The following is a 71,082-nucleotide window of genomic DNA, read 5'->3' as shown; positions in this document are numbered from 1 at the left end:
AAATCATTAGTATCCTTTTTGGTCACTAAAGATGGAGCAAGTGTAATCCAGGAGAACACTCCCTCTGCTTAAAGCATGCCATGTCTAAAATGCAGGCAACAGGGAGCAGAAAAGCACTCTGAGAAGCCTCAAAATGCCACAGCAATAAATATTACAGGGTCAGTCTTAGAGGGAAGAGGATTCTCTCCAATTCCATGATCACAGAGCACTGTCTTCTCTCTACTGGTCCTTCCACATCAGCATAAAGAGCTGGGCGCTGAGGTCTACAGGGGGTGGGGAGGTCCAAAGGAAATCACCCTGCCCTTCTGAACAGGGGCCAGAGGGTGTCATGAATTCATATATATCCTGTAGAGAAAATACTATCAGATTCTGGATGCAGATTTTGAAAACAAATCCATTTCAGTGACCCAAATACCTAGAGGCTTTTGTTTCTTGCACTGGAATTGCAGTGCATGGACTATTTCCCTAAATAAGCCCCAGGGTTTAAAAACTTTTGGTGTGTGTTGGCGGGGGGGAAGGGGGCTCGGAGATTTTCATCAAGTAGCATTTGATGGGATAGGATTTCACCTACCTCTACTTCACTCTCCTTCCTCACCAAAGAGTGTCGGTAATTGTGGGCTTTTCAAAATCTGAGATGCCCATGGATGAAAGGACAGGCTAGGTTGTTGCCCCAAATGGAATCATCCCCTCCCTTTACAACCAAACTTCTGGTCTAAAATAATAATAATAATAATAAAATAAATAAAAACCAAACAATCATGGAGCCTCGGGTCACTTCAATATGATTTCTCTGAACATCCCAGGCTGGAAAACTTCAGTTCTTTAAAAGATTTTTTTTTCCAGAGTCTGCTGCCAACAAAAAGAGAGATGGCACCGCGTTTAAAAGCCTCACACTTATTTTCCTGAGTCCCCATAGAAAGAAGGCGGCTCCATAGGGTTTAGCATCGGAGCCCAGCGACACCGAACACGGAATCCAGACAGACACCCAGCGGCCCGCACGACCCGGGTCACGTAGCCAGAAATATGCCAAAATACTCGGCCAGCCACCTACAGGCCGGTGAACTGCACCCCCCCCACACACACACGCACACACGCACAAACGGGACCCAGAGGCAAACAGCACGGAGGAGTCAAGGCCACACAGCACGGAGGTGAGCGCACGCCGACAAACGGGCGGCCCCATCTAGGGTCACAGACGCCCGGGAGGCACGAGTGCGCGCGCGTGCACTCACACGCACACGGTGAAACACACACACAGACGCAGTCACATATGTAATGCATATGGAGAAACCCGACCCCGGCCAGTCACCTCCCCGCCCCCCTCACCACTCCACCGCCTCCTGCCCCGGGCTCGCCCCAGCCCCGCGCCCCACTTCCCAGCGGAGGCCCGGGTCCCGGCGGGCGGCTGGGCTCCGGGGCGCGGCCCGGGGGCCGGAGGAAGCAAGGCCGGGATGGGGGGTGCGGCCAGGGACCCCGAGGGCTCGGCAGCTCGCACGGCCATTCATTCGGCAACGCCCCAGCGGCGCGGCGGCGGCCGCAGCGAGGGAGGCGGCGGCGCGTACTGCGGCTCGCGGGCAAGATGCAAGTTCGGCCGCCGGCCCGCCTCCGCCGGGCCCCCAGCCCGCCCGCCCGCCTCCACGGTTCTTGGGGAGCGGCCGGGAGAGGGGACTGCCGACCCCAGGAGCAGAAGTCCCGCCGCGCCTCGGCTCCTGGATGCCGCCCCGCTGCCCTCCTCGCGGCGGCGGCGGCCGGGTCTCCGCGGCCCTTCCCAGCCTCCCGGCACCCCAGCCCGGTACTCACCACCTGGCGAGCTATATCGGTCGCTGCCATCGCTCCTGCGTCCGCCAGGGCTGCCGCGGGTGCCGCCGCCACCGGAGCTACAGCGCAAGAAACAGCGGAGCTCCTCCGACAAAGAGAAAGTGTTACACTTCGGGCGCGACCAAGTCCGGTGGGGGGAGGTGCAAGGGAGGGGCCCCCGCGCCGCTGCTCCAACCCCAGCCTCCCCTCTCGGGCCCCACTCCCTCGGAAGTGGGGTACGGGGAGGGGGCGGATTTCACGTGCCGCCTCCCCCTGAGGCGAGCCCCGTCCCAGTTCGCCCTGCAACCTCCGCCGTAGGCCTTTGCGAAGGGGGGCGGGGGCTCCCCTCGATGACCGCGTCCTCTGCCCCCCCCCCGCCGCTGGGCTCCGTGGTACGTCCCGACCTCTGCTGAATTGTCACACCCCCTGCTCTCGCCTTACATCCTAGTGTCCCCAGACCCCAGAGGCTGGGAGGGAGCCCCCGCCCCTCCCCCTCCCGTGCAGAGCTCGGCGGCTGAGCTCTGCCGTCGTCCCTCCCCCGTACCCCCTTTTCCTGTCCTCTGAGATATCCCAGTGCTCCGAAGGGAGCGCCTGCGGCTGGGGACTCGGGGCTCCACCACACCTCCTTTCCCGCCGCCACCATGGCCCGGGAGTGCTGCTGGGGCCGGAGGGGGGGGGTGGGGGGGAGCAGCTGCGGCACCTGCCGCTCCACAGTGGAGCTGAGAAAGGGGGCAGTTGGGGGGAGCCGCAGTGCGGCCACGCAACTGAGCTGTGACGTGCGGAGTCTGGGACCGGCGGACTCGAGGTCCCCTCGTGCCCTGGGGTTTCCAAGCCTCGGATGCTGCGGACTAGAATTTCGTGGAGCCGAGCTCACCACTGCTGGGTACTTCATACACACGGGCCCCACGCCTCCTCTCGCCGCCAAGCCCTAGACGCTCAGCGTGTGAGCGCGGGCTCAGACCACCACCCTCTTCTAGTGCCTGGGCAGCCGGGGAGTCTCAGAGGAGGAGCTTGGGGGCGAAGACCCCCCCACCTCGGTCGAGCGGGATAGTGAGAGTGACGCGGGTCGGCCCTCGGTGCCTCTGTCCCGCCCGCATTTCCCCTTCACCTTCGCTCAGCCCGGGAGAGGCGGCCGGCTGTGCGCAGTGAGAACCTCCGAAGGCGGAGGCTGTGCCAGCCTGCTTTCCTTTTCCTCTCCCTTGCCCTCGGCACCCCTCCGCCTCTCCGGCCCTGAAGCCCGCCCCCTGCCCCGGGAGTGGCCCCTTGCTAGCTCCCTGGGACTCGCGAACCCTGACACACTTGGCGTGCCCGAGGCCCTAGCGGTCGCACACTCCGCTCCGCTGCTCAGTAGTGCTGGTGCCCTGGTCTCGGAGAGGCACCCAGACCCTCGAGTGGAACCCGGGACCACAGGGGGAGGCCGGCTCATGGGCAAAAGCCGGGACAGCGAGGTGGCCGAGATGGGACAGAGGAGATGGCCCCGCAGCGGCCCAAAGGCGGGAGCGGCTGAGGGGGAGGCAGGAGGGAGGAAAGAAGAAAAACGGGAACCAGGGAGAGAGGAGGAGAGGGGACCCGATGCAGAAGCCCAGGCCTGGGGAGAAGGAGGGAAGGCAGAGAAATGGGGTGTCCACATGGCGCTCTCCCTGGCACTTGCTTCCACCTGCCGTGACAGTGCTTCTCCCACTGACTCAGGGAGCTCTCTCTGTGAGCAGCGTGGACCGGGGACTCCGCAAAATGCATCCCCAGCGCCGAGTTCTGGGTCGGCCTCCAGGAAGCGCCCAGTGAAAGGTTTCCTGAACAGTAGGGTAAGGGTAGGGGATTTGGATGGGGGGAGGGGCGGGTACAGAAGAAAGATGCACAATGAGAGGGTAGCGGTGGGGACAGTCGTGACGAGCCATGTATTGGGGGCGCCCACTGTGCGCCCGTCATTGCGCTAGAAACCCAGGAGATGCCAAAGGACAAGCGCCTGGCACAATCGGGGACCAGTACGGGGGAGGTCAGCGCGGGCCCTCTGGGCTGACGGTGATGGCAAGGAAGAGGGGCTGTTGTCTCCCAGGCCCGCCAGGGTGCTGGGGCAGGGCCTGGGGGGTGGCGCCAGGCCCTGGGTTGGGGTGGCAGCGACACGCGGGACCAGCGCTTGTATATGAGGAACCATAGCAAGGCTGGGCCCAGACCGGATGGGGGCGGGGAGTCCGAAGTGACCGGTCGCTTCCCCGCTTAGCGTCTGGGAGGGAGATGGGTCTTCCCTGGCAAAGGCTTGGGTGTGGTGGACGGAGCAGAGCCCAACGTCACTAAATGATCTGGACATGGGTCTTGGGCGGTGGCGGGACGAGAGGCGCGCATCTGGAAGCCAGAGGTGAGAGCTGATTCCCCGGGCGTCGCCAGCCTGGAGGACTGCCTGGTGGAGGGGGGCTTCCCGGGAATCCTGCCTGCTCCCCGGGTGCACCGCCCTCCCGCCCCCAGCCCTCCGCGCTGACCACACCTCGCTCTATTTGAGCCCCTCGAGGGGCTGCCTTAGCTCAAAATCCTTGGCGCCCTGCCCACGTGACCCACTCTGCCCGGCTGTCCCTTGGGACCCTCAGAACCTCAGAGGCCTCCTCCTCCAAAACGCTGGTGCTCGCAAACTGGAACCGAGTGTATCATTCAAGTGTCCTGCCGCCCTTTGTTCCCTCTCAGATCGGCCACCTGCGGCTGCAAGCCCTTGCTGGGCCCTGGACACGCGTTTCCGTGGCATGTGGGTTGGTATCCATGTGTGAGTAGGTGTGCATCTGTACGCGTCAGCGCGTGTGTCAGCTATGTGCCTGTGTGTTTCAGTATGTGTCAATGTGTGTGCGTGTTGGCATATGCTTACTCCTGTGTTTGTATTTGTTGGCATGTGTCTGCCCGTGTGTGTGTTTCCGTGTGTGTCCGTGCCTGTGTCGAAGTGTATTTTTAGTGTGTGTTGGTGTGTGTATGAAGCTGTGTACACCAGTGCTGTGCGTCGGTGTGGGTGTGTGTATGTGCAGAGAGGTCTCGGCTCACAATGTTCCCAGCTGTACACACCTTGCCTCACCCAACACAGCGGCCGATAACTGAGACGTGTGCCTTATCGTGCTTGTTTCAACAAAGAGGTTTGGAAACTCACTGGGTTGGAGTCACCCAATCCTTAGTCCTGGGTCCAAGGCCCAGGCACAGGGCGGGCGGGAAGGCTGAGGCAAGGGGGCTCGTGAGGGCGTCAGTTTCTTCCTTGGCTGTCTGTCCCCATTGGTGAGCAAAGCAAAAGATCCCCTTCGCGAAGAGGTGTTGTGGACCCTCGGGCACTGCCCTGAACACATGCTCATGGGCCGTGTGTCCTGGCGGGATCCCTCAGGCCCAGCACAGCGGCTGGCAGGTGCTCAATCAATGTTCGTTGAGTGAATGAATGAACGGAAGCATTTAAATGTGGTGTTTTCAGTGTTTCCACTGTCCTCGAGGAAGCTGGAGCTCACAGCGGACTTCCCAGGGCCAGCAGGTGACTGTCATTAGCATGCTAATGTTGTTTGTGGAACCAGACTCCCAGGGAGGGGAAATGGCTCTCCCTGCTAGATAGGAGTGGACCCTAATTGGAGCCAAGCTTTAGAAAGGTCATTCAGGCTGCTGGGATGCAATGGGGGCGGGGTGCTAAGCCTGAACCGGCGAGGAGAAAGAAGGCCATGAAATGGAGCTAAGAGCTCAGGAAAGCCTTTGTCCTAAATTGGTGGCTTTATGAAAGGAGAAAGAAAAGGAGAGCCATGTTGGGCTTGCTAAAGCAGAGGAGCTCGGAGAACAGTCTGAAAAGATCAGAAAGTTGGAGGAGGAGGGCAAGGCAAGGCAGGGAGAAGATGATCTGGGATTAAAGAAATCCAGATAGTGCTGAGAGAATCAGAAACTCAGTTAAGGGGGTCAGTCAGGATGAACTAAGGATTCCTTTGTGCATTATTACCTGCCGCCCCTGGCTTTACATTAATTTATCCCAGTGCTTCTCAAAATGTGATCTTTGTCTAGCTGCGTCACCTGGGAAGTTAGTAGACATGCAAATTCGCAGCCCCCACCCAAGACCCATGGAATCAGAACCTAGAGAGGGCTGGGCCCCAGCAATCTATGTTTGAACTCAACGCCCGTGGGGGGATGGGCCGCCGGACTGGTAAGGTGTGGTAGCATATGGAGGGGAAAGCTTGAAGCCTTCCCCTGGTGGATGTCTACATGGACAGCATGGGGATACCGAGTGCAACTGGGCTGGAGAACGGGTACCAAAAAACGTGCAGGGAGCTGGAAGCTTCTGAAAATAAACGTTGCTTCCTTTGCAATTTTACTCATTCGTTCCACAAGTATGCACAAACCCCTCGTCACACACCAGCCACTGTGCTAAGCGCCAAGAGAACTCAAGAAAAACATGGGTGACAAGAATCCCCACGGCGACCCCGGGAAGCTCCCAGGCTAGGTGCCAGAGAGCTTGCCCACCAGGGACGTGATCATCATCACTCAGGAGCGAGACCTTGGGGAGACTGAGACGCAGAGAGGCGAAGAAAGGCGCCTGAAAGAAGAGTCATTGGATAGAGTCTTGAAGAACGAGTGTAGTTTATCTGGTTCATCGAGAGGGCAGCGTGTGGGGAGGTGGTCGAAAAATTGTATTTGTGAAATCACAGGGAACAAGAGCAGCCATCATTTAGGGAATTCCAAGGCTTGGCCAGAGGTGGAAGGCAGTGGCTATAAATGAGGCTAGAAGATAAGATGGGGTCAGATCTGGAAGCGTCTGGAAACATGCCCATTGCGAATGGGCCGGATGCTCACAGTGGGGGAAAAAATAAAATCAGATAATGACTAGAACGTTCTCTATTTTAACTTTTTTTTTTAATATTTTTTTAATTTATTTCTAGGAGAGAGAGAGAGAGAGCGTGAGCAGGGGAGGGTCAGAGAGAGAGGGAGTCACAGACTGAAACAGGCTCCAGGCTCTGAGCTGACAGTCAGCACAGAGCCCGATGCGGGGCTCGAACCCACGAACCGCGAGATCATGACCCAAGCGAAAGTCGGACGCTTAACCGACTAAGCCACCCAGGCGCCCCTATTTTAACTTTTTTTTTAGCCATAAATTTTTCCTAAATCTTTGACAGATGCTCTTGCTTATTGGCTAGCAGGCGGCGAAATGAATGAATGAGAAGCAAATGAATATTAAACAGACAATCCCAGTATTGATCATGCTTAATTCAACAGTTTATTTTTTCACGGACATCTGTGCCTGTGGCGATGATTTCATATTGCGCACACATAAGGTAGACGTATTTTCTGCTAGCAGTATTCTTTTGAAAAGTGTTGCGTTTCATATGGCGTGATTTAATATATCAATTATTTTGTGGCATTCTGGAAAAGTCACCAGTGCGTCCAAATGCTGTGCCACCTGACCCAGTTAAAGAAACTGTCCCTCAGAGGGCGAGGGGCCACTGAATGGTTTTGAGCAAGGCAGTGATACGAACGGATCTGCGAATTTTGTAAGGTCACTCCGACACCAACTTGAGGAAAACATTGGAGCAGGGAGTGATGAATGCAGTTACAGACTTGGGAATCAGAACACTGTTACAGCAAGAAATGATGGCATCAGTGACAGGGGAGTGGAGCTGGCATGGAAGGAACAGAGTCGGCATTCAAAGGGGCCACCCATTCTCAGTTGGCTAAGTGTCTGACTTCGGCCTCAAGTCACGATCTCACGGTTCATGGGTTCAAGCCCGGTGTCGGACTCTGCTGACAGCTCAGAGCCTGGAGTTTGCTTCGGATTCTGTCTCCCTCTCTCTCTGTCCCTCCTCTGCTTGTGCTAACTCTCTTTCTTTCTCTCTCTCTCTCTCTCTCAAAAATACATAAACATTAAAAAAAAATTTTGGAGGAGAGCACCTGGGTGGCTCAGTCAGTTGAGCATCCGACTTTGGCTCAGGTCATGATCTTGCAGTTCCTGAGTTCGAGCCCTGCTTCCAGCTCTGTGCTCACAGTGCAGAGCCTGCTTGGGATTTTCTCTCCTCCTCTCTCTCTGCCACTCTCTTGCTCCCTCTCTCTCAAAAATAAATAAAGATGTTTTTTAAAAGTTTTTAAAAAGGATGAGGTCTTAAAAAAAAAGATGAGGTCTTCATTTGTATCAATCTCTCAGTACTTTGCATTTAGGTACCGATTTATCTTTGTATCCATATACACATACACACGTTTGTGTGTACATGCACACACACGCATACACACACAGCATCTTATTCCAAAACAGATTTTATGGGTCAGTAAAATCGGAATAGTACATCAGGATTAAAAGAGATAATTCAAATATGCTATTTATAGTGGGCTGATATGATTGCTGTGATTAAGCTTTAAATATGATTCTTAACTTCCTGGAAGCCTTAGTAAAAGGAAAAATACTAAATGCCCTACTTTTATGAATTCCTTATACACAAGGATCACTAAGTGATTCATTAATCCCAGAAATGTTAATTATGTGCTTACTGTGTGCCAAGTCTTAGACTAAGTACTGGAGACCAATGATGAGCAAAACCAGACCTGGTCCTTGCCTTCATGGAGTTTATGGTCTCGTGGGGAAAGCAGACAAGAATCAAATAATCACACACATCAATGCAAAAATAAAACTGTAATAAGAGAAATTATTGTACCCTCAGAAACTATAATGGTGAGGTGGGGTTGGGGGGATGCAGATTGGGTTTAGTCTAGCATGTCAGTATAGGAAGAAGGCTTCCTGGAGGAAGTGACATTTGAATTGAGATTAAAGATTAGATAGATAGGAGTCAGCAAGGTGCGGGGAAGACAGGAGAGGTAAGAGCGTTCCAGGCAAAGGGAAGAGTGTGTGTGAAGGTTCTGTTCAAGAAAGAGAAAGAAAGCTGGCATGCCTGGAGTACAGAGGCACCGGAATGGTATGAAATGAAGCCGGAGTCATGGGCATAGAGCCAGATATTTCAGGGCCCTAGGCCTTTGCAAATTTCTTTCTTTCTTTCTTTCTCTCTCTCTCTCTCTCTTTCTTTCTTTCTTTCTTTCTTTCTTTCTTTCTTTCTTTCTTTCTTTCTTTCTTTCTTTAATTCTAAGCAGTGGGAAGCCACTGAGAGGTTTAAGGCAGGAGTGTGGCACGATCGGACTCGTGTTTGGAAAAGTTCCCTTGGCTTCATCGTGGGGAGTGTATTGAAGGGAAGAAAATGGCGGCAGGAAGACCAGTGAGGAGGCAATCGTGGTAGGCCAGCTGAAGGATCATGGAGGCTCGCACTAGGGCACTGGAAGGGGACATGGAGAGAAGAGAACTTTACCTGTGAAATATTTAGAAGGTACAGACAACCCAGTCTTAATGACGTGGGAGATGAGGAAGACAGAGATGCCAAAGTTGGCTCCTAAGTTTCTGGCTTACATCGTGGTGCGTTTTTGTTGAGACGGGGAACATTAGAGAGCATCTAGTTTGAGGAAAAGAGGGAAAGCCTTTGGCTCCAGCTTGGGATATCTTGAGTCTGAGAAGCTTCTGAGACACTGAAGGGGAGACATTGTCAAGTAGGCAGTTGGATCTCAGAGGAGAGAGGCCAAGCCTGGAGATATAAATTGAGAAGTCATTTGCATATAGGTCATGTTTAAAGTCGTGGGAATGGATGACACTACCTAAGGAGAAAATAGAGAAGAGAAGAGGACTCAAGAGTAATCTCTGGAAAACACCAACACTTAGAGGTGGGAAATGGGAAGAAGAATCTGAGAAGGGAACTGAAAAGGGGGAGCCAGAGCGGTTGGAAGAAAACCAGGATCACATATCGCTGAGGCCCAAGGACAAGAAGATTCCAAGAAGGTAATGGTCAACAGAATTGACTACTGCCAAGAGGTCAAGGAAAGTAAAAACTCTTCATAGAATTTAGGGTTCACGGAGGTCACTGAGCTGGGCAAGAGCTGTTTCAGGGGAGTGGTGGTGGCAAAAAATGGCTTCTGTGTGTTGAAGAATGATTAGGAAATGAGTAAATGGATTCAGCAAGTCTAGTCAATTCTTTGAGGAAGTTGGTCTGTGAAGGAAGACAGAGATGGCATGGTAGCTGAAGAAGGATGAAGTATGGGTTTGTTTTTTTTTTTTAAGTTTATTTATTTTGAGAGAGTGAGAGAGAGAGAGAGAGGCAGAGAGAGAAGAAGAGAGAGAATCCCAAACAGGCTCCTCACTGACAGCGCAGAGCCCGATGAGGGGCTCAAACTCATGAACCATGAGATCATGACCTGGGCCAAAACCAAGAGTCGGATGCTTAACCAACTGAGCCCCCCAGGTGCCCCGGGTTGAGGTTTCTTTAAAGATGACAGAGAAGGGGCGCCTGGGTGGCTTAGTCGGTTAAGCGTCCGACTTTCGCTTAGGTCATGATCTCGCGGTTCGTGCGTTCGAGCCCCACGTCGGGCTCTGTGCTAACTGCCAGCTCAGAGCCTGGAGCCTTTTTCAGAGTCTTTGACTCCCTTTCTCTCTGACCCTCCCCTGCTCACGCTGTCTCTCTCTCTCTCTCCTAGAAATAAATAAAACATTTAAAAAAAAAAAGATGACAGAGAAGACTCAAGAATGTTTAAACATAATTGGAAAGGAACCAGGTGAGAAAGAATGACTGAATATGCACAGTGGTTTGCTCATAAATGTTTAACAACCTATTCTCCAAGGGAAAAATAAACTCCAATATTGCAGGTTTCCATAGTGGGAACACCCTCACCAGGCCTGATTTCAAGTGATCAGTATGAGGTCTCAAGCCCTCAACTAGGCTCCAACATTCTACTAATAAGAGAAAGGATTAAAATGTTCAGTTCCCACCCAACTGTGTTCTTTCTTTTATGAATTTTCTGTTCAGGTACTTTGCCACTTTTATATCAAAACCATTATTTTCCTGTTAATTCATAGGAGCTCTTTATATAGTATAGATGTTAATCCGTTGTCATTAATTTTATGATGGATTTTTATGTAAAGAAGTTAAAAAATATGTATACAGTCAAAATCTATGAGTATTTCCCTTTCTGCTTTTTCCCTTGGCGTTCTGCATTTCTTTGCAAATTGGTAAATTGGTACTCTGCTTTAATTAATGTGAACTTGGCTATCATGAATCCGTTTCCTTAGATTGAGGTGTTTTATTTTTGTTTCTTTTTAAAATTATTATTATTTACTCATAGAAAAATATACCTAACATAAAATTTACCATTGTGACCAATTTTTAAGTGTACAGTTCACTAGCATTAAGTACATTCACATCATTACGCAGCCATCACCATCCCCCATCTCAAGAACTTCTCACATTTTCCAAAACTGAAACTCTTTATCTATTAAATAATAACTCCCCATGCCTTTTGCCCCCCCCCACCTTTGGCAACCACCATTATACTTTCCATGGCTGTGACTATGTCTAAGACCTTGCATAAGTGGAATCATACAGCTATTGTCCTTTGGCAACTGACTTATTTCACTCCGCATAATGTCCTGAAGGTTTATCCATGTTGTAGCCTGTGTCAGAACTTCTTTCCTTTTTAAGACTGAATAGTATTCCATTGCATGTATACAGCACATTGTGTTTATCCAGAGGCTGAAATGTTTTAAGTTGCAAAGGTGAAGAACAGACCGTGGATCTTAGTAAATTCACCGAGGTACTACCATCCTGTGAGTTCTCTTGGTGGCCAGGGAACTCTTCTGACCTCATCTTTTCTAGTAATTATTTGAAATTTTATAGTAGGACAGAAAGCACTTGCCAAGAGTCTGCCCTCTTCTTAATTTTCCACTCCAATAATTTGAATCTGCATTTCGATCGCCTGGACAGACATTCTCCCTACCATGGCGAATAGACCTGGGGACCTTTAGTAAGCCAGTGACGTGATTCTATCATATCCTGTCAAGAGATATCTCAAAAAATAATCAGTCATGGTATTTTGCTCCTGTTAGAAGCAAGTAAGATAAAATTGTAATCATTGACTTTAACACATACTTTGAGTACTGAGTTGGTCAATATTAAATAATTTTATAATTAAGTTCAGTCATCTGGGGACATTTTGACTTGCAGCTAATTCATCCAAGCCGACTCGCGGGGAAGTCATGTTACTTAAAATCAGTCATTTCAGGGGCGCTTGGGTGGCTTAGTCGGTTAAGTGACCGACTCTTGGTTTTAGTTCAGGTTCGTGAGGTCGAGCCCCGAGTGGGGCTGTCAGTAGGGAGCCTGCTTGGGATTCTCTCTCCCTCTCTCTCTCTGCCCCTCCCCCACTGGTTCTCTCTCTCTCTCTCTCTCTTTAAAAAAAAAACCCTCCCTCTCTCTCTGACCCTCCCCTGCTCACGCTGTCTCTCTCTCTCTCCTAGAAATAAATTTAAAAAATATTAAAAAAAAAAAAAGGGGGGGCGCCTGGGTGGCTTAATCGGTTAAGCATCCGACTTTTGCTTAGGTCATGATCTCGTGGTTTGTGGGTTCGAGCCCCGCGTCGTGCTCTGTGCTGACTGCCAGCTCAGAGCCTGGAGCCTGTTTCAGAGTCTGTGTCTCCCTCTCTCTCTGACCCTCCCCTGCTCATGCTGTCTCTCTCTTTCTCCTAGAAATAAATTTAAAAAAATATTGAAAAAAAAATCAAGGGGCGCCTGGGTGGCTCAGTCAGTTGAATGCCCAACTTTGGCTCAGGTCATGATCTCGCCATCTGTGGGTTCGAGCTCCGCATTGGGCTTTGGGCTGACAGCTCAGAGCCTGGAGCCTGCTTCAGATTCTGTGTGTGTGTCTCTCTCTGCTCCTCCACCACTTACACTCAGTCTCTTTCAAAAATAAATAAACGGTTTTTAAAAATCAGACATTGCATAGTGTCAATCTCCAGCTAAGTGTTCAAGTCAAGGACACAGCCAGGGTTTGAAGGAGTGGGTAAGCCAGTGGAATGAATTCACTTATTTGTTTATTCAATAAAGGTCTATGGAGGCCTGCTGGGCCCTGTGCATAACACCGGGGACACAGCATGGAACAAGTACTTTTATAGAACTTACATTCTGGTTGGGTGTGGAGAGAGAAAAAGACATACAGGCTATTTTAATACAGAGTGATAAAGAGAACAATGTGGCCGTCTGGAATACCTAACGGGAGGGGTACTTAATTCAGACTCAGATAATTCAGTAAGGCTGTCCAGAGGTAGGGATAACTAAGTTGAAGTCTCAATGGCAGCAAGAGTTGGTTGAGTGAAGAAGACAAAAGAAAGTATTGTCTTGTCAGAATGAGGTCTACGATTGAAACACCAGTGACCAGAAATGGGTTGAGAAGTGGCAGGTGGTCAACAAAGGCTCAGGAGTGGGTTTCAGTGGTAGAAGTCCATGACCTTGAGCTGGAATCAAAAACCAAAGGTGAACATGGATGCGTATCTGGGAGGGGGGGAAAGGCATAGTTTCTAGAATTAAAAGCTTTGGGTTGTCCCTGCAGAGACATGGAATATGGGAACTTTGGAGAGGTCTCTAACATAAGTAAGGCTGAAACAATCAGGCCTCAAGTGCAGGTAAGATCTGGTCAGAAAAGACAAATGCGCTTTGTTGAAGCTCGCGTTCATATGATGTGCCCCACCCCCACTCCTCAAAGGGAACCTACGTGGTGTTTCCAGAGCTGGAATAGTATTGAGGTTACTGGTTAATTCCATGCTTCCATGCTTCAGATTGTGAAACTCAGGGACTCAATAAAGCACTTTTTTTTTTATTTTTTTATTTTTAGGAGAGAGAGAGAGAGAGACAGCGTGAGCAGGGGAGGGTCAGAGAGAGAGGGAGTCACAGACTGAAACAGGCTCCAGGCTCTGAGCTGGCAGTCAGCACAGAGCCCGACGCGGGGCTCGAACCACGATCCGTGAGATCATGACCTAAGCGAAAGTCGGACGCTTAACCGACTAAGCCACCCAGGCGCCCCAATAAAGCACTTTTTTGACATGCTGGCAAGTAGCCAAAGTTACCTCCCAAGGAAGATCTAGGTTTCACCGTAAGGGGCTTCAGGGTCACCTCCAGAGGTCCTATGAGCTTCCATTTAGGTGAGACCAGAGGTTAAGCTTCTCAGTTTTCATAACAGAATATCTACCAACCACCTTCCTCTATTGGCTTCCAAAATAAGTGGATTAGCCCTCAATAAACAATGGAGATAAAATACTAGCTCTCTAAGCCCCTTATCAGATATTACAGGTTTAAATGATTTCCCATGTAGTTCTGATCACACATCTAGACAAGAGAACTGAAATTTCAGTAAAGTGTGCCTAAGGTGGGGCATCCACATTTTTTCCATTGTAGATCACACAGTAAAAGATACAGAGATGTACATGCCACACAAATGGATGGTAAGAGCGAAATATGGCTTGTTGGCCATTCATTGGTATAGATTGTAAGGACAGTAATACAAAAACATCCAAGAGGTGCCTGGGGGGCTCAGTCGGTTCAGCGTCCGACCTCTGCTCAAGTCATGATCTCGCGGTTTGTGAGCTCCAGCCCTGCATCAGGCTCTCTGCTGATAGTGAGGAGCCCACTTTGGATCTTCTGTCTCCCTCTCTCTCTGCCCCTCCCGTGTTCTCTGTCTCTGTCTCTCTCTCAAAAATTAAAAAAAAAAAATGTTTAAGCATCCAGAAAAAGTTGGATCCACTGTATTCAGTCAAAAGTGCACATTTATGAGGTGCCTGGGTGGCTCAGTTGGTTAAACGTCCAACTTCAGCTCAGGTCGTGATCTCTCAATTCGTGAGTTGAGCCTCCCATCAGGCTCTGTGCTGTCAGCTCCTTCTCTCTCTCTGTCCTTCTCCCGGTTATGCTCTGTCTCTCTGTCTCTCTCTCCTTCTTTCAAAAAGAAATAAACATTTTAAAAAGTGCCCATTGATAGGCCTACTGTTGGTCATTGATCAATTTCAACTAGTTCCATAAGAGTAGAACACTGATATTTAACAAAATGAACCATAAGAGCAAGAGCTCGTCAATGCGGGCCTGCCTCATGCTGACTCCAAAGAGAACACACTTTCAGCTGCATCAGGAAGACCTTGTCTAGAGATGGGCTATCCATCTGGAGAAGTGAGGATAAGGTTTACCCGCAAATTCTTGGTGGATCGAATTCACCGAGCTGAATGTTGACACACCCTGGTAGTGAGTTTGATAAGTTAGCAGTAGGCAGGGTATGAATAAAGGACACATAATGTCCTCTCGAGGCAATCATAAAAAATGTCTTTTAAATTATGTTTTGTGTGTTTCTGAAAATTGACTGTTGGGTACTTGTCAAAACCTGTCAACTCGATGAATTGTGTGATATGTGGATTATATCTCACTAAAAGCATAATGCTAGAGAACACAAAACCTATCAAGCTCTTCTGACCATCCCACCCCTGTCCTTAAATTCAGCTGGGCCCACTGCACCCTATCAAGGCTGCTTCACAAAATACAGGGCAATCAAGTATGCATGGTGCCTGCCAAGCATGGCCCGGGCCTGGAAGTTGGCTTCCATTCTGCTGTTATTGCTCTGGTCTTTTTGGCTTGCAGATTCCTGGCTCCGCGCATCTAGTAAGAGACTCCCTCCTCCAGTCCTGGGCTCTTGGGATCCTGTGGTCTAAACTCTCCTCTGCACCCTTCCGCTTGCATCCAGGCAAGAAAATCCTCACGCAGATTGACTTATTTTCCACCAAATAGAGGGTAGCATTCTTCAAAATCTATGAATGCATTGAACTCAAGATAGCTCAGTGATGGAAAATGAGTGGCTTCCAGTCACCATCTGCCCAAGCCACATGTCCAGTTGGAGCCTTCGTTTCCTTGAACAGATCAACAGAGCTTTTGTTTGTCTCCTGCAGTCTCAAGTTCAGCGTGTTTAGATGTCTTGTCACATCCTTAAGAAAATATAATCCTGTGAATTGCTGGAGGTCTTGCAAATTGGATTTGGGAACTCTTATTCCAAAAGCCCTTGATGGGAGATGGCAGCTCTATAAATCTCCGTACTTGAGATCAGCCCCTTCTAAATAGCTCATGAACTGCTCATGATTAAAGGCGTGAGTGCAGATGAAATTCACAATCTTTATTGCTTTCTCCAGCACATGTGGTGAACTGGACGTGCAAAATTCATGACATGAGGCAATGACAGCTGGGCCCACCAAACTTCTCTTGGCTTGACTACGTTGTTTAACTCTTGTTTGCCTTTCAAAACAGATGCTCCGTGTATAGCAAGTGAACTTTTTTCTATGTTTAAAACTTTATTGTTATTTTTTTAAGTTTTAAGTAAGCTTTCTCCCTAACGTGGGGCTTGAACTCATGACCCTGAGATCAAGAGTAGCATGCTCGGGGGGCGCCTGGGTGGCTTAGTCGGTTAAGCGTCCGACTTTCGCTTAGGTCATGATCTCGCAGTTCGTGGGTTCGAGCCCCGCATCGGGCTCTGTGCTGACTGCCAGCTCAGAGCCTGGAGCCTATTTCAGAGTCTGTGTCTCCCTCTCTCTGACCCTCCCCTGCTCACGCTGTCTCTCTCTCTCCTAGAAATAAATAAAAATATTAAAAAAAAAAAAAGTAGCATGCTCGGGGTGCCTGGGGTGGCTCAGTGGGTTAAGCATCTGACTCAGTTTCAGCTCAGGTCATGATCTCACAGTTTCCTGAGTTCGAGCCCCATATGAGGCTCTATGCTGACAGTGTAGAAGCTGCTTGGAGTTCTCTCTCTCTCTCCCTCTCCCTCTCTCTGTGCCCCTTCCCCACTCACACTGCCTTCATCTCTCTCAAAATAAATAAATAAACTTAAAAACATATTTATAAAAGAGTTTCATGCTCTACCAACTGAGCCAGCCAGGCGCCCCTTTAAAACTTTTTAAGGCCCATACTTTGAGCTGGTTGGAACTTCCTAATTCATGTGGATTGGCATAAAAATACATGGACTCTGGACCCCAGACCCCCTTAGGTTTAAATCTGGGTATGTCTCGTACTAGCGATATGATCTTAGGCAAAATGCCTCACCTCCTTCTGCCTTGGTTTCTTCTTTCCCTGTAAAATTCAGATCATGATAATAAGAGTATCTATTTTATGGAGCTATTATGAAGATCGAATATATTGAAATTTGCAAAATGCTTAGGATGGTGCTGGCATATAGTGATGTCATAGGTCAATTATATCTTAATAAAAGAAATAAAAGGTTAAAAAAATGAGCAAATGGTCTGAATAGACATTTCTCCAAAGAAGAAAGACAGGTGGCCAAAAAGTTTGTGAAAAGATGCTCAACATCATTAGCCTTCAAAAAATGTAAGTCAAAACCGTGAGAAACACACACTTCCAGGCCGATTAGGATAGCTACAATAAAAAAGACATATAGTAACAAGTGTTAACAAGAAAGTGGAGAAGTTAGGACCCTCCTTCACAGCTGGCTGTAAGGTATAAAGGGTGCAGCCATTTTGGAAAGCAGGTTGGCAGTTCCTAAAATGTTAAGCATGGAGTCACTGTATGACCCAGCAAATCCATTCCTAGATATTCCAAAAGACATGAAAACATATGTCTACCCAGAAACCTGTATGTGAAAGCACACAACAGCATGAATCATAACAACCAAAAAGTGGAAACAATCCAAATGCCCATCAATGAATGGATGGAGAAATGACATGTGGTACGTCCATACAGTGGAGTATTATTCTGCCTTTCTCCCCCTCTCTCTGCCCCCTCCCACTTGCTTTCTCAAAATAAACAAACACGGAGAAAATAGAATGAAGTTCTGACACATGCTGCAACATGGATTAACCCTGAAAACACGATGCTAAGTCAAAGAAGTTAGTCACCACAGACTGTACATTGTATAATTCTAATTTTATTAAATGTTGAAAATAGGGGGGTACCTGGGTGGTTCAGTGGGTTTAGTGTCTGGCTATTGATTTCGGCTCAGGTCGTGATCCCAAGGTCATGGGGTCAGGCCCTGAATCAGGCTCTGCCCTGAGCATGGAATGTACTTAAGATTCTCTTGCTCTCCCTCTGCCCCTCTCCTCCGATCTCTCTCTCTCTCTCTCTCTCTCTCTCTCTCTCAAATAAAAAACAAAGTGTCCAGAATAGGGAAATCTATAGAGACAGAAAGTAGATTCATATTTGCTTGGAGCTGGTAATGGTTGTCCATATCCATGAAATGCTAAAGGTCACTGAATTATACCATTTTATGTATTTATTTACTTTAATTTTTAGAGGGAGTGCATGTACATGAGCAGGGGAGAGGGGCAAAGGGAGAGAGAGAATTTCAAGCAGGCCCCATGCTCACCAAGAAGCCTAGCTCAGGGCTGGATCCCATGAACTTGGATCCCACGACCCTGGATCCCATGACCTGAGCAAAAATCAAGAGCCAGATGCTCAACCGACTGAGCCACCCAGGAAGCCCTGAATTATACTTTTTTTAAAAAAGGGGACTAAGTTTTTTTTAATGTTTATTTATTTGGGAGGAGGGGCAGAGAGAGAGGGAGACAGAGGACCCGAAGCGGGCTCTGTGCTGGGAGCACAGATGTGGGGCTCAAACTGACGAACTGTGAGATCGTGACCTAAGCCGACATCGGAAGCTTAACCAATGGAGCCACCCAGACGCCCCTGAATTGTGCCTTTTAAAAAGGAGAACTGTATGATGTGAATTATATCTCAATAAAACCATTCTGGAGACAAATCTCTGTGGTGACAGGTGGAGAAAGGAAAAGGCGCTGAGACTGTAAGCCACAGAAGTGACTGGTGAATGGTCGGGGCAGGAGAGGATGATGTCTGAGCTGGAACAGGGTTTATGGAATGGATTCAGGAGAGAGATTCCAGATGGAGATAGGCCAGGACTCAGTGATGATTGGGTTTTGGTTTGATTTTTTTGTACCGTAGTATCATCCAGACACTACCAGAGTATGTATCTGGGCATTGCCCTTTGTGTACGAAACTACCACGCCGTTCCAAGCCGCTACCATTATAATTCATCTTCACTACCGCCTTCGTGGGTGGCCCACCTGTGTCCACTCGTGTTCCCTGCCTATCTGTTCTCTACGCTGGAGCCACAGTGACCTTTTGACACTGCAAATCTGACAGTGTCATCCTCTCGTTTTAAACTCATCAATGATTTTCCTTTGCACTTCAGGAAAGACCAAAATCCTTAACCCACTTGACCAGCCTGAACCCACTTGTCCTAGCCCTTGCCTGTCTTTCTGACCTGTCCTGCACTCTTAGTGCTCCGAGTCCACTGACTGCTTGCAAGCACCTCACCATGTTTGTTCTCTCCTACCACAGGGTCTTTGCACATGCTGTTTTCTCTATGGAATACTTCTTTGCCTCACTTGGTGACTTCAGCTCTCCCTTCAGTTACCAGCCTAACCATCACTTCCTCAGAGAAGCCTTCCCTGATGGCCCAAGCCCCCTATTTATTAAAAATTTTTAAGGTTACTTATTTTTTAAAAATTCTTAATGTTTATTATTTTTGAGACAGAGACAGAGCACAAGCGAGGGGGATGCAGGGAGAGAGGGAGACACAGAATCAGAAGCAGGCTCCAGGCTCTGAGCTATTGGCACAGAACCCAATGCGGGGCTCAAACTCACATGGACTGCAAGATCATGACCTAAGCCGAAGTCGGACACCCAACCGACTGAGCCACCCGGGTCCCCCTAAGTTTATTTCTTTTGAGGGAGAGAGAGAGAGAGAGAGAATGAGTAGGGTAGGGGCAGAAAGAGAGGGAGAGAGAATTCCAAGCAGGCTCTGTGCTATCAGTGCACAGCCTGATGCAGGATTCTTGAAGCCACAAACTATGAAATCATGACTCGAGCCAAGATCAAGAGTTGGATGCCTAACTGACTGAGCTCCATCAAGTCCCCTATATTATGTTCTCAAACCTCTTTGTACTTCTCCGTCATGACCCTTATCACAAGTACAGTTTCATGTTTATTTATCGCATCCTTTGATTAGTGTCTGCGTCTTTCATTCAATAGTAAACTTCATTAAGACCAGCATCAGTAGCCATTTTTGTTTGCCATTATATCTCTGGTACCTAATACAGTGTTAGGCACATAGTTGGTCCTGAATTATATCTGTTAAATAAATAAACCTCAGGAGCAATTTTAAATGCTAATTAAAGCCAGCCGTGATCTACCCTACTGTGCCTATAGGTTGGCAAAGTTTAAAAAGATTAAAAACACTCAGCATAGGCAAGGATTAAGGACAATGAACACTTTCCTACTCTGGGTGCTGGGCATGTAGATTGCTATGTCCTTTGTGGAAGGCAATTAGATCTTCAAGTGCTCTACTGTTGGACCACACAATTCTACCCATGAAAATGTATTCCCAGAAAATGATCACTCATGTGCATAATGGTATACACAGAGAATGCTCGCAGAAGTGCTGTGTGTAATAGGAGAAGATTGAAAACAACCCAAATGTTCAACAATACGATATTAGTTCAATAACTCATGCTGCATTCATACAACGGAATACCATGAAGCCATTAAAAATAATCATTAAATTGTATTTATTGACATGATAAGATGTTCATGCTAGAATCTGTAGTAAAAATAAGCAGTTACTGGGGCGCCTGGGTGGCTCAGTCGGTTAAGCATCCAACTTCAGCTCAGGTCATGATCTCACGGTCCGTGGGTTCGAGCCCTACATCAGGCTCTGTGCTGACAGCTAGCTCAGAGCCTGGAGCCTGCTTCTGATTCTGTGTCACTCTCTCTCTCTCTCTGCCCCTACCCCACTCACTCTCTCTCTCTTTCAAAAATAAATAAACATTAAAAAAATTTTAAGGCAGTTACTAATAAGTAATAAGAAGGATCCAAGGTTTTCTATTTTAATAGTATATGATACAGATATCTAAATTCATAGAAAAACAGCTGCAAGGATAAATGCGAAGCTGTTTGCTATGAATTGCTTCTGGGGTCTTCCACAGTTTACCCTATATTGTTTTATACTGTGCTAAAACCTTTTATGAAAATGCACTCATGTATCACTTGCATAATGGATGAAGTTTCAAATAAAAAAAGAAAAGATAGACTACCAAAGGTAAATATCCATATATGACCCTATGTATATCTGTTGTACATAAATACATATATTAAAAGGACCCAAATAATAATCGCAAAAGTACTCACAGTGGTTGTTTGGGGTTGTGGGAGATTATGGGTAGCCTTTATGCCCTTCTTTTGCTTGGCTCTATTTTCTCTAATTAGCATCTATTAGTTTTGTAATAAGAGAACATCATGGAATAGATTTCATTTTGAAAAAACATTGTAATGGGGAAAAAATGCATTACAACGAGAAATAGAGGCGAAGAGAGAAGAACTAGCTATGCGAGCTAGCCAGCCCATTAGGCCCCCTGGACAGACCTGTGAAAGGGGCCACATTTTAATGAGAAGGTTGCTTAGTGACCATGGAATCAGAGCCAAGGGCTTAGCTGGAGGGCTTTCATGTCCAAAGACAGAGAGCAACAAGAGCTGTTATGCTACCTTTACCTCCACTGTAATGATAAACTGTCTGCCCTGAATAAGCCGCCTTAATTTTTTTTAATGTTTTATTTATTTCTGAAAGAGAGAGAGAGAGAGACAACATGAGCAAGGGAGGGACAGAGAGAGAGGAAGTCACAGAATCCAAAGCAGGCTCCAGGCTCTGAGCTGTCAGCACAGAGCCCGACTTGGGGCTCGAACCCAGAACCGTGTGATCATGACCTGAGCCGAAGTCTGACACTTAACCGACTGAGCCCCCCAGGCACCCCTCTAGTTCCTATTTTTCTGTGTCTAGTGTTGACAGCTCCCCTTCTGACCAACACATCCTCTCTTTAGCTTACAACTCTGTTAAATCACAATCAATTTTTTACTCTCTCTGCTTTGGGCCTGGAAAATATTCGGCCCTTAAAGTATGGCTTTTAATGTCTGATCTTCTCTATCATATGCTAATTTTATTACTTCAAGGAAGGGATTGCCCTGTAATTCTCCTACACAGATTTTTTTTTATTTTTTTTTATTTTTTATTTATTTCTAGGAGAGAGAGAGAGACAGCGTGAGCAGGGGAGGGTCAGAGAGAGAGGGAGTCACAGACTGAAACAGGCTCCAGGCTCTGAGCTGGCAGTCAGCACAGAGCCCGACGCGGGGCTCGAACCCTCGAACCGCGAGATCATGACCTAAGCGAAAGTCGGACGCTTAACCGACTAAGCCACCCAGGCGCCCCTCTCCTACACAGATTTAAAGCTGCTAGTCAACAGAAACCAAATCATATTTTACAAACATTTTTTAGTGTTTTATTTTTATTTATTTTTTGAGAGAGAGAGACAGCACGAGCCAGGGAGGGACAGAGAGAGGGAGACACAGATTCAGAAGCAGTCTCCAGGCTCCGAGCTGTCAGCACAGAACCCAACACGGGGCTTGAACCCATGGCCCGTGAGATCATGACCTGAGCCGAAGTTGGACACCCAACCAATTGAGCCACCCAGGTGCCCTACCAAACCATATTTTAAATCTTTCATATACCCTTAGCATCTAACACAAAGCCATGCATACAGCAGGTGCTCAGTAATAACTGAGTGAAAGAATGAATTCAGTGAAAACAAATTTGAAACATACAGACAACACAGAATATTGAATAAATCAACTTTTTAGAGTTCAAGTCTTAAAATATAAATTTATTATTAATTGCACATGAGACTCTTGATCTCGGAATCATAAGTTTGAGCCCCACATTAGGTGTAGAGATTACTTAAAAGTAAAATATTTAAAAAATAATAAAATAAGGGCACCCAACTCTTGACTTTGGCTCAGATCATGATTCCAGCATTATGGGACTGAGCTCTACATGGGACTCCATGGTAAGCATGGAGCCTGCTTAAGATTTTCTGTCTCTCCCTGCCCCTCTCCCCCACTTGCTCACTCTCTCTTTCTCTCTCAAATAAAAATTTAAAAATAAAATAAAATAAAACTCTTAAAATAGAAAACAAAAACAAAAGAATAAAGTCAAAGTTCCCAGGGCATCTGGCTGGCTGGGTCAGGAGCATGGGACTCTTGATCTCAGAGTCATGAGTTCAAGCCCCATGGTGGGTGTAGCGATTACTTAAATAAATAAATATTTGTTTAAAAAAAGTCAAAGCTCCCATTCGTCAAACATCTCCAAACCTAATCTCTTCCTTAGAGGTAACCACTGTTTGACACGTAACTTCTGAAGCACTTTATATGTATATCTCTCTGTGCACTGCCACCGAGTGAACTCAAAGATACATTGTTACATGAGAAAATATTGTGAAGCGATATTTAAAATCTGACACTACATTTTTTTTTTTAACTCTAACTATTACTTTGGTTCTGGACACAATTTCAATGTGTAGTAGTGGGGGAAAGGAGGGTACCCAATTTTTGGATACCAACCAGCTGACTGAGGATTCAGCTCAGTGCTGACACTATCTGATAGTGTCAGATCTCGCTGGTTAAGGGTTCAGTCTTACAAGACTGTCCCCAACTCTGCCACTTCAGCTGTTAATGGCAAGTATGGGTTGTTAGGGCTATAAACCAGAGGTTCCCACAGCTCCCTCCTCGGGCTCAAATGATTTCCTAGAGTGGCTCATAGACCTCAGGGAAATGTGTTTACCAGTTTCCTGAAGGGCATGATGAAGATGAAAACGAACAGGCAGATGGAAGAGATGCGTAGGGCAAGATGTGTGGAAAGCAGCACAGAGCTTCTGTGACCTCTCCGGGAATGCCACTCGCCTCAGTCTCCATGTGTCCACCAACCTGGAAGCTCTTGGAACCCCATATTTGGGGGACTCTATGGAGGTGTCATCACGTAGTCACGATTGATCATTAATTCCATTCTCAGCCCCTCTCCCTTCTCAAGGAAGTAAGGGCCAGGGCTGAAAATTCCAAGCTTCGAATCAAGGCTTGGTCTTTCTGGGGACCAGTCCTCACCCAGGAGTCATCTAAGAGTCCACCCAGAGTCATCCAAAAGACACTCCTGTGACCCTGAGATTATAAGACTTCAATCTACTTATAGGCTGAATCATGGCTTCACCGATGTTTTGGTACCAGAATATATGAAGATTCTGTATCCATGAGTCCTGGAAACTTCTCTTCTCCATCCCCTGACCATTTTACCCACTCTTGTGCAAAAAGTTTGGGTTCACAGCATGGAGCCAAGCCAAGGGACCCTGGACTTTTATCAATCTTTACTTTGATTAATCTGCTTAACCATTGCCCCAAGTTACTGTTGGTCAGATTTCTCATAATAATCTCTATCATCCAGCTTTTATTTTCTTTTAATGTATTTTTTTTTTGAGAGAGAGAGAGACAGACAGACAGACAGACAGAACATGAGTAGCAAAGGGCAGAGAAAGAGAGAGACAGAGAACCCCAAGCAGGCTCTGCACTGTCAGCACAGAGCCCGATGCGAGGCTTCAACTCATGAACCATGAAATCACGACTTGAGCAAAAAGCAAGAGTCAAACGCTTAACTGAGTGAGCCACCCAGGTGCCCCTCTACCATCCAGCTTTTAAAAGTTTAACACCAAACAGGGATAAATAGACTTATTTGTGTCTCTTTGATATCGGGGGACCAACAAGGACTCCCTTTGTTCCACACAGCCTTTGGTAATACTGATTAAAATCTTAGGGGCACCTGGGTGGCTCAGTCAGTGGAGAGACCGATTCTTGATTTTCACTCAGGTCATGATCTCATGGTAGTGAGATCTGGCCCCAAGTCACGGAGCCTGCTTTAGCATGGAGCCTGCTTGGGATTCTCTTTCCCTCCCTCTCTGCTCTTTCCTCGCTCATGTGCATGATCTCTTTCTCTCTCAAAATAAATAAATAAACATTTAAAAAAAAAATACTTTCATGGGAGCCTGAGTGGCAACTTTGGTTAAGCGTCGGACTTCGGCTTAGGTCATGATCTTGCCGTTCGTCAGATAGAGCCCCTCATGGGGCTCTGCACTGACAGCATGGAGCTTGCTTGGGATTTTCTCTCTCTCTCTCCCCCTCCCCTGCTTGCACTCTTTCTCTCAAAATTAAATAAATAAACATAAAAAAAAAAAAAGGAAATAGGATGAGTGTGCCTGGGTGGCTCAGTCGGTTAAGTGTCTGACTTCAGCTCAGGTCATGATCTCACATTTTGCAGGTTTGGGCCCCATGTTGGATCTGTGCTGACAGCTCAGAGCCTGGAGCCTGCTTCAGATTCTGTGTCTCCTTCCCTCTCTGCCTCTCCCCGACTCGTGCTCTGTCTCTTTGTCTCTCAAAAATAAATAAACATTAAAAAAAATTTCAAACAGAAAGAAATGGGATGAGTAAAATGGACATGAAGGGGGTTAAATCTGTTCAAAAGCAAAATTCAACTGAGTAAATTTGAAGGTCTAATTGACTTTATTCTGCGATTCATCAACTGGGCATCACCTCATCTAGCAAGTAGAGGGACACCCTTAGAAATGTGAAACAGAAGGATTTTTGTAGGAAGGGGGATGGAGCAAGAAAGCTACAAGCAATGAAAAGCCAGGATTGTTTCAGGCGAGATCACCTTCCCTGGAGAGAAGGGCTAGTATCTTATTATGCAGAGCCTGACACGGGGCTCCATCTCATGAACCTCAAGATCAGGACCTAAGGCAAAATCAAGAGTTGGACGCCCAACCAACTGAGCCATTTCTTAAGAACCCATTAAGATCCCATTTCTTAATAACCACCTGAAGACTTTCATTCTGCTGGGGAGCGTACGGGGACTCCTGTTTCCTCTCGGTTTTGCCCCCCAGTATTCACCTTACTCATCATATCTCTTATTAACCATTTAAAATTTTTCACCTTAGGGGCACCCGGCTGGCTCAGTCCGTAGAGCATGCAACTCTTGGTCTTGGGATCATGAATTCAAGCCCCACATTTGGTGTAGAGCTTACACACACACACACACACACACACACACACACACTAGTACTTAAAAATTTCCACCTTGGTGGTAAGAGTCCCATAACTCTCCCCTCCTTGGCTTCTGACCATTCTCTTTTTAATTAATTTACTGGGTTTTGTTCTTTTGTTTCATTAAAAAAATTCTTTTTTTTAATTTTTAAGTATTCTCTACACCCAATATAGGGCTTGAAGTCACTACCCTGAGGCCAGGAGTCACATGCTCTACTGACTAAGCCAGCCAGCTGCCCCTAACCAGCTGTTTTTATTAGCATCTGTAAGAACCATGAGGGGAAGCTGACGCCAAAAAAATTCCATAAGGCTTCCAGAACTGCTTTTCAGTTTTGCAACTATGAGGTGAGGTGGTGTGCTCACGAGAAAAGGGCCCCCGTAAGCACAGCTTACACCATGACCCGGATCACAAGCATATTTGGCAGGTGAATATCACGGTCATTGTAAAACCAGTCTCCTGTGGCTTGCATACAAAACACACCAGCTGCTTCATCTGGGGTGTTCCACTGGCATTTACAGGGAAAATGTAAAGGGGGAGCCCCTTTCGTGGGCTAAGCAGATTTTACAGTGGCTTCTACCCAATCCACCAGGCTGGCCGTTTCCTCAGGACTAACCTGTGTGTCTGGATCACATATACGCATATGTGCTTCCTGCACAGGGAGCTGTGGGTCCTGCGTCCCCCCAAGTGTGCTCATCCACTGCACAGCATTCAAAGGCAAAGACAAAAAACTCTAATGCAAAAGGATACAGGCACCCCTATGTTTATTGCAGCATTATTTACAATAGGCAGATTATGGAAGCAGCCCAAGTGTCCATCAATACTTGAAGGGATAAAGAAGATGTGGTGTATCTTGCCATTGGCAACAACATGGACGGAGTTAAGGAGTATTATGCTAAGTGAAAGAAGTCAGTCTGAGAAAGACAAATAACATGATTTCACTCGTATGTGAAATTTAGGAAACAAAACAAATGAGCAAAGAAAGAGAGAGAGAGACAAACCAAGAAACAGACTCATCATAGCTGTAGAGAACAAACTGACGGCTACCATGGCAAGGTGGTGGTGGGGGATGAGTGAAATAGGTGATGGGAATTAAAGAGTACACGTAACATGATGAAAAAATAAAATAAAATTCTTTTTTAAAAAAACCAACAAAGACCCTCCTCCCAAATTAGTCACTCTCATAATCCATCTTAGTAAAGGTTCCTCAGGAAGCTGGTGATACCAATCCACGCTGAAGGGGTGGAAATTTTTTCCCTCATTCCCTTCTGTAGTTCTTTGGCTGGTTTATTATTTAATTTTTTTAATGTGTATTTTTGAGAGAGAGAGAAAGAGAAAGAGAGACAGTGGGAGTAGGGGAGGGGCAGAGAGAGAGAGGGAGACCCAGAATCCAAAGCAGTCTCCAGGCTCTGAGCTGTCAGCACAGAGCCCAACACGGGGCTCGAACTCATGAACCGCGAGATCATCACCTGAGCCAGAGTCAGATATTTAACTGACTGAGCCACCCAGGCGCCCTCGCCCCTTTTTAAATGTTTCCTTTAGCTGGTCTATTATTAAATTGACATAAGACAGGGGTGTCTTCCTGGCTCCATTGGAAAAGCATAAGACTTTTGATCTTGGGATCATGAGTTCAAGCCTCACGTTTTGGATAGGGATTACTAAAATGAATAAATAAATAAATCACCTTTGGGGCACCTAGGTGGCTCAGTTGGTTAAACGTCCACTCTTGATTTCGGCTCAGGTCATGATCTCACGGTTCATAAGTTCAAGCCCCGAGTGGGGCTCTGCACTGGCTGCTCAGAGCCTGCTTGGGATTCTCTCACTCTCTCTCTCTCCTCTCTGCCCATCTCCTGAATACTCTCTCTCTCTCATAATAAGTAAATAAACTTAAGAAAAAGAAAAGAAAACAAAGATTGCCCTGGTGTGAAGGTAAGCTTCTTAGGGGAAAAGGTGTCTCTGGCAATAGCTCTCCAATGTAAATTTAGGCAGTTGAGGGGGAAGTAAAGAACTTTTCCCCGAACCTGCTGGGTTTTGATTGCTTTTAGCGCAAAATAACCCTCGTGTCTAAGTGACATATTTTGGGGTGGTAAACGCTGCTCCCCTTCACCACAAAACCAAACAACTCCTTCATGCTATACCCCCGGTTTCAATGGTTTCTTGGTTTTAGCCCTACCTTCATGTTGACTACCTTCTTGGTGACCAGAGGTCATAGAGATACTTTCTGTGGCCCCTACATAACTGTTCTTTTCCTGGGTGCCTTTGAGGCTAGTAACTGAAGCTTTGACCCGGCCAAATCTGAGCTTGGTTTAGCATCAAGGACAGACCAGGGACTTTCTTTTACTTTCATTTTAGCTTATCAGCTTCAAAAATAAAACTGTCAGTTATTTGACCATCAACAATGGATTTATTCTGGAATAGCGATCCAGGTCGAGAAAGTCTTACAAAACTATAGGCCAGTCCAGAGAACAAGGGAGAAGCTCGTTCTTTCATAGAGGAAAGGGGGGTAGTTGAGAGGGCCTTTATAAACAAAAAGTCGATTGGAGTAAACTGGGACTTCGAGGCATAGTGCTTTTTTAAAAAATGTGCTTTTATTTATTTCTGAAAGAGAGACAGACAGACAGACAGCATGAGCAGGGGAAGGTCAGAGAAAGAGGGAGACACATAATCCGAAGCAGGCTCCAGGCTTTGAGCTAGCTGTCAGTACAGAGCCCGACGCAGGGCTCGAACCCACAAACCATGAGATCATGACCTGAGCGGAAGTGGGATGCTTAACCCACTGAGCCACCCATGTGCCCCGGCATAGTGCCTTTTTATTGGCTGAGCTGTGAGGTCTCTCATTGGCTGGGCTGTTGCCAGAAGAGGGGGAAGACCTTTCTTCCTCCTGCTGAGGTAGTAAAGTAGCTAAAGTAGTGGTAACTTGCTACGTATGTCTCTTCCTGTTGGGTCTGCACTTGATGATAGGTGGTGGGGTGTGACTGCTTGCCTTGTCCCGACTCCGTTCTAAACAAGTTTCCTTTTGTTAAGTTTCACAAGCCATTATGGATAACAATAACCAGGGGATTATATGTTCTTTTTTTTGTTCTTTTATTTTTTTTGTAAGTAGGCTTCACGCCCAGGGTGGAGCCCAACACAGGGCTTGAACTCACGACCCTGAAATCAAGACCTGAGCTGAGATCAAGAGTTGGACACTTAACCGACTGAGCCACCCAGGGCCCCAAGTTTGGTGTTTTTCCTATTAGTGTGCATTTCCTTCTGTATCCAGAGAACCAGCTTTCTGGGGGCTGGCTCCATTTCTAAATCCCATTGGCTACTTTAGTAAAAGGTAAAAGCTGATTGCAGCACAGCTTCTGCTCCATAGGGTGAGTGACCTCGTGGGCACCTGGGAATCAAAGATCCCTCGTTCCCACCCCACTCCCACCTTTCATCCTTTCTCTTCCCAACCCACGTGGCTGCTCTAGCGAATTCCATCTCTTTGACATCAACTACAATTGGTTTTGCACCCAAATTCCAATGGGTGGGGGGTTGCCAACACCAACAAGCAATTATTAGACGCCAGCTATAATGGAAAAACTCAATTTTACACTGGTGTAGGGAACGCCTCAATTTTTTCTTCTTATATATTTCTCCCATGAGTCTACCTTTATTACTCACAGAATACTTCACTTCTGGTCACCAAATGTGTGGAGGTTTTCTCCCCCACTATAAACAATTCTTTGCAACCTCAGCTGGGTGTCCTACAATTTAAAAAAATTTTTTTAATGTTTATTTATTTTTGAGAGAGAGAGAGAGAGACAGAACATGAGCAGGGGAGGGGCAGAGAGAGGGAGACACAGAACCTGAAGCAGGCTCCAGGCTCCGAGTTGTCAGCACAGAGCCCGATGCTGGGCTTGAACTCATGAACTGTGAGACCATGATATGAGCTGAAGTCTCATGCTTAGCCCACTGAGCCATCCAGGTGTCCCATGGGTGTCCTACAACTTAACTCAGTGCTAACGTTATCTACCTGGAGATAGTGTCACATCCCCCAGGTTAAGGGCTCAGTCCCACAAGAATGCTCCCACCCTACCTCAGATGCCAATCAGAATGCAAGTAGTAGGTCCCTGAATTACCTACAACTTCTGTCCAATTTGGCTACAAATCCAAGCTTCCAGTGACCCGCCCCTCATGTTCGATTAATTTGCTAGACTGGCTCACAGAACTCAGAGAAATAGTTTACTTACTAGATTACCAGTTTATGAGAAAAGGAAATAAGTCAAGGACAGACAGATAGAAACGGTGCATAGGGCAAGATATGTGGAAAGGAGCACAGGCCTTCCGTGCCCTCTCCGGAAACACCATTCGCCCCAAATCTCCACGTGTTTGCCACCCTAGAAGCTCTCTGAACTCCGTACTTATGGGATTTTATGGAGGCTTCATCATGTAGACATGATTGATCATTAATTCTATTTTCAGCTCTTTTCTCAAAAGAATGGAAGGTGGGGCTGAATTTTGCAAGCTTCTTTTTTTTTTAAATAATTTTTTATGATTTATTTTTGAGAGAGAGAGACAGAGCACAAGCAGGTGAGGAACAGAGAGAGGGAAGTACAGAATCTCAAATAAGCTCCAGGCTCTGAGCTGTCAGCACAGAGCCCGACACGGGGCTCGAACTCACAAACCGTGAGATCATGACCTGAGCTGAAGTTGGATGCTTAACTGACTGAGCCACCCAGGCACCCCTGAAATTTCCAAGCTTCTGATCATGGTTTGTTCTTTCTGGTGACCAGCTTTCATCCAGGAGCCATCCCGGAGCCCACCCAGAGTCGCCTTGTTAGAACAAAGGGCACCCCTGTCCCCCAGGAAATTACAAGAATTTCAGGAGCCCTGTGTCAGGAACAGCAGTTAAAGACCAAATATTAGAACAAAAGATGCTCTTGGTCCCCTTATCACTTGAAATGACAAGGGTTTCAGGAGGTCCGTGCCAGTAACCAGGGGCAGAGACCAATATATATTATCTAGTATCTCACAACTGTGAATTCTGCATGTACCAACTAACATGTTTATGATATTAAGTCTTCACATTCCTGAACATGGAGTGTCCCTCCAAATACTCAGGTCTTTTATGTCCCTCAGTAAGAATACAAGTTTTTTTTTTTTCAAGATTTTATTTTTATGTAATCTCTACACCCAACATGGGACTTGAACTCACAACCCCAAGATCGAGAGTTGCATGCTTGACCAACTGAGCCAGCCAGGCACCCCAAGAGTACAAGTCTTTACTGTGCTTAACACAGTGTCCTATAAATAGTTGGTCCACAGTAAATATTTGTTGATGCTTATTCGATAAGGATATGCTTGGGAATTAGAGATCAAGAAGGCAGGGCCAACCTTATATAAAAGTAGATCCAATCTTAGGCAAGTTTGTATTTGAAATCTTGGTGTTTCACTTCTAAATCCTGACCCTCAACTCGGTGCCCCACATACAGCCACACTCCCTTGTCAGCAACCCGCAAGCCTAGGGCAGAAGTGAGAAGCTGGATGTGCTAACTAAACACGTGGCCGTGAATTTCAAGCAGCCATGGAATTCTGGGAGCAGAAGCTTCTACTGAGTGTACTTGAGACTGCTTGATGGGGATGTTCTGTCACCAAGACCGATGGGCAAGTTCCGCAAGGAGAGTGGCCGCAGAGGATTCGTACCTGAAATAGTCACTGGGGGCGCCTGGGTGGCTCAGTCACTGAAGTGTCCGACTTCGGCTCAGGTCATGATCTTGTGTTAAAATTTCACAGTTGTTGAGATCAAGCCTCGCAAACGGGCTTCACACTCCATGCTGAGTGTGAAGCCCACTTAGGATTCTCTCTCTCTCTCTCTCTCTGTCTCTCTGACCCTCCTCTCTCTAAAATAAGTAAATAAATAAATAAGAAATAACATACTCCCGAGTGAAGTGTGAGTCGGGCACCGGGAGAGGGAGAGTCAGGGCTTGAGTCTGTGAAAACCCAGGAATGCGTGACCTCTCTATCCCCCACAACCAGCAGCAGTAGGGCCATGTCCCCCTCCATAAAATCCCCATTTGTACTGGAGGAGGGCTAGCCTCGCGCTCAGAGAGGAAGCCCGTGTGTTCATTTCAGGCCTGTTCCGAGCGTTAGTGCTCCCACCGTGCGTGCTGCTATCGAGAGCCTCTGGAATAGCCAGGTTCTCTGTCACGTGTTCACTCCTCGGTGCTCCGATCACCACGTCAGTTCTAGTGCTCTTCCCTCGAGCCGGTGAAGCCTCAGCGCTGGGGGTCGGAATGAAGACTGTGGATGCCTTTCTTTTTCATCCGCCGCTATATCCTGCTGGCTTTCCTCACTGCTGTCCTTCCTCCAAGGTCTCTTTTCATTTCTCATTCATCACGTCCTGGAGCCAGTCTCTGCCAAACCACTGCGATCCTACTGAGCCCCGTTCCGGAAGCCCAGACCCTGTTCCCTCCTTCACTTTCGATGTCACCGATGATCAGACAGGTACTATTTGGAGCCTTGTTTTGACAGCCCTCATGTCTTCAGCTCAGAGGAACAAATATTCATCACCAGGGCCAATCCCTTGAATCCCGGCTTCCAGAAATGGGGTTGCAAAATTGTCCCCTGGGGAGCCGATTCTCACCATCTTAAGAGGGCTCTTGTTCTCTTCTTAGCGCTTGTAGCTCAGGTTTTCTATCTCTTGAGAGGGGAATTGTAACAATGGTCTGAAAAGAATCCATAGACTCCACATCAACGGTAGATTAGTCACACCAGTGTTCCAGGCAAGGGGAGATGAAAGGAATAAAGGTCCAAATTTATACCAGTTCGTACTCGGAGACACCACTGAGTCAGCCAACAGCTGACGTCCAGCCGCCAGCGCAGAAGTAAAGGTCCCCTGTAGTTCGAGCGCACTGCTAGGGACCGAAGGCATCCGGGGAGACGGGCAAGAGGATTTTCTCAGCCAGCCGCTGCTCAGTTTTTGCCACTGTCAGTAAAAGAGTCACCTTTCCCGGGGCAGGAGCTAATCGCCCCCAAAACCTTCAGAGAGCTATTTAGATCAGCAAGGTGCAGCCTTGCCCAGACTGAATGCTCGTAGATGGTCCTCACAAACTCGCGGTACAAAATAGCTGATAAAAAAAAATATCAGCAGTTGAGCTACTGAGTTATTACAGATGAAAACAGAGGAGTGGAGAATATCCTAACACAACTCACTTCATTCCTCCATCCAACCAACTTTAGGGGCGCCTTGAAGGCTCAGTGGGTTAAGCAGCCGGCTCTTGATTTCAGCTCAGGCCATCTTCTCACAGTTTGTGGGTTGGAGCCCCGCGTTGGACTCTGTGCTGACAGCACGGAGCCTGCTGGAGATTCCTTTTCTTCTTCTCTCTCTGCCCCTCCCCTACTCCCTCTCTGTCTCTCTCTTTCTCTCTCTCTCTCTCTCCCTCTTAAGATAAACTTACCAAAAAAGCCCAACTTTACTTCTAAAAACAACTTTTTTTGTTTTTTGCATAAACAAGTAGATTAAAACAACTTCACTTAAGTCATAAGCAAATGGATCTGAAATCATATCAAACCGTGGGGCGCCCGGCCGGCTCAGTCGGTAGAGCATGTGACTCCTGACCTCAAGGTTGTGAGTTCAAGCCCCACGCTGGGCATAGAGGTTACTTTTAAAAAAAAAAAAAGGAGGGGTGCCTGGGTGGCACCCAGGTTATGATCTCACGGTTTGTGGGTTCGAGCCCCGCGTCAGGCTCTCTGCTGACAGCTAGCTCAGAGCCTGGAGCCTGCTTCGGATTCTGTGTCTCCCTCTCTCTCTGATCCTCCCCTGCTCACGCTGTCTCTTTCTCTCTCTCAGAAATAAATAAATAAAACATTTAAAAAAAATAATTTAAAAAAAGGAAAGAAAAGGGGCGCCTGGGTGGCTTAGTCGGTTAAGCATCCGACTTTCGCTTAGGTCATGATCTCGCGGTTCGTGGGTTCGTTCCCTGTGTCGGGCTCTGTGCTGACTGCCAGCTCAGAGCCTGGAGCCTGTTTCAGTCTGTGACTCCCTCTCTCTCTGACCCTCCCCTGCTCACGCTGTGTCTCTCTCCTCTCCTAGAAATAAATAAAACATTAAAAATAATAATAATAATAAAAAAATAAAAAAATAAAAAAAGGAAAGAAAAGAGATCATATCAAAACAATACACATCTGTCACTTCTTTGGTGTCTGTACCAGAGCCGTCCCTTTCCTGCTCTGGGAACATCTCTGCATTGGTTCCCTAGGGCTGCTGTAATGAAGGACCACAGACAAGGGGACCAAAACTCCAGAAACAGATAGCCTTGCAGTTCTGGAGACTAAAAGTTCAAAATCAAGGGGTCATCAGGCCACACTGTGTAAAACCTGCCCAGGGAATTCTTCTTGTCTCCTCCCAGTTTCTGGTGGTTCGCCGGCCATCTTTGGGGTTCTTGGCTCGTAAGCGCATGGCTCCAGTCCTCCTGGTTCACACGCCATTCTTCCTGCGTGTCCCGCGCCATCTTTGCCCTGGCCATGCCTCTGTGTTCGAGTTCCCCCTTTCCTCAAGGACACGGGCCATATTGGATTAGGGGCCAACTTGATTACCTCTGTAAAGACTCTCCAAATAAGGTCACTGGGGGCTAAGACTTCAACATATCTTTTTTGGAGGGACACAGTTGAGCCCATAACGGTCCCCAAGGAAACCATGTTTATTTTTTTAAGCTTCTTTAAACATTTAAAAAAAATTTAATGTTTTATTTTTATCTTTGAGAGACAGAGACAGAAAGAGCATGAGCAGGGGAGGGGCAAAGAGAGAGGGAGACAGAATTGAAAGCAGGCTCCAGGCCCCGAGCTGTCAGTACAGAGCCAGACGCGGGGCTCGAACCCACAAACCGCAAGATCATGACCTGAGCCGAAGTCGGATGCTTAACCAACTGAGCCACTCAGGCACCCCTAAAAATTTTTTTTTAATTTTTTAATGTTTTATTTATTTTCGAGAGAGAGAAGAGACAGTGTGAGCAAGGGAGGGTCAGAGAGAGAGAAACACAGAATCCAAAGCAGGCTTCAGGCTCTGAGCTGTCAGCACAGAGCCCGACACGGGGCTTGAACCCACAAACTGTGAGATCATGACCGGATGCTCAACCAACTGAGGCACTCAGGCGCCCCTAAAAGAATTTTTTTTAATGTTTGTTTATTTTTGAGAGAGAGAGACAGTGGAAGTGGGGGAGGGGCAGAGAGAGAGAGAGAGGGAGACAGAAACCAAAGCAGGCTCCAGGCTCGAGCCATCAGCAGAGAGCCCATGTGGGGCTCGAGCTCACAAACCATAAGATCATGACCTGAGCCAAAGTCATACGCTTAGCCGACTGAGCCAACCAGGCTCCCTGGAAACCGTGTTTAGATTGTACTGCTTGCCCTCCTGTCCATGGCTGATTGGACTACGGTGGCCCAAGGTGAATTAATCAGGCTTTTCTTCTCAGGATTTTGGATTTAGAGTTGAGAAACATAATTTTCAGGTGTGACTGGAACCGTACCATGTGAACCGTGAGCTGAAAAGTGTTAGTTTGGACTCTGTGGACCAGGAAAGCAGAGGACGCCCGTCTGCAGAGGGAATGCTGAGGCAGGTGCACATAGGGAAATAGAGGAGGAAGATACAGTCTGTGCAGGCCCCACCTATTCAGTATGGATGATGTGCAAGGTCTGTTTTATGTCTGTTCGTTGACTGCATAATCTTTTTTTTAAATTTTTAATGTTTTTTATTTATTTCTGAGAGAGAGAGACAGCGTGAGCAGGGAAGGGTCAGAGAGAGAGGGAGACACAGAATCTGAAGCAGATTCCAGGCTCTGAGCTGGCTGTCAGCACAGAGCCCGACATGGGGCTCGAACCCACGAACTGTGAGATCATGCCCTGAGCCGAAGTCGGACGCTTAACCGACTGAGCCACCCAGGTGCCCCCGCTGACTGCATAATCTTAACATATATTATCCCCATTGTCAAGGTGAGAAACGTGAGGTTCAGAAAGGTTAAGTTGCTTCTTCAAAGCCACTCAGCTCTTAAGTAACAAAGCAAAGTTTCAAATCTGTCTGATCCACAGTTCTATAGTCTTCGTGCTCATACATCTTTTCTTTTTAAGTTTTATGTATTTTGACAGTGGGGGAAGGGGCAGAGAGAGGGGGAGAGAGAGAGAGAATCCCAAGCGGGCTCTGCAGTGCCAAAAGGGACGTCATCCTTGTCCCCGAGACAGGCTTGTTCACGCTCTCAGACCTTCAGGCAGGCACAGTGGTGGCCCCGGGCCTCCCCAGTGGCAGAATCAAGGGTTAAGGATACAGAGTGAGATCGTGGCCTGAGCCGAAACCAAGAGTCAGACGCTCAACCGACTCAGCCACCTGGGTGCTCCCGCTGAGTGCTCATACTTGATTGCTGTCCTAGCTCTAGTCCCATCCTGAGACCCAAATACATCTTGCCCTTGAATTCCAAGACACATCCCTATGGCGTTATAATAAAGTACCACATCCTAAGTGCTACTTTAGGTCAGTAAATTTCTATGTCTTTTTTTTTTTTTTTTTACAAATAGTTTATTGTCTCTATGTCATTTTTTAAATGTTCACCCATTTATCTTGGGGGGGGAGCGGGGGAGGGGAGAGAGAGGAAGAGAGAGAGAAAGAGAGAGAATCCCAAGCAGACTCCATCTTGTCAGTGCAGAGCCCGACACGGGGCTCGAACTTACAAACCGTGAGATCATGACCTAAGCCAAAGTCAGGAGTCAGATGCTTAACGGACTGAGCCACCCAGGTGCCCCAGATTTTTACATATTTTTATACACACCTGTGTACATGTACCTAATTCATGATGCAGGACATTTCCGACATTCCAGACACCCCCCTCCTGACATCTCCCAGTCAATTCCCCCAAAGGGGACCACTTCTCTGATCGCTGTAGCACCGCAGACATAGGGGAGTTTTTTACCAGCTCTTGCGATCTCTTAACCTACAGCCTGAGAGTCCTGTAATCCAGCATTTCATACTAAGTTTCGACCCGTCAGTGGCTTTGGAAATCGAGCATTTTCCTTTTAAGAGAAGAGAAAACATCAGAGTATATGAGATATAGTCAGGGCATTATCATTAAACTTCTGCAAGAATGTCGGGTGTCTGTGTATGTGAGTGTGTGTGTACTGGGTCGTGATGAACAATGCGTTTCTCCATATGGGTTGTATTTTTTAAAATGTTCCCAAAAGACTGCATTAACTCCCGCGGCAGGGGGTCGGGGGGCAGGAGGAACGCAGCTCGTAGTGCTCTGTCCCAGGCCAGGTGGGGGCCCCATTCCAGCTGGCCGGCTCTGAGCACCTCTAGAGGACGCTTAACAACCCCCTGACCCCTGGGCCTCTCTGCCATGTGCCTGGCTCACTCCGTGCTAGGCTGTGTGTATCCGTCAAACCCCAAGGGGGGGTCTCTGATGTCTCTGTCCCTGGATGTCTCTGTCAGGTGAGATGGCAACCTTGCTGGCTCTGAGGTCAGCAGTGCTGTTGGGACCTGTGGCTACTTGGGCCCCCCGCGAGCTGGCCTTGAGTCTGCCATCTTTTTTTTTTTTTTTTAATGATTTTACTTTCGTACTCATTAGATTGGCTTTTTTTTTTTTTTAAGTTTATTCCTTTTGAGAAAAAGAGAGAGTGCAGGGGAGAGGCAGAGACAGAATCCCAAGCAGGTTCCGCGCTGCCAGTGCAGAGCTCGATGCGGTGCTCGAACTCACGCACGTGAGATCATGACCTGAGCGGAAACCAAAAGCCAGACGCTTAACTGGCTGAGCCGCCAGGGGCGCCCGGAGTCCCCCATCTTTATGCTGCCTTTCAGATCACGTGGCACTGGCTGCTGTCCCCTCCCCCAGTGTGTTATCTTGGCTGCTCAAGGTCCATGGCCGCAGAGGGGAAGGCAGCCTGACAGGCCCAGAAAGGGCCGGGCACCCTGAGAACCAAAGCCTTTTGAAACTGGAGTTCTCCTGTTTCAACGCACAGAGCTTGCAATTAAATTAAATTGCGGGCCTTTCTGGCCTCGAAGGAAGGGGAGGGGCAGCCCTGTGCTGGGAGGTAGGGGTGTCCCCTGGGAGCAAGGGAGGCCTGAGGTTTCTTTGCTGCTATCATTTCATCTCCGCTGCACACTGTAGGTTTCTAGCTAAATCCGATATTAGTCAATATAGTCCTTTTTGCCAGGGTACGCGAGGTTGGTTTATAGCGGAGGCAAAAATCTCCCAGAAGGGCTACCCTCTGATTTGTTACCCCCCCCCGACCCCACTGCCCCCCAATGTCTGATTGAGATGCATCTCCCTGTGCGGCCGGCTCCAGGCTGTCCTCAACACGGCAACGCAGGGAACTTCTGGGCCACCACCGTGCCGCCCCTCTGTGAAAAACCCCACACTCGCCTTCCGTCCTCACTGCCTTGCCGTGGCGTCCCGGCTCCTGATAGACCCATGCCTCGCCCCTCCCGCACCTCGTCCCGGCAATGCCAGCCTCGCCCCGCCCAGCCAGCAGAACGACCCACCGCCTCCCCGCACCCCATGCATCTTCACACGTCAGTGCCTTTGCCGGAGTTTCCTTCGAAAACCCGTCCTTCATGGTCCCCCTGCTGCCGATGACCTGGTTAGGTCCTACTCATTTTTCAAGACTGGGTTCAGGGGCGCCTGGGTGGCTCAGTCAGTTAAGTCTCCCACCCTGGGTTTCAGCTCGGGTCGTGATCTCACAGTTGTGGGATCGAGGCCCACGTGGGGCTCCATGCTGAGCGTGCTTCAGATTCTCTCTTTCTGTGTCTAAAATGAAAAAAAAAAAAAAAAAAGACTGGGTTCAAGTGCATCTCACCTCCACCCCCAGGCTGTGTCAGGGGCCCCTCCCCCGCTCTCCTGTAGCACCCAATGCCTATCACAGTACTTACCGCCTTGCCCTCCGGCTGCCTGCTTGCCCGGCCTCCCTGCTGGAGGGCAGAGCCCGTGCGAGTCCTCGTCACCAATGTTCCATCCCCGGAGCCAGCACAGGGCCTGGTACGTGGTGTGTGCTCACCAAACGTCCAGTGAACAGACTTGAATTAGTGACAGTGACGCCAAATCTCTGAGAGGACATGTGGGCTTATCCTGATGCCCAGCCACTCACAGTCACCATGAGTTGGGCTCTTCTGGCCTTACCCCTCATTAAGGCAGATGGGGACTGGGTATGATTTGAGTGACACCTGAAAGTCTCTCGTATATGCGACTCGCTTTACCAACTCAGTTTTCCTTCTTGATGGAAACAGCGCCGAGAAGCCAGCGTAGCTCCCACTGGATCCCAGGTGGTAGGAGCAATGGTAGAAATTCCAGACAAGATAAAAAAGATTCATTTGCATCCTTCATTCCACAACTACTCATCAAGAAGCTTCTCTGTACTCAGCACTGTGCTAGGAACTAGGGACACGGCAGAGGGAGAAAATGACAGCATCCAGTCCTCACGGGAGCTCACAGGCTAGTGGAGGTCAACAGTTAAGAATCACATACAGGGGTGCCTGGCTGGCTCGGTTGGTAGAGCATGGGACTCAATCTCAGGGCCGTGACTTCAAGTCCCATGTTGGGCATGGAGCCTACTTAAAATTTCATTTTTTTAATGTTTATTTATTTTTGAGAGAGAAAGAGAAAGAGCGTGTCCGTGCAAGTGGGGGAGGGGCAGAGAGATAAGGGGACAGAGGATCTGAGGCAGGCTCCATGCTGACAGCCTGATGCAGGGCTAGAACTCACAAGCCGTGAGATCATGACCTGAGCTGAAGTCGGACACTTCACGAACAGAGCAACCCAGGTGCTCCAGAAACTACTTAAAATTAAAAAAAAAAAAATCACATACAGACATGTAAAATTACAACCATAATCAGCTCCAAGAAGGAGAATTAGCTGAGAACTCATAACAGGAGGAATTCTTGGGCCTTTTCTGAGGCAGTAATCATAAGATTAAAGGATGAATAGGTGTTACTTAGGCAGAGTGGAGGGAAGACTTGTTTCATAAAAGGGGGTGGTATGTGCAAAGGCCCTGTGGTAGGAGGTAGCTGGGCATCCATAAGGAACTGAAAGCATGTCCATGAAACTAGAGTCCTGAGACTGAGAGGGACCTTGGGGATGGTGGGGATGGAGAGGAAGCAGAGCCAGATGACCCAGGGCCTCAGAGGCCATGCCAAGAATTGTGACCATCGAAGAGAAACCATTGAAGTACTTTTGACAGGGTTGAGTAGAAGCAGGGAAACCAGTTAGACGACCACCCAGAATTGCAGTCAGAAAGATGAGTACACGGGTGAGAGTAGGGACAGAGACCCAAAGAAAATCCGGAGCCACAAAACTTGGTGGTGGGTTCAACAGAGGGGGTGAAAGAATAGCGCAGGTATAGAACCCACTGGAAGACAAGAGGGCCAGAGGTCTAGAGGTGAGCAATCATGTTGGGTTGGAGAGGCCACTGAAACGTTCCAGCTGAGATGTTCCAGAAGCCGCTGGATACGTGGTCTGGAGTTCAGAGGCATGCTTGGGTCAGCCATATAAACTGGGGAGTCATGGGCACGTAGAGGGTATTGAAGCCGGGAACGGCACAAAGAGGAGTCAAGAGGGAAGAGTACAGACGCAAGAAGAAAAGGCACTCGGGAATGAGGCTTGAGATGCACCTACTTAATGGCCAGGGAGAGAAGATCGAGCCTGCGAAGGAGACAGAGAAGGATCAGCCAGAGAGGTGGGAGGAAACCCACGGGACGGTGGTGTCGCCGAAGCCAAGGATACCAGCAATGTCAAAATCTGAAAATTCTGAGTTTTCAGAAGAGGGCTGAAAAAGGACTTTCGGTCTTGGTGACGTGGAGACCCTTGTGAGCTCGCAGACTGCTGTTTCTGGGGAGCGGCAGTGGCAGACTGGTGTGGATGGAGGCAGAGGGGAAGAAGTGGAGAGGGCGGGTATAGACAGACGACCCAGGAAGTGTGGCTACGGGTCAAGGCAGGGATTGTTTGTTTTTCATGACGACCTTGAGCTGACTTTGATGCAAACTAGCTTAGAAACAGCAGAGGAGAGGGCGCCTGGGTGGTTCAGTCGGTTGAGCATCCAACTTCAGCTCAGGTCATGATCTCACGGTATGTGGGTTCGAGCCCCACGTCGGGCTCTGTGCTCACAGCTCAGAGCCTGGAGCCTGCGTCAGATTCTGTGTCTCCCTCTCTCTCTCTGAGCCTCCCCTGCTCACATCTGTCTCTCTCTCTCTCTCTCTCTCTCTCAAAAATAAATAAACATTTTCAAATTTTTTAAAAAGAGAAACAGCAGAGGATGGTCAAAAGAGCTTGGGCTTGACCTCAGTTTAAATCTCATCTCTGCCAGATAGCACAAGGGTTAGAGGTCAGGCCGGGCAACTAGATTGCCTCAGCTGTAACCCCAGCTCCGCACTCAGACTCCCCGCTGTGACTGTGGGCCAGATACTTGCTGTGCCTCAGTTTCCCTCTCTGTCAAGTCGGTGTGATACCATAGAATTGCTGTAAGAAGTGAGATAATTCCTGCAAAGTGCCTAGAACAGTGAGTGCATAGTGAGTGCTTGCTATGCATTAGCTGCTAGTATTGTTGCTGGCTCATTGGCCTTGGCCGCGTCAGTTAACCCCCATCTAGTCTTTCATCCTCTCATTTAACTTCTTTTTCAAAAAATTTTTTTACGGGGCGCCTGGGTGGCTTAGTTGGTTAAGCGTCCGACTTTCGCTTAGGTCATGATCTCGCAGTTCGTGGGTTCGAGCCCCACGTCGGGCTCTGTGCTGACTGCCAGCTCAGAGCCTGGAGCCTGTTTCAGTCTGTGACTCCCTCTCTCTCTGACCCTCCCCTGCTCACGCTGTCTCTCTCTCTCTCCTACAAATAAATAAAAACATTAAAAATATATATAAAAATTTTTTTATTCATAAAATCATTGTTGCACTGTATGCTAACTTGGGTGTACATTTAAGAAATAAGTGAAATTTTAAAAGTTTTTAAGTTTGTGTATTTTGAGAGAGAGAAAGAGGGAGAGAGAGCATGAGTGGGGTAGAGGCAGAGAGAGGAGAGAGAGAGAGAATCCCAAACAAGCTCTGTCTGAGCAGAGCCCGATGCAGGGCTTGAACTCACAAACCATGAGACCATGACCTGAGCTGAAGTCAGGAGTCAGACACTTCACCAACTGAGCCACACAGCACCCCTCATTTAACTTCTCATCATTCCTCACTCGATTGTGCGAAGCCCTCAAAGCACCTCATACATAATAGGTATTCAATAACAGTTCCCTTCGTTCTTTGTACAGTGGTAATAATAATATATATCCTATGAGCCCTTACTATATGCTGAGCATTTTACCTATCACCTTAAGTATCCCACTTCATTACGAAGACCACCAAATGAGGAAGGTGTGGTACTGGGGAGCAATTGCCCCTAGTATACAGATGAGGAAACAGAGGGTCACATAGATTGCAACTGGCCCAAGGGCCTATACAAGTGGTGGTGCTGAGATTTAAACTGTTTCAACGATTTCGTTTTCACATCTTGATGCTGTCGTTCGTTAAATTCAGTGACTGAGCCTTGCTTGCTATATGGCCTCAGACCGATTCTCCTTCCCGCCTGGAGATTCCTAGCCTTCCTCTGAGTGGGAACACTTTGCTGCCCCCTTGTGACTCATCAAGGTCTTGCTTCCAGGTTTGGCTTCATTAAAAAAAAAAAAGGTTACTGTCTTTTCTTTTTAATTTTTTAATGTTTTTTATTTATTTCAGAGGAGAGAGAAAGAGACAACATGAGTAGCGGACGGTCAGAGAGAGGGAGACACAGAATCTAAAACAGGCTCCAGGCTCTGAGCTGTCAGCACAGAGCCCGACGCAGCTCCAACCCACGAACTGTGAGATCATGACCTGAGCTGAAGTCAGACACTGAGCCGATTGATCCACCCAGGCGCCCCGGTTACTGTCTTTTCTATTGCAATAATTTCCTTCCAGGAAAGGTGTCGCTTTGGGAGAGGCAAGGTGAACAGATGATTGGAGCTGACATTTTTTTTTAATATAGAGGAGACAGGGGCGCCTGGGTGGCTCAGTTGGTTAAGAGTCAGACTTTTGTCATGATCTCACAGCTCCTAAGTTTGAGCCCCATATCGGGCTCTGTGCTCACCAGACAGCATGCTTCTGAGTCTCTGACAGTCTCTCTGACCTTCCCCCCAGGCACACACGCGCATGCACATGCTCTCTTTCTTTCTCAAAAATGAATATTTAAAAAATATAGAGCAAGGAGACAAATACTGGTGCCTCGTACACCCACAGGGTGGTGTGCCAGGCACGTCCTTCCCCAAAGGAAAAAGCGACATAGCAGCTGACCTTGGTAGAGGGGAATGTTCTTACAACCTGTTCAGCCTGCAGAGCGTCCACTGCAGGATTTCTCCAAATAGGGCTCCCAGTTTCCAACACCCTCCCCCCCGCCTCAGCTCCCAGGAAAGCTGGTACGGGTCCTGTGTCTGTCCCCGGACCTCTCGAGAAGGATCTGGGAGACGGGTGGAAAGGCTGCCAGCTCCTGGTTCTGTCCACCATTGCTCCCATTCACCCGCAGCTGGCCTTGGCCCACGGGGCACCTTGGCACTTCTAGAGGTCCTGCTGGTGGATGGGGGCAGCACGGAGGGGTCCAGGCAAAGCCAGGCCTCCTACGATGTCTGGTGTAGACACCGAACTATCTTCAGAGAACTTCCTTGAGACGGTTAGTCCTCTCCCCGTGGAATCAAGATGGCGGGCAGGTACTTGCTACAATGTGAAGAGTTCACTGATACAAAGTGAAAGATGCAGCGTGACTTCATTCAAGTATTTTATATACACACTTACAGTCATACATTGTTTCATACACACATGTGTGCACGTGTGGACGCCTACATCCATACCAAGGAAAGTTATGTCAAAATATTAAGCATTTAGCATCTACCATGTAGGACTGTGGATGGGTTTTCTCTACACTCAGCTGTATCTTCTAAATGCTGTCTAGTACCTGGGCACAAGATCCAAAAGCCATGGCTCTTGATTGCATTCACCCTAACAAACCTGAGCAGCCATGATTTCCACCTGTGATATGTTAAAAAAAATTCAAGTGAGTGACTTTGATGATCTGATTGGCTTTATTAACAATTCACGGACTGAACAGAATCCCGCCTAGTAGACAGAAAGGAGCTCCAAAGAGCTACACAAAATGAAGGGCTTTTATAGACAGAAGGGGGCAGGAAAAGGAAATTTCTAGCAAAGAGTAGATTGTTTTAGTCAAGGTCACCTTCCTATGGGGGGACAGGAGGGGTTTATCAAGTGGATTAACTCCCCAGCGCTGACCAGATGATTCCAGATTGACTGATTAAAGTGTACATTCCTGGGACAGGCTGCAGGTGGGTTAAGTATTAAGTCTTAGTTACCGATGTGGGGCTTAGCACAAATGACTCCATTTGAAGCCTATTGTTTTTGTTTTTTGAACAGATAGATTTTTAAAATTCAATCCTATTGTCTCTAAAAACCATGATCAAACTTGTCAGATAGTGGGTTCCAATTCTGGAGTTTGGAAATTGAAGTCATTGTGGCTGGGAGGTCAGTGTCTCTAGAATGTTTGGATAAGGGGCAAGGTTTTGAGGTCAGTCCGGAAAACAGGTGAACTTCCCTAGTGAGGGGCTTCCAGGTGTCCTGAGGACACCTACAGGGAAAGAAATGATTCCCTCTTTCCCTCCTTTCTACCCCCTTCCTCTCTCCTCTTTTAATTCATTTATTCATTCAGTCAGCAAACCTTTACCAAATGCTTAAGGCTGTGCAGGCATTGGACTGTGCCCTGGGGATACGAGGCTGAAAAGACACAATGCTTGCCCTGGGGAAGCTCATGGTTTCCTGGATAAGAAAGACAAATTTCCCAAGAGTCGGGCATTCACTGAGGGACACACAGGATGCTGTGGGGTCACCGAGGAGCCACTGGCGAACTCCGCCTGGAGACATGGGAGCTTCACAAAGGTGGTGACCATTGGCCTGGGTCTTGAAGGACAAGGAAGAGTTTTCCAGGAAGATGAAAAGGAGGAAAGGCCTTCCAAGCAGAAGGAACAGTATCAGCAAAGGCATGGAGAAGCAAAGGAGCATTGTAGGATTGTAAGCTAGGAGAGCAGCAGGATCAGATTGATTCATTCATCGACTCAGTGTGTGTGCCATGTACCGCACTAGCTAGGTGGTGAGGACGGCGGCAGTGAAAACATCAAGTCCTTAGGCTCATGGAGCTTACATTCCAGTTGGAGCGATCAACATGGAGCAAAGGGATAAAAATCAAGAGGAGACAGGACTACAGAGGGACCAGAAGATGCTTGCTTATTTATTTACTTACTTATTTATTTATTTTTGAGAGAGAGAGAGAGAGAGAGCACTCAGGAGAGGGGCAGAGAGAGAGGGAGAGAGAATCTTAAGCAGGCTCCACACCCAACACGGAGCCTAATGCGGGACTTGATCTCAAGACCATGAGATCATGACCTGAGCTGAAATCAAGAGTTGGATGCTTAACTGATTGAGCCACCCAGGCGCCCCACAGAAGATGCTGTTTTAGACAGGGAGCCCTCCCCTGCCCAAGTGACATTTGAGCAGGACTGAATGAAGTGAGGGAGCAAGCCTCCTGATAAATGGGGAAAGATACACCAGGCAGTGAGGACTGCAGGTGCAAAGGCCCTGAGGTGGAAGGATGCTTCACGTGGTCAAGGAACAATCAGGTGAGGTGGGAGGACTGGAGCAGCATGAGGGAATGGGGGGGGTGTTGGTAGGAGACAGTAGGGTACACACGGCAAGGAGTGAAGACCTCGCTCTGCGTGGGATAGGAGTGTGTGTGCTGAGACTGCACGTTGGGGCATGAGAGGAAGGTGAGGCATTAGGATGACACGAAGGTTTTCACTCAAAGCAACTGGAAGGATGGAGATGCCATTAGGAGATGCAGAGGTGACCGGGGGAAGGGAGCTCAGGACTCAAAATAAGTAATTTTTTTTTTTTAATTTGGACCTTTAACCCACCAAGGTGCTCCAGATTGTGGGTTTTAGGAAACAGGGGTCTCCTGGGTGGCTCAGGTGGTTAAGCGTCCAACTTCGGCTCAGGCCATGATCTCACAGTTGGAGGGTTCGAGCCCCACATCGGGCTCTGTGCTGACAGCTCAGAGCCTGGAGCCTGCTTCGGATTCTGTGTCTCCCTCTCTCTCTGACCCTCCCCTGATCTCTCTCTCTCTCTCTCTCAAAAAATAAATAAACATTAAAGATAAATAAACATTTTTAAAAATTAAAAAATAAAAAAAAGAGAGGAGACATTATAGTCTACTTGAATGTGGATGGCAATGTTCCATTGCAAGGAAGGGGTTAATAATGCAGGAACAATAGGGGACACTTGCTCAAGCAAAGTCCTTGAGTACTTGTGAAACTGAATAAAGGAAACCTTATTTAAAATGGGGGGGGAGGGGGGCGGGGCGTCTGGATGGATTAGTCCCCAAAGCATCTGACTCTTGGTTTCAGCTCAGGACATGATGTCACAATCCATGAGTTCAAGCCCCACCAGGCTCTGCGCTGACAGTGGGGAGCCTGCTTGGGATTCTCTCTCTCTCTCTCTCTCTCTCTCTCCCTCCCTTACCTTTTATGTCTCAAAATAAATATAAGTAAACTTAAAAATAAAAATTTAAAAAATGGAGTCAGGAGGCCAGAAGGGGGAGCTCTAATGCCCTACCACTCCTCATCAATTACAGACTCAACACATGAAAGGTACCTGGCCTCCTTGCCCAGCAACAAGCCAGCCAATGAGAAAGTAGCACAAGCCAGCCAATGAGAAAGTAGCACAAGCCAGCCAATGAGAAATCGCCACCACCCTGAACTCTCCGTTTCCTCCAATAAACTTTAGTTCAAAGCAGCCCCTTCCAGCTTCCTCTTTTTCTCTATAAAGTAACATTCCTCTCCACCCCCCCGTTTTTATTTTTTTATTAAAAAAATTTTTTTTAATGTTTTATTTATTTCTGAGAGAGAGAGAGAGACAGTGTGAGCAGGGGAGGGTCAGAGAGAGAGGGAGACACAGAATCTGAAACAGGCTCCAGACTCTGAGCTGGCAGTCAGCACAGAGCCTGACGTGGGGCTCGAACCCATGAACCGTGAGATCATGACCTGAGCCGAAGTCGGACGCTCAACGGACTGAGCCACCCAGGCGCCCCCACCCACCCCTCCTTTCTAAAAAGATTTTATTTTGAAGTAATCTCTACACCCACTGTGGGACTGGAACTCATAACCCCAAGATCAAGAGGCCCATGTGGAGCCATCCAGGGGCCCCTCCTCTCCTTTGATCTCACCACTTTTAAGGTCGGCATACTTCAGAGGACAATCAATGGCAAATTTTATCTGTTCACACACACACACACACACACACACACACACACACACACACCATTTTTTAATCAGTGTTTTTGTGTCTTATTCAAAATGCTGTCCACACCAAGGAGCGGCAGCCCTACGTCTTGGCACCAGCATGCTTATCAAGACTGTTCCTGTCCATGATCTCATCTGATCCTCACAGAAGGCCTTCGAAGTAATAAAATAGTTCCTTCCAGGTCCATTTTTCAGATGAGAAAACAGAGGCTCTGAGAGGTTAAGTAATCACCTGAGGTCACACAGCTGGTGACAGGCAGACAGACCTAGGGCTCCGCTCACAAGAAGTTCTTACCCTCTCTCCTCGGCTGCCCGTTTTCAGCCAGTTTTCAAAGTAAGAGGAATGTGGGTAGCAAATTCCTGAGGCATGTCCACTCACGAGCTTGGAAAGCAATGTCTCCGTGGGGACTGGCGGCTGCTTCTCTCTCAGCAGTGAGCCAGGCCAGCCCTTGGCAGGACTCCCTCCTAGAGTTGGCTTCAGAGCCGACCGGCTGGCAGCCAGCCAGGCTCACAGAGAGGACCCGACTGGAGTTAAGAGCCCTGTGAAGGGCACTGTAGGGACACGGGATCCAACAAGCTCAGGCTGTGTGCTTCTGCCCCAGGGCAGGCAGTGGTGCTGGCGAGGGACAGACGGCACAGGCAAGGGCTGCCTCCTTCGAGAAGCACGAGAATCCTCCATGGGGCCGCTGAGCGGGGGGAGGGGGAGGGGACAAAGAGGGCAGAGGGAAGAGTGCCCAGGGGCAGTGGCTGTTGCGTTGAGGCTGTATCAGGATGGCAGTTCCAGGTGCCGGCTGAAGGAAGGAAGTGACCAGCTGAGCTGAGAGCTCAGGTAGGAAGGCAGTCCAGGCTCTGGAGAAAACAGCACATAAGCCTTCCTTTGTGACAGTTGAACTGAGCAGAAAAATGTCACTTTAGCCTGGAAATGGCCAAGGAGGCACAGTACAGATTCCCTCTCGGGAGCTGGGGGCTCTAGGGCACGCTGGCCAGACTTGGGCGGTCCCAACCCGGTGACAGACTTGGCACTCAGTGTTCAGTCACTGAAGTCAAGATCAGGAGCCCCGAAGTCCCATCCCTGGAGAAGCTGTGTGGCCCAGATGCTTCGGGGCACCAGAGGATGGACAGAGCCGGGTGTGGGGCACCTGTTACAGCCCATCAGGCAGGAAGCAGGGGGAGAGGGGCGGGCTCAGTCCCGCTCCCTGAATGACCACTTGAAGAAAGCAAGCCCCAGGGAGAGGACAGAGGAGCCCATGGCCAGCCAGGGAGGTCACGGCTGAACCGGGATCATAAAACAAAACAAAGCCAAATCCGGCTCCCGTTAACTGAAGGCCTGCCACGCACCAGGCATCGTGCTATGCCCTGTCTCTGGAAGAGCTACTTCAATTCTTAGGACAGTCTTAGGAGGCAGTCGTAACTGTTGTGACCTTCACTTTATACACGTGGAAGGCAAAGCACAGAACAGCGAAGTGCCTTACAAAGGTCACACTTTGTTAAGTCACCAAGTTGAAATTCCACCCAGGTCTGTCGGACTCCAAAGCCCAGTTGGTTAAATTGCCCCACCCCCCATGGAGGGCTGTTATAAGCATGAAATAAACTATGATATCAATAATAGTAAAAAAATAACCGCCTCCTTGCACTGAACACCTATTGTGTGCCAGCCATTGTTCTAAGAGCTTTTACAGGCAACGAAAGAACTCTTTTGGTTGTTACCATCACCTTGAAAGTAGATTTTTTTTTTTTTTGAAACTAGGTTTTATCACGGGGATCACCCTCTTTCTATAATGGGGAAACTCGTTCATGAAAAGGAGATAGAGGGCAAAGAGCCCAAGCATTCCTCGATGGTTCATGGAAGGGGGCTGGTCAAGAACACCAAGCCATAGGGGCGCCGGGGTGGCTCAGCCGGTTAAGAGTTCGACTTTGGCTCAGGTCATGATCTCGCGGTTTGTGGGTTCAGGCCCGGCTTCGGGCTCTGTGCTGACAGCTCGCTCAGAGCCTGGAGCCTGTTTCAGATTCTGTGTCTCCCTCTCTCTCTGACCCTCCCCTGCTCACGCTGTCTCTCTCTCTCTCTCTCTCAGAAATAAATAAAACATTAAAAAAAAAAAAAAAAAAGAACACCAAGCCATAATCAGAAGCTTGGAATTTTCAGCCCACTACCACCCCCTCCCCATCCTCCAGAGAGAAATGGAGTTAACAATCAATTATGCCTGCACGAGGAACCCTCCGTGAACTCCCAATAGAAGGGGGTTTCAAGAGCTTCTAGGTTGGTGAACACATCCACACCAGGAGAGTGACACATCCCAGCTTCAAGGGGACAGAAGTTCTCCCCTACGGATCTCTGTCCATCTGGCTGTTCATTGTTAAACCACAGAATTTCAACGGAGTACCTTTACAGATCAAATTGGCTTTCTTCAATGATGCATGAATCAGGTAGTATCCATGTAACAGATAGAAAGGAGCTCCACGGAACTGTGCAAAATGGAAGGTGTTTAGGGGTGGGAGGGGGGTGGGGTAAGGGAGGGGCAGATTGCCTTGCCTTTCTTCGGGGGACAGAAAGGATTTATGCGGCAGATTACCTCCCTAGTGCTAACCGGGTAATTCCAGAATGCCTGGTTAAAAGTCGCATTCCTGGGAGATGTTGAAACTGTAACTAGGTTAGGTGTTAAGTCTTGGTTTGCTGACGTGGGGGTTAGCACAAGTGACTCCATTTGGGGCCTGCTGTGTCCTTGTTAACAATCCGTATCCTCCATCGTTTCCTTCCATAAACTCGTAAACATGAATGTTTCCCCAAGTTAGGTGAGCTACTGTAGCAAATTAATCTATCCCAAAGAGGTTGTTGGAACGTCTTATCTATAGCCAGTTGGTCAGAAGCACAGGTAACAACCTTGCATCACAGACTGGCATCTGAAGTGTGTGTGTGTGTGTGTGTATGCACACACACACACACACAGGATGCAGACTTGTGAGACACGGCCCTTAACCTCTGGAGTCTGATGCTATCTCCAAATAGATATAGTGTCAGAATCGAATGAAACTGTGGGAGCCCCAGTGGGTGTCACAGAGGATTGTTCGATGTGGGGGAAACCCTCCACACGTCTGTGTGTGTTCTGTGTGAGCAGCAGAGGAGACTCACAGGGAAGAAACACACGCCAGCAGAAGAACTGGGCTTTTCCCCTTCATAGAGTGGAGGGAGGAAAAATAATTTACCCTCTGCCTTTCTAGGTACATGGCTGAGACACCCCTGTAATAAAAAGACAAAAACAAGCAAAAGTCTAACAATAGGTATACCTCCTGTATACATGGGAGAGACCCAAGAAAACCGAGTAACTCCCCCCAATGGCCCAAACCACTGCCTTAAATAACTCCAGCTAAAGACTTAACATGTGGGGGCTGGGCGGGGACAGAGGGGCATAGCTACAGACTTGGGTTTGAGGATGGGGCGTCCCTTTTCTTTCTGTAGAGATGGAATGGTGTTTGGACAGTGGAGATTTGCGAGAGGATGTCAGCTCCCTCCATTTTGACCTCAGTCGGTACTTCCTAACTGATTAAATTCTCTCCGGCTTATCCCTTAGCTCAGGCAAATGACCTTGTGGGCAAAGCATCCCCTGATGGGAACTGAAACTACCCCCTCAAGTAGCGCAGGCTGCCCTGAGCCGCTGAGACCCCCACCAGTCACTGACCCCCCCAGACATGGATCGACCCCACCTTTCCTGCCCACCCGCACATCCCCACTGACCTTCGTCCCACATTTTCCTTATAGGAACCTGGAAGGATTTTCAGCACTTTGGACAGTCTGAGCCACTAGTTGAGGTCTTCCTGGTGTTTGTCTCACTGAAGTAAATCCCTTTCTGTCTCCCTTCCACTCCTCGCTCTGCCTTTGGATTTTGGAGTGGCCGAACTTGGTCTGTTTGGGACCCCAGGACCCAGGTGCTGTTGTACCCCTGAGCTCCAGTTACAAGGAGCTAAGGGGCCTGCTCCTGAGTGACCTTGCCCCACTGATGAGAACAAGAGGTGAGGGATAGCCAGAGGCAAGAAGCCCTATCCTGGTGGATCTGTATTCTTCAGGAAGCAGAACAGAGCCTCCCCCACCCTGGGCCTGGGGCAGGGGTGGGCGAGAATGGTTGAGAAAGACTCCCCTAGGTTCACTGTTAACTCTAGTCAGTGTGATGGTGTGATTCCATCCCTTAGCCAGGTCTCTCCTAGGGCAGATTCCCAGGACAGGACTGAGGAAGACTGAGGCAGCCTTGTCCAGGATATCAGCCCACGGGGACACTATTTCTGTAGCTGGAGAATCCACACCTTCGATTTAACAGAGGCCTGGCTAGGCAGCTGGGGGGTCCTGCCTCCCCCCAACAAGACATCAGCTCTGTGAGGAAAGATGCTCTGTTTCCCAATCCCCAACTCTTAGAACAACCCAACAAGGGGCACTTTGGTGGCTCAGTCAGTTAAGCATCTGACTCTTGATTTGGGCTCAGGTCATGATCCCAGGGTCACGGGATTGAGCCCTGTGTTGGGCTCTGCAGAGTTTGAAGCCTGCTTGGGATTCTTTGTCTCTTTCTCTCTCTCCCTCTGCCCCTCTTCCCAGCTCTCTCTCTCTTTCTCTCTCTCTCTCTAAAACAAAAAAACAAATAATAAAAACAACCCAACACTGGGTAGGCGCTACATAAACGTCATGTGTGAAGTGCAAGGGTTGGGGGAGGGGTGGGAGCGGGAAGGGATTAAGCCCTGGAGACCATCCACAGACCAGAGCTCTAAGAATGGCTTTTGGCACTTACTGAGTCCTTCGAGCCTTTTCTGTGTACTTCCTGGAAGCCATTGCCACATTGTAATTTTTAATGGATTTCATTTTCATTTCTTTTAAATCCCACAAAAGTAATACAGGAATACAGTTTCCTTGGGAAAAAAAGGCAAACCTTACAGATATGACTGAAGTCTTCTTTGACATGCCTTCCCCATCCCATGCCCACTGGGAAGTAACCCTAGTTACTTTTTAAAATCTTTTTTTAAAGTTGTCTTTAAACGTTTATTTTGAGGGAGAGAGAGATAGAGTGTGAGCAGGGTAGGGGCAAAGAGAGAGGGAGACACAGAACCTGAAGCAGGCTCTGAGCCCGACGCGGGGCACAAACCCACAAACTGTGAGGTCATGGCCTGAGCCAAAGTTGGATGCTTAACCAACTGAGCCACCCAGGCGCTCCAAGTAACCCCAAGTACTACTGCTATCACTTCAGTGTGATCCTTCCAGAGCCCAACCCGGCCATTTGCATCTATTTGCATATGCATATTATAGACATAGAATGGTGCCTAGTGGGCGTTCTTTTACATAAATTAGATGACACTATTCTAGTTGCTCTGCTGCTTGCATTTGTCACTTACCAGTCTGTCTGAGAGATTAACAAACATTCAGTGAGCACTTACCTGTGCCAGGCAGTGTTCTAGGACCTGGAGAGACCTCACTGCACAAATTCCTGCCCTCCTGGACCTTCCTTTCTAATAATCAATGATAATATTAAGTGAATAAAACATGTCGTATGCTAAGTGGTGATGAGTCCTAAGGAAAAAATAAAGCAGGGAAGGGAAACGGGGAGGGAGAAGACAGCTGGGGGAGAAGGGCCTGCAATTTTAAGTAAAATGGTCAGGGAAGATGTCACCAAGAAGATCTGAAGGAGGTGGGTGAGCAAGCAATCAGACCAGATACCTGTGGAAAAGAGCGTTCCAGGCCAGGAGCATGGCCGGCATATTGGAGGCGTAGCAAAGGGGTCCGCCGATCCCTGGTGCAGGTTAAATGGGAAGAATAGCTGGGAGATGAGGACTCTGGCTTTGGCTTAGTAACATGGAGCCACTGGGCAGTTCTGAGCAGAGAGGTGACATGATCTGGTTTACATGTTACCGGAAAGTGAGAAGCAGCCGGGTTCTGGATACGTGTTGAAGATAGAGCTGCCAGGATTTGCTGATGAATTGCATGTGGGACGCAAGACGACCCCAAGGTTTTTAGCCTGAGTGACTGAAAGCACGGAGTTGCTATTTGTGCAATGAGGAAGATAGTGGGAGGAGTGGGTTGGGGGGGGGGGTAAAGCGTCAGGGATTCCGCGTTGAGCCTGCTGAATAATGACACGACAACTAAACATCCAGGTGATGACGTCAAGGTTGATTAAACAGGTATGGAATTCAAGATGGAGGTCCCGGCTGGATATGCGGATGTGTGAGCTGCCCTGTATACAGAGGTAAGAGCCATGTCCAGTATACATTTAAAGCCATGGTCCGCAGGCGACCATAAGGAAACACTAGGGAAGAAAAGAGATCTGGGGCACCTGGGTGGCTCCGTCAGTGAAGCGGTCCGACTCCATTTCAGCTCAGGTCATGATCTCATGTTCGTGAGTTCGAGCCCTGTATGGGGCTCTGGGCTGGCAGTCCGGAGCCTGCTTGGGATTCTCTGTCTCCCTCTCTCTCTGCCCCACTCCTGCTTGTGGCCTTTCTCTCAAAACAAACTTTTTTTAAAAAAATAGTTTTATTTATTTCTAGGAGAGAGAGAGAGAGCGTGAGCAGGGGAGGGTCAGAGAGAGAGAGAGAGATACAGACTCTGAAATAGGCTCCAGGCTCTGAGCTGGCAGTCAGCACAGAGCCCGACGCGGGGCTCCAACCCACAAACAGCCAGATCATGACCTAAGCAAAAATCGGACGCTTAACCGACTAAGCCACCCAGGCGCCCCTCAAAATAAACTTTTTAAAGGAGAAAAAGAAAAGAAAAATATAAGGACAGAGCCCTGGGGGCACTCCACCATTCAGAAGTCAGGAGATGAGGAGGAACCTAAGAACACTGAGGGTCAGTGATGTAGGGAAAAAGCCAGGAGAGGGGCGTCTGGGGGGCTCAGCTGGTGAAGCATCTGCGTCTTGATTTCGGCTCAGGTCATGATCTCATGGTTCATGGGTTCAAGCCCCAAGTCAGGCTCTGAGTTGAAAGCACAGAGCCTGCTTGGGATTCTCTCTCTCTTTCTCTCTCTCTCTCTCAAAACAAATAAACTTTTTCTTTCTTTCTTTTTTTTTTAAGAAGAAGAAAAAAAAAAAGAAAAGCCAAGAGACTGTGATGTCCTGGAGGGAAGGAGAGGTCAACTTCATTGATTATGCAGAAGGGACAAGTCAGGGGAAGATGGGGAAAATTGATCCTTGGATCTGGCGGCATGTGAATTGTTGATGATTGCATAGGCAAAACCCTCAGTTTCATTCCTTCCTATGTAGGGAAAAACCCAGTGGTCCCCTGTATGTCTCCTGTACCTTCACAGGCAACACTTCTGACCCTTCTGGTCACCAAATGTCTTTCCCCACACCAAACAATTCAAGGACACCAGCAGGGGGGTCCAAGAATTCAACTCAGTTCTGATGGTATTTACCTAGAAATGGCACGAGATTCCACAGGTTAACAGCTTAGGCCCAGAAGACTGCCGCCCAACTCCAGATGCCAGTCACAAGCCCAGGCTACCCCCGGTACTTCTGACCTACCGGCTACGGATCAGAAGTTCCAATAACCTCTCCCTCTCTTGGGTTCGATTAATGTGCCAGGGCAGCAAACAGGACTCAGGGAAACACATCCAGTTTATTAAAAGATATGATAGAAGAGCCAGATGAAAAGATACATAGGGCCAGCTCCCAAACAAGGGAGCCTCTGTCCCCATGGAGTTGGGTTCCTCACCCCCCCGGAATGGACGTGTTCGCCAGCCTGCAAGCTCTCTGAGCCCCCTACTACTGGGATGGCATGGAGACTTCATCACGCAGGCATGACCAATGATTAACTCCATCCCCATCCCGTTGGCGCGCTCCGAAGGATGGCGTTGACGCTGAACATTCCAAGCTACTAATCACAGCTCGGGCTTTCTGGTGACCAGCCCCCACCCAAGGGCCACGCAGGACCTCATGCAGAGTCACTCCAACAGCACAAAGGGTGCTCCTAGTGCTCTCTTTTTTTTTTTTTTTTTAGAAATTTTTTGTTTTATTTATTTCTGAGAGAGAGACAGCCTGAACAGGGGAGGGTCAGAGACAGAGGTAGATACAGAATCCGAAGCAGGCTCCAGGCTCTGAGCTGTCAGCACAGAGCCTGACACGGGGCTCAAACCCACCAACTGTGGGTCGCTCAGTCGGTTGAGCTTCTGACTTTGCTTAGCTCAGGTGTTCTAGCCCCACGTGGAGCTCCCTTTGGATCCTCTGCCCCCCTGTCTCTGCCCCTCCTGCACTCGGACTCTCCGTCTCAAAAATTTTTAAACATTTTTTAAAAACCTCACAATGATCTTAAGAAGAACTACTTTGGTGGAGTGGTGGGAGGCAAAGGCCAGATTGGAGTATGTAAAAGAGACGGTTCCGGGAGAAAGACGAGAGGCAGCAAATGCAGGCCACTCTTTCGAGCGGTTTAGAAAAAGGGAAGGAGACAAATGAGGCAAGCGCCGGCGGAAATCGTTTTTTTTCTTCACGTGGAGACTAAACAGCATATCTGTGTGCAAATAGAAAAGATTCAGTAGAGGAGGAAAAATTGGTGATGCAGGAGCGACGCACAGTCCCTTAGAGCAACAGCACTGCGCAGACACTCCGTATAGAATCTTCAACCCTAAATGTTGGAAAAGACCTCAAAAGTGATGCACTCCAACTACCTTCTGTATGCAGGAGATCCCCCCAATGAAGCCTCTCAGAAAATACTGGTCCGGCCTCTGCTTGAACATCTCCAGGGATGATGAACCGGTTCCTTCTCAAAGCAGCCATTTATTTGCCAGTTAGGACCCGCCCCCACACACACACCATCGGTTAGGTAGCACTTCGTAATTGCATTGAGCGGAAATCCGCCTCTCTGTCAATTGTCAATTTCGCCCATGGGCCCATGCTCTGTGATCCGGCGCCACGACCACTCACAGTAATCTACATTGCCACGAATTTTGCCGATGCCAAGCCCTCTTTTTTATAGACCACCTCTCACGGAATGCTCACAATAGCACGGTGAGGAAGGTATTAGCCTCCCCCTTGCACCAAGGGAGAAACTGAGGCTCAGGGAGATACAGCGACTTACCAAAAGGGGCAGACTTGGTGAGTTGCAAAGCTGTGAATTCAGCTGGGGGGAAGGGAGGGTTCTGAGTCCAAAGCCCACTCTACACTCCTCCACTCTGCACCAAGTCCCCTCCATCTCTCCCACGGGCCAGCCCTTCAGTTTTTTCAAAGCAGCTGTCGTGTTCCCCCCATGAGCCTTCTCCTTCTCAATTTCTTTCAACCACATGGCATCAGTCGTCCCTTCACTCCTGGCCACTCCCACCATGAGGCTCCAAAATCTGAATACAATATTCCAGGTGGGGTCTGGTCAGCCCTGTGAAGAACAACCTTCTTGTGCCCCACCCCCTTTGGCTCCCCCGCCCCCCTTCCTGCAGCCTGGAATCAAATTCCTGCCTTGGTAACGAGCCGCCTCTGTCAATCTGTTGTCTTACTCATTTTTCACTCATAAATATGAATAATTTGCATATGTGTTTGGTCTGTTTTGTTCCTTTGCAAAATCTTCCGTCCCCAGGAGCCCTGAAAAACAAGTGTTACATGAGCACAGAAGGAGAGGCTTGAGGCAGTCCCGACATTTAATTATACTTTGAATTGCGTGGAGTGTGAAACCGACCCTACCCACTTGCTGGATTCGGCATGTGGGTCCTATCTGTCTTTGGAAGGAGTGTGTCCTCTGTCTGGATCCCAATGAATGAAATCATGTCGAGCTGTTGCCTCCGTGTGGATTTCCAGCAGCTCTAAACGGCTGGCAGGGAGGAAACAAATCAAGTGACTATTCTTCCCAGGCTGCTCTTGACAAGCTGGCTTTCAGGGGACCCTAGGAACACAACCCCTGATGATGCCAGCTGGCCAGACGATTCTTCCTTATGCCTTAAGGGAACAGCCAAACTCCCCAAAGAATGGGAACCACCCCTGGATAGGTAATACTGAGCTGTAGGCTTCCGGGTCCTAGAGCACCCAGCAGGCATTCGACCCCAAACCCTCCACTGTCCTGCCAGAGATGGCGTGCAAATCCATTAGCAGTGGCCCTGGGACCGGCTTCAAAGCCCTCTCCCTCTCCCTGCCCTTGCTGTGTGGGCACTGCTAGCCGTTCCCTGGAGGAGCTGGCCCAGGGATGGTGTCGTGTCTTGAGAGCCCGTGCTGGGCTCGAGGCCCTTCTTGCCCCCTCTGCCAACTCGAACCACACCCAGCACATCAGGCAGAGAGATCGGGCTCTTAGCGGACCAACTGGGAGAAACTGTCCACACCTGCCCTAACCAACAGGTGAAAACAGAGCATGGTTCGGTTCCAGAGCGACAGGATGCACAAGTGAGAGCCCCGGACTCCATGTCACCACAGGCACAGACCCTGTTTCTTAATCTCGAGAGCCAGCACGGACGACAACGAAGCATGATACAAAATAAAGCCAGGGGCACCTGGGTGGCTCAGTTGGTTTAAGCGTCTGACTCTTGGTTTCAGCTCAGGTCACGATCTCGCGATTAGTGAGATCGAGCCCTGCGTTGGGCTCTGCACTGTGAGCATGGAGCCTGCTTGGGATTCTGTCTCTCTCAAAATAAATAAACTTAAAAAAAGTAATAAACATGATCCCTTGAGGCCACAGCCCCTTCCAGCCTCTACTATAGGGCGCCTGGGTGGCTTAGTAGGTTAAGCATCTGACTCTTGGTCTCAGCTCAGGCCATGATCTCCTGGTTGATGAGTTCGAGCCCCACATCAGGCCCTGCGCTGATGGCACGGAGCCTGCTTGGGATTCTGTCTCTCCTTCTTTCTGCCCCTCACCTGGTTGTTCTCTCTCTCTCTCTCTCTCAAAATAAATGGATAAACTTTAAAAATAAATAAATAAATAAACCCCAAACTGCTTTATGTTGAGATCTCACCAGATTCTGCCCACTTGAGTCAGAACACTGTTCAAGTGAACTCAGCCACTCACAGGGGCCACTGAAACATTTGAGGCCAAGACTTGGAGGCCTTGAGTCATTTAGGAAGATGCCACAAGCCCAAGCAGGGAGCTACTGTCTCCGGTTTACTTCACATAAAGGGCGGGTGTGGTGTCCCAGAGGAGCCACCATGAAACGTAGGGCTGAGTGTGCCTCCAGGAAAGGCCTCCAAGAGGCCGTCTCTCTCCCCTGCTGGGCTCCCCCGTGTCTGAGATCTCCATCATTAGAGCCACTCCTGCATGTTAAGGCATTGAAGGTCCCCTGTGTTAATAAGGCAAAGATTTCAGAGTATAGGCTATTGGCTAAACATCCGCCCCTTGAGCCACACTGCCCGGGTTTGAGTCCCAGCTCCACCACAATCTAGCTGTGCGATCTTGGGTGAGTCGCTTCACTTCTCCGGGCCTCAATTTTCACATCTGTAAAATGGAAGTAACAACGGAAAGGGTAGTTTGAGGATTCGAGGAGTAACTACATGTAAACAGTAGAAGTGCCCAGCAGATGTTACCATCATGTTACCATCACGACGGGGTCAGATTGGGAAGGGCTTCGAATGCCAGGCTAAGGAACAATGCGGGCTCAGGTCCTGCCTAGTTCCCAGAGTCTACTCCTCCCCAGTCCATGACTGGGGCCAGTTTCTGAGGATGGTGCACTCTGGGGCTCTGCCTGGGGTCACCCTTACTGCCAGGCCAGTCCTGACTTCAGCCCTTGGCTCTGATAACTGGCAGCCCCCTTGGGTCCCCTCCGTCATGCTTCAGTTCTCGCTGCTAAATGGCTGTCTTTACCTCTGAGCTTGCTTTGGGACCTCCCCCCCACACCCCCGCCCTGGGTAGGAAATTGAGACATACGTCATTGAGAACCATTTGGCTGCTCTATGGAAACATGCTGGGTTAGGTGTTCCAGACTGCAAGGATTCTGTGAGGGGGAAAGTGATCGGGACTAGAGCAATCAGGCAGAGCTGCCTGGAGGAAGCAGAACCAGGATAGGTAGCATGGGCATTGGTAGAAGGTGGAAGAGAAAAGCTTGGAGTCTGGTCACGTGCCTGGACCTTTAGCTCAGCCTCCTAAAACTCACTTTACCGTGTGGTTCAAGTACGCAGTTCCTCGCTGTCTGTCCTGTCCAACGGCAGTTAGCTGGGTCCTATCCGGCTATATCCAGAGAGGTGGCAATGCCTACTAAAACTGAGGACAGCAGTGGCACGTGTGGACCTGGACGGTGGCACATCGATGCCCTCTGTTGATGGACGGTCATTGGAGCAGTACCGAGCGGACCCTTGAAATAAAAACGATACTGGATCTTTAAAAGCAGCATCATGGGGCGCCTGGGTGGCTTAGTCGGTTAAGCGTCCGACTTTCGCTTAGGTCATGATCTCGCGGTTCGTGGGTTCGGGCCCCGCGTCGGGCTCTGTGCTGACTGCCAGCTCAGAGCCTGGAGCCTGTTTCAGTCTGTGACTCCCTCTCTCTCTGACCCTCCCCTGCTCACGCTGTCTCTCTCTCTCCTAGAAATAAATAAAAAAAAAAAACTTAAAAAAAAAAAAAAAAAAAAAAAAGCAGCATCATTATCATCTAAAGCCAACTGCCTCATTCTCTTTGGAGAACCCCCAAGAGGAACCGGGCCAGGCCCTCATTTTCTTTCACAAACCCTCAGCATCAGGGCATGGGTGGTGCACAGGATTTATTTATCCCAGTGCTTCTCAAACGATCTGTGGTGAAAGATAAGTTATTTATCTTTTTTTAAAATTTCCAATCTGTCACAGGCAGATACTTGTGTAAAATTTTTTTAAAAAATGAATCATGTGCTTCGATGCCGAAGTAATATGAAATTTCTGTAAATGCTTCTAAGCTCTCAGTTTCTGTTCTTATACTGTTTGTTGGACTGGCATCAGTCCACAGACCACACCATTCTAGGCCTCTCTGAATTCCATCTGCTCAGTGAGGAGATGCTGACAGCATGCTTAATGGACTCCCCCAAGAAAGGCTGGCTCTGTTGAGACTCCGTCCGTTCCCTACCCAAAGCAATGATGGAATGGATGCCAGCTTGGGAGACAATCTACCACTTGCTAGCAGCCATGTGACCTCGGACAAGTTGCTTAGCCTCTCTGAGCCTCAGTATCTGCATCTGTAAAATGAGTACCTTTCTTGTGAGACTGTTGTTTGAATTCAAGGAGATCTAACACATGGAAAGCAGTTGGTGCAGTAACTGGCATGTTGCTACCTCTGCGGGCTCCTTAAAGTGGTATTATCTATGGGGCAGCTGGACTAGAGGCAATACTACATATTGGTTAAGAGCCCAGGTTTAGGATGGGGCACCTGGGTGGCTCAGTCAGTTAAGCGTCCAACTTCGACTCAGGTCATGATCTCACGGTTTGTGGGTTCGAGCCCCACGTTGGGCTCTGTGCTGACAGCTAGCTCAGAGCCTGGTGCCTGCTTCTGGTTCTGTGTCTCCCTCTCTCTCTGACCCTCCCCTACTCACTCTGCCTCTCTCTCTCAGAAATAAATAAAATATTAAAAAAAAAAAAAAGAGCCCAGGTTTAGGAGTCATTGCCCATTTGGCGTGGAATGCCAGCACGGCCGCCTGATCCATTTGTCATCTGTAAAATGAAGCCAACGCTCGGACCTACCTCCTAGGGCTGTGAGGAGGGCTCAGTGCTCGGCTCTGCATCATGCACGTGGTCAGCACACAATTCCAACATCCTCTCTCTAATCCTAACCCCTACTCTCCCATAGACCAGCCGGAGGGAAACACGCCCTCAGCTGAGAAAATAAGATTTAGTATTGACCATTCTGAAACCAGAAACTGTGTGTCGCTGAATCAGCCAGAATCTTTTGGTCGTAATTGAGGGAGCATGGGCATTGGAGCCAAACAGACCCATTTGAATACAGGCTCCGTCACATATATTTACACAAAGAGTAATATACACAACACACGGGTTGACGGTGGCGCCCTCATCCGGTCCGGTCCCTTTGTAAGATGGTCCCTGATACATATCCTGACGGAGCAAGAGGAATCCCACAACACAGAAAGACTGATGGTGACGTCGGCCCTCTTTCGTTTTATTTTTAGCTTATTGCAGAGCTCTGCCGTTTCTGTGTTGGGTTGTGAATTTACAGATTATATCATCTGGTTTTAACTAAACTGGTCCTCCCCAAATGGAAAAGTGGCTTGAAAATATTCCTACAAAACCGCAGCCTGAAGGAAGATAATATGAAGAACACAGCACAAGCGAACGGCAGAACTGACTCATCTCCACTCTGAGTGTGACCTTCTTATCTGCCCCATTACAAAGTAACAGCAACGACACATTGGTTCTGATAAGAAATCAGCCAAAAGTATCTATTTCTTGATCTGGCTGCCGGCGGTAAGTGTGCCAAGCTGTACACTTACGATTTGTGTACTTTTCTGCATGTATGTCCTAATTGTTTCAGTTTATACTAAAAAACTGGGCATCTAGACCAAAGTTAAACCTCTACGAGTTTTTCAGCAATGTTTAACATCATGTGAGTTTCAACACAGCCACTCTACTAAATCTTACTCAATGTACAGATACATGTTTAGAAGCTGCATTTGGAGTTTCTTGCCAAATGATGAAAGACAAAAGTTCGCAGATCCCTTTGGGAAAACACTTGTTTTTCCTATCATGGCAAAAAATGGTCACAACAAATCCATGTGAAATAATATGGTGACAAACTAAGATTCATTCTTTTGTCAGCAAATACTGTCGGAAGGCATCTAGATACAGTGTAGGAAGCTTGCTATACAACTGGATAAAATGTTTCTAACATTTGCAGCTTAGTATTTACAGGGCTTTCTGTTATAGCTAGATTCTGTTTCATTAATGAAATCCATGAAGAACCACTTTTTTGCCTGGGCTGCTCAAGGAAAGATATAAAGAAGATGTAGTCTGAACAGAAAATTACTGGTTTACTTATTTTATTTGATTATTTAAAAACTTTTTTGGGGCGCTTGGGTGGCTCAGCCGGTTGAGCGTCCAACTTCGGCTCGGGTCATGATCTCATGGTTCGTGGGTTCAAGCCCCGCGTCGGGCTCTGTGCTGACAGCTAGCTCAGAGCCTGGAGCCTGTTTCGAATTGTGTCTCCTTCTCTGTCTGCCCCTCCCCCACTCACACTCTGTCTCTGAAAAATAAATAAATGTAAGAAAAAAAAAGAAACTCATAACCCTGAGATCAAGAGTCTCAGGCTCTACTGACTGAGCTGGTCAGGTGCCCCCTAATTTTAAAAAATATCTTATAGAAAAACTGGAAATACAGCTTTTTACACAAATGGAGTTTTGCTTTGTCAGGAATTCTATTTGAAAAGTGGGGGTGGGTTTCAAGGTAAGTTTACTGAGAAAGTTGACAAGCTGTCACAGCTAGGATGTTGAAGCCTGAGATAGGCAAAGTGTGTTAGGAGTCATCTAGTATGATATAGAAACTAGACTTTGGAAATACAGTAAAATCTTTACAGTGCTCTGTAGCGTGACAGGTAGAGAATGACACTCCCATTGTCACTTTGGTACCACACAGATGCTGTTTATTTTGTGACAAGTCCTTAAAAGAGTTTTCAACCTGAAAGATAAGCTTTCCTTTCACACAGAGATATGTGTTTCAAATTTACTGACTTCTTCCATGATGTCCTATACCAGTCAGTGAACATTTTTTAAAAAATTATAAGCGCCCCCAATCTAGCTGGTCAAGGTTAAATTGATATTTTAACAATGAGTGAGAAAGTAGCTGCTTTGGAAGGAAACACAGTTCTTGGAGAGAACATTTGGAAAACGAATACATGTGTTTTGGCTGTTATGTCATTTTATTGCCAAAAATGACGTGAGCTGCACACCTAGAAAACCTCTCATATCTGCACACTTAAGAACCTGGGACTGACATTTTCTGCCCCGGTCTAAAATCTTTCAAATGTAGGGTTTCTGTGGGTTTTAAAGACCTTCGTTAAAAACATAAAAGTTCAACGGGCACTGATTGGTTGGCAAGAACAAATGATCCACATCAGGAAAGGTGTCCGTTTACCAGCTGAATTTCATCGAAAACCGTTGCATAATTGGTGGGTGGAAGTGAACACTGGGAATGAGGACGTAGTAAGCCCAGCCAGTGGAATCTGTCTTCTGTTAGGGGCTGTGTGTGTTATTGAGGCATCTTTCTCATCTATGACAGCCCCTGAAACCAAATGCTGAAATAAACCAAGCTTAGAACCACATCTTTGCAGGGGCTCGTGGCCAGCTCAGCCAGAAGAGTATGCAACTCTTGCTCTCGGGGTCCTGCGTTCAAGCCCCAGGTTGGGTGTGGAGATTACTTAAAACAGTAATAAAGGGGAACCTGGGTGGCTCAGTAGGTTAAGCATTGGACGCTTGATCTCAGCTCAGGTCTTGATCTCAGTTCTTGATCTTAGTGTTGGGAGTTCAAGCCCCACATTGGGCTTCACGTTAGACATGAAACCTATTTAAAAAATAATAATTAAAAAAAATCTTAAAAAAAAAAAAAGAGAACCACACCTTTGCATAGCTATATTACAATGTGAACCTGAGGTTTAAAAAAAATGAAGCATATATTGGGGCACCTGGGTGACTCAGTTGGTTCAGCATCCAACTTCAGCTCAGGTCATGATCTCACGGTTCATAAGTTCAAGCCCCGCATGAGGCTGTCAGTGCAGAGCCCGCTTTGCATCCTCTGTCTCCTTTTCTCTCTCTGCCCCTCCCCTGCTCGTGCTCTCTCTCTCTCACAAAAATAAACATTTAAAAAAAATTTTAGGGGCGCCTGGGTGGCTCAGTCAGTTAAGCATCCAACTTTGGCTCAGATCATGATCTTGCAGTCCATGGGTTCGAGCCCCATGTCAGGCTCTGTGCTGACAGCTCAGAGCCTGGAGCCTACTTCGGATTCTGTGTCTCCCTCTCTCTCTCTCTGTCCTCCCTCACTTGCTCTCTGTCTGTCTCTTTCTCAAAAATGAATAAACATTTTTTAAAAAGAGAGAAAATGTCCTTGTTGTGTATGCTTGGCACATAAGTCCTCAGTGGGTGCTGACCCTAACTGTAGCCTCTGTATGAGGGATGCATGAGAGGTGGTGTAAGATACGATCAAAGCCACGACCCATGCAATCAGGCCAAATTGAATGGGTTCCCCTGATGCTAGCTCAGTGAATGTGGACACATTATTTTCACTTGGCCTCATTTTCTCATTAGTCCCCATTTCTTAGAGTTACTGTAAAGATTAGAGAGAATGCACTTTTTTGGTAACAGCTTTATTGAAATATAATCCGCATATCATATAATTCACCATTTTATTTTAGTTTAGTTAACGCTTATGTTTGAGAGAGAGAAAAAGATAGAGCACAAGCAGGGGAGGGGCAGAGAGAGAGAGGGAGACACAGAATCCGAAGCAGGCTCCAAGCTCTGAGCTGTTAGCACAGAGCCCAACGCAGGGCTCGAACCCATGAACGGTGAGATCATGACCTGAGCTGAAGTCAGATGCTTAATCGACTGAGCCACCCAGGAGCCCCATAATTCGTGATTTTAAAGTGTATCCCTGGAAGATTTTTAGCATATTTGCACACTTATGCAACTATCACCACTACCTAATTCTGGAACATTTTTGACACCCCCAATTAGCAGTTACTCTCCAATAGCCTTTTCCTGCCTCCACTCCACCCCCAGCCTGGGCCATCACTAACCTACTTTCTGTCTCTGTGGATTTGCCTCTTCTGGACATTTTGTATAAATGGAATCAGGCAATATGTGGTCTTTTGTGTCTGACTCCTTTCACTTGGCACCATGTTTTCAAGGTCCCTCCATGTTGTAGCATGTGTCATTATTTAATCCTTTTCTTTTTTAGCATGAGCAGGGGAGAGACAGAGAGAGAACAGAGGATCGAGGATCCCAATGGGGGCTCAAACTCGAGAACCGTGAGATCACTGCCTGAGCTGAAGTCGAACGCTCAACCGACTGAGCCACCCAGGTGCCCCTAATTCCTTTTGATGACCTAATAATATTCCATTGCACGGATACACTTCATTCTGTTTATCCATTTATCTGTTGGACATTGGGATTAGGTCTATCTTTCACTTGTGAACAGAAGTGCTCTGAGCTCTCGTGTGTGATTACTCATGTTTAATGCTTGGCACAGAGCCGGCCAGGCACCCAAGTGCTCAGTACCAGCAGGTAGGTGTTATCCTTATCATTAGGGAGTGCTACATCGCGTGATTTGAGGCGCCGCTCGTCTGGATTAGAAACAGAAGGCAGAAGGTGCCATGGACAACATTCACTTAGCGCACAGCGTTGCTGACGGCTGACCTTGGCTGCCAAACCCAAATGAATAAGACAGCATGACATGGGGGTGTGAACACAGACGCACTTTTGAGCTGTGTGTCTCTGGGCATGTCACTTAAGCTCTCTCAGCCTTATGTGTGAGTTGGGTATAAATACTGTCTTTACTACGTGCCTCCCAGGCTTGCTGCACGAGTCAGAGAAATCATGAAAAACCATGAAAGCGCTTTGAAAACTCTCGAGGGAGTCTTATTCCAAGCATTACATATTACAGACGCTGAGTCCTCTCAATAAAGGAAACATTTTGCTCTGTTCACCCTCCTCCTCTCTCCAGATCGCTCACATTCTCTTCAAGGTGACACCCTGGACTTCTCACCACAGCCCCTGATGCTTGCACTTCCTTCTGTGCATCTTTTTTTTTTAATTTTTCTTTTATTTTTTTTTTTACAAATAGTTTATTGTCAAATTAGTTTCCACATAACACTCAGTGCTCATCCCCACAAGTGTCCTCCTCCATGCCCATCCCTCCTCCCCCCCACATCCATCAGTCCTCAGTTTTTTTTCAGCATTCAAGAGTCTCTCGGGGCGCCCGGGTGGCTTAGTCGGTTAAGCGTCCGACTTTCGCCCAGGTCATGATCTCGCGGTTCGTGGGTTCGAGCCCCGCGTCGGGCTCTGTGCTGACTGCCAGCTCAGAGCCTGGAGCCTGTTTCAGTCTGTGACTCCCTCTCTCTCTGACCCTCCCCTGTTCACGCTGTCTCTCTCTCTCTCCTAGAAATAAATTAAAAAACAAAAACAAAAACAAAAACAAAAACAAAAAGTCTCTCATGGTTTGCCTCTCTCCCTTTCCCCCACCATTTCCGCCCTTCTTCTCCCCCTTGTTCCTCCGTCAAGTTCCTCCTAATCCTCCTATACGTGCAAACATATGGTATTTGTCCTTCTCTGCCTGACTTATTTCACTCAGCATAACACCCTCAAGGTCCATCCATGTTGCTACACATGGCCAGATTTCATTGTTTCTCATTGCCATGTAGTATTCCATGGTGTGCATCTACTTTTTAACGGCCAGGGGTGAGGAATCGAGCTGAAAACTTGAATCCACATCAACAAAGGACCTGCAAGGCCTCTTCCCCACCATCCCCCCCCACCCCCTGGAAATCTGTGCGACCTTTCTGGTTCTCTCCGTCTCTGGTTGGTTAGAGCGCCCTCGTGTGTGTCCGCGTGGTAATACTTCGAGGAAACGTCCGGGATGTGACATTTTCAAAGCAGTATCAGATGTGTAATGGAAATTTTTTTTTTCTCTCGTCACACTTCAGGGCCCATGCTTGACACGTGGACTCCAGTTAAGCCATTGCAGCCCAAGTCTTAGGAAGTTTCCTATTTGCGCCAGGGCCTGAGCCTAAAGATTTCTTTCTGCTCCTGGCACGCCCCTTCCTCCTCAGCCATTTTGAAAAACCCTTGGTCTCATTGTTCACAGATCAACTTGGTCCTACCTCCTTCTCCTATTCCAAGCTTCCCCTGCTCCCAGAGTAAGAGCATAATTTTTTTTCCCCAAAATGTACATCCCAGGGCCCATGGGTGGCTCAGTCCGTTGGGCGTTGGACTTCAGCTCAGATCATGATCTCACGATTTGTGAATTCGAGCCCCGCATTGGGCTCTGTGCAGACGACTCGGAGCCTGGAGCCTGCTTCGGATTCTGCGTCTACCTCACTCTCTCTGGCCCTCCCTGTTCGCACTCTGTCTCTCAAAAATGAATAAAAACATTTTTAAAAAAATGTTGTTTAAACGTACATTCCCACCTTACTGAAGGACGGGGTGGGGGTGGGGGGGGGAGTAATTCCAAAGTAGTAGGAAAGAATTTTTAAAGTGGTCACTAAATGTGATTTGTTCTATCGTCTAAGGAAAAGGTACTCAGAATGTGAAACTTTTCACAGGGGTACCCTCAGCTAAAGTCCTGACACGTGGAGAGGGGGAAATGACAACCAGAGACAGTTACGCCCGGCGGTGGGCGCGCGCGCGCGCGCGCGCGCGCACACACACACACACACACACTCAAGCATTCGCTCGCGCGCGTGCACACACATTCGCACACAGCCACACATTCTTTGGCTCAGCGGGAAAGGCCCTTTCTCTCATGGCTTTCTCTATTGAGAATCATGTAATGATATTAACACAGGTCTCCGGAAGAAAGGAAACCTAGTGTATATTTAGCACTTCTAGAATGATCCCTGCCCCCTCCATCCGCAAGGATTATGGACGCCGGAGGGACTTTCCTCCCCATATTCCACATGTTCCCCTCTTGCCTGTTTTGCAGCTATGGATTTTTCTATAAATCTGTAAGCTTCACTGGCAAAGCCCACTGGGGACCAAAGATACATGTGCCTTTGGCTTCACCCCCAGGATTGTGTTCCTGAAAAGTCGCCTAGAACCTCACCTTTGGTTTTCTTCGCCTCCTGCCATCCTTCCTGACAGGTCAACCACAGCTGAAAAATGAAGAAACAACCAACAAAATATGAAGTTGTAGGTCAAATGGTCCAGGATCTGTAAACAAACCCACAAATGCACCAGCGAGGGTATTTACGAAAGCCACCAGGCATCGTCATTTGAAATGCAAATACCCTCCCTGAAAGTACTTTTCGGAGGAGATTGTTTCCAAGGGCTTGAGGGGGTTTAGCCCCACTCCCTTTGGGGGTGAGCAGTCACCTGGGCTGGGGTGGGGGGGACGGGCATCTTCTTTAGGAAGGTGAGTACTGTCCTTTCTGCGCTCTGCGTCCTCTACCCACTCCCAGCCGTGAAATTCCAGAAACCCTCTCTCTTGAACCGGAGAGTGTGCTATGACTCTGGGGACCCATGAAGGCAGCTGGTGACCTAGGGTAGGAAGTAAAGTAGCTAAGTAAAGATGGAACGAGTTGCTAGGGAGGTACTGTGGGTTTGGTTTCTGGCAACAAGAGCCAACTAAGCAAGGGCACATGCGTCATGGGTGTGTGGCATTGGTCAGGGGACCGCCTTTGCAGCCTTTGGACTGTAACCAGAGATATTATTAGTGCCAATAGGGAAGGGAATTGCCTGCTTAGTGACGAGGAAAATTAATAGTCCAAGCATTCTCCATGCTGGCATTTTGATGAAAAAAAAAATACTGCTGCAGCTGTTTGCATATTCTGTAAGCGTGCGTGCCTGTGTGTGGTTTGGTGTTTACAAATTTGGGGTTATGGAGGGGAGTTTCCAGAGCGACGGAAGTAGCTGCTTGTCAGTCAGGGTTCATTTTGAAAATGAAAGCCTGAACGCTTGGGGCCCACTCCGGGCCTGGGCCAGGTCGCTGAGGAGCCAGCAAAGGCCAGGAGGTGGCTTTGGCTAGCGGGCTCGGTCAAGCAACCACTTGATCGCTGGGCTTTTTTTATGTGGTTTTTTTTTTTTTTTTTTTTTTTATGAATTGACGCAATCTACGAGTCAGTTTTGGGGTCCTGCAGGCTCAGTCTGAGGCAGGGAGGTGGGAGTGGGCACCTGCCCCAACACACACTGCCTCCCCCCAACCCCCCCCCTCCGCATATACACACAATCACATTTCCCCAGGCTGCCAAACCAGAACAAGGATAGTATGACAGTCGTTGAAGAGGTTAGAGTTTAATTGACATGTCAGAGCACGGGGAAGGAAACAGACCACAGGCGCTGGGTATCACAGGAGGAATGCCAACAGCTAGTTGGGAGAGGGACAGTGATCACTCTGGACTGGGGTAATGAGAGAACGCACACCGGAGAAGGTGGAAACTGAGGTGGACATCAAAGGACAGGGAGAGCTTCCCTGGACAGAAGCTCTGAGGGAGGGCATTCTAGAAGAGGAAGGCAACTGTAAAATATGCTCAGGTTAGGACAAGTCCGTCCATTGGGCTGGAACTGGGGGCTTGTGTGAGTGATTTGCAGTTGATAAGCCTGGCCTGAATGCCAGTCCCACGGTGGTGCGGTGCTGGGACAAAGACTGTGGTGTCACCCAGACCTGCTTGGCCACTTCCTGCTGGGTGACCTTGAGCAAGTGGTCTAACCTCTCTGCAAACCCGGAGCAGCAATGAGGCTTAGCTTTTGAGGTCATTAAGCTTTTGAGGCTTAAAAGAGTTAATATCTATCAAGCATCTAGTACAGCGTCTGGCCCATAATAAACGTTCAAAAATCTATGACGCATGCATGGGCTGTCGGGAAGGAAATCTCAAAATACGCAGGGCAAAATAGTTGAGGGTCAAGGAGGAAGATCCTCTCACACCTTCCGGCGTCGTTGGGCCCAGTGGAGTGGGTTGCCTTGGCCGCAGCCCCCGTCCCCTTTGGCCTAGACTGTTGGGACAGTCTCCTGGCTTCTTGCCTCTGCCTCTCCCTGACTCACCTTCCTTAAACACCACTTTAATCATGGCTGTGTCCCTCTTGACTCAAGAAGCTTCGATGAGGCTCCCCGTTGCCCAGTAAGTGAACTCCCTAACACGCTGGGGAGGGGGCAGGCGGCGAGAACTACCACTCATTTGAGGGAAGGAAGGTCAAACATCGCCAGGGAGACAACAAGGCCACGTCTCTGGGGAGGACAGGGCGTTGCCCTGGCAGCTGACTGATTCACCTGCGCCTGCTTCTTCAAGCCAACTCGGGATCGGTGAAAGAGGTGGAGAGGGCGGGGAGCCGAGCAGGGACCCGCGGGGGTGGGGGATGGCCCTTCTCGGGTCCCCGAGAGAGCTTCCGCCTGGACCTCTGCAGGAATCCCGGACAGCTCGAGGCCCGGCGGGGAAGGCCAAGGCCACGCGAAGGGCAAGAGAAGGGAGCCCAGGTCGCCGGCCGCCTCCGTGAGTGCTAGGGGCGGGCCGACGGCGGCTCAGGGACAAAGTGCAGGGAGACTCCCGAGGAGATAAGAGGGAAAGGCGAAGGAAGGGGGCGGGGAGCCAGCGCCCTGAAGCTCAAGGCTCACGCTCGCGGAGGCCTTGGCTGCGAGCCGAGCTCGGCCCGCCGGGGAGGGGGCGCCCTCGAGCCGCCTCGCCCCAGCCGCGGCGGGGCTGCCGACCCGCCCGCGGGCCGCGGCGGCGGAGCTGCCGGGCAGCTTGCGAGCGCAGGCGGCGGCGGCGGCCCGGCGCGCTCGCCCGCGCCCCTCCCCCCGGAGCGCGCGGTGCGGGAGGCGGGGCTGCCCGGCTCACCTGGCCGTTTGGGGCGGGGCCGCGCGCGACTCGGGGCCGTGGAGGGGGCGGCGGTACCCACGCGGCGCTAGAGGGGCTTGCCCCGCGCACCCGGCCCGAGCTCCCACCCTTCCACGCCACCCCACCCCACACACCTCCCGCGCCGGGCCCTCCCTCGGCTCGCAGCCTCTCTCCCTCCCTCTCCCCTCCTCTGCTCCCTCCCTCCGAGCCCAATTGCTCAAGCTGCTTCCTTCCCCAACGGCGGCGCCAGTTCCTCTGCCGGAGGGGCCCGGGAAGGGCAGCGACCGCTCGACACTGGAAGCGCTGCGACGCCAGCGGCCGGACCATGGCCGAGCCCCGAGGGGCCGCGAACCCGGGGCCCAAGGCCTCCCTGGACATCGCGGCGCCGAGCTCGCGGAGCGCCGCGCCACCCCGCCTCCCGAGAGTGGACACCGGCAGCCTGGGCAGGTACCGGGACCACGCCGCCGCCGCCGCCGCCGCCGCCTCCCGGGACTCCCTCTTGCACGGCTCGCTGATGCTCTCGGGAACGGGCACCAGCCGCCGGCGCGGGGCGCTGCGGGAGCTGCTGGGGCTGCAGGGGGCGGCCCCCGCCAGCCGGCTGTCGGAGGAGCGCGCCGAGGAGCCGTCTCCGGCCGGGACCAGCGGGCCGGGGGGTGGCGGCGGGCTGTGCCTGGAGCCCCACGAGCACGCGTGGATGCTGGCGGCCGCTGAGGGCCGCCTTGAGGTGCTGTGGGAGCAGCTGGAAGCCGAGCCCGGGCTGCTGCTGCGGTGCGACC

At 48.8% G+C, this 71,082-nt stretch overlaps 2 protein-coding genes and 1 non-coding gene across 5 annotated transcripts in view; 2 read left to right on the top strand and 1 right to left on the bottom strand.

Moving 5' to 3' along the window:
• SEPTIN6 (septin 6) overlaps positions 1-1,937 on the bottom strand; it is a 67,051-nt gene extending 65,114 nt beyond the window's left edge. For 2 of the 3 annotated variants that reach the window (XM_039219832.1, XM_039219834.1), the window contains exon 1: positions 1,801-1,868. Coding sequence is in view for 1 of the 3 variants with exons in the window: in XM_039219835.1 (XP_039075766.1) it covers positions 1,801-1,830 (30 nt within the window). In the remaining 2 variants the exon portion in view is untranslated. Of the gene's footprint in view, positions 1-1,800 lie in introns of all 3 variants that reach the window. The other variant, XM_039219835.1, reaches the window with a different exon arrangement.
• Positions 1,938-33,138: 31,201 nt separating this feature from the next.
• TRNAR-CCU lies at positions 33,139-33,211 on the top strand. The gene has a single exon. It is a non-coding gene; the product is annotated as a tRNA-Arg (tRNA).
• A 37,244-nt stretch (positions 33,212-70,455) lies between these two features.
• The window catches only part of SOWAHD (sosondowah ankyrin repeat domain family member D), a 1,758-nt gene continuing 1,131 nt past the window's right edge, over positions 70,456-71,082 (top strand). The window contains exon 1 of the mRNA XM_039219841.1: positions 70,456-71,082. This exon is cut by the window's right edge and continues 1,131 nt beyond it. Coding sequence (XP_039075772.1) covers positions 70,632-71,082 — 451 coding nt within the window. The 5' untranslated portion in view covers positions 70,456-70,631.

The sequence above is a fragment of the Hyaena hyaena genome, unplaced genomic scaffold (assembly GCF_003009895.1).
Source record: "Hyaena hyaena isolate Hyena2069 unplaced genomic scaffold, ASM300989v1 scaffold_840, whole genome shotgun sequence".
Classification (NCBI taxonomy): domain Eukaryota; kingdom Metazoa; phylum Chordata; class Mammalia; order Carnivora; family Hyaenidae; genus Hyaena; species Hyaena hyaena.
Note: the sequence above shows the minus strand (reverse complement) of the source record. Positions and strands in the feature narration are given on the sequence as shown.